General features: G+C 54.3%; 1 protein-coding gene across 1 annotated transcript; it reads left to right on the top strand.

Annotated features, from left to right (window-relative positions):
• Nucleotides 1-12,209: 12,209 nt before the first annotated feature.
• Nucleotides 12,210-49,525, top strand: DUSP22 (dual specificity phosphatase 22). The gene is made up of 8 exons (XM_068994214.1): nt 12,210-12,230; nt 13,760-13,793; nt 18,501-18,583; nt 35,578-35,627; nt 43,855-43,929; nt 46,056-46,227; nt 47,565-47,637; nt 49,479-49,525. Exons 1-8 carry the CDS (start codon nt 12,210-12,212, stop codon nt 49,523-49,525), a joined length of 555 nt encoding a protein of 184 aa, XP_068850315.1.
• The last annotated feature ends 20,819 nt before the right edge of the window (nt 49,526-70,344 follow it).

The following is a 70,344-nucleotide window of genomic DNA, read 5'->3' as shown; positions in this document are numbered from 1 at the left end:
TTCTGGTTGGCCCACATGACTAGTAACCGTTCCACATTACGCACACATGAAACCTTTGTTGGGGAGTTGCTGCCAAAATCTGTGATGCTGGCTGTGCTGAGAGACACGGAAATAGCAGGAAGATAAGTAAAAGCAAAAATCTTGTGTGGCATGAAATTCCACTAGGCTTATCAATTTATTAGAGAACACAAAGGAACAAATTCTACCTTAAATGTGACAAAAGTCAGCTTCTTCTAGGCGTCTTTGTCTCTCCCTTCCTTCCATTATCAGGGGCTCTAAGGAATGAGGAGGAACCAGGAAGGAGCCTGGAAATTGCCTGACACCAGCGCAGCATGAGAGCTGAACCTGAAAATCTCTGGTCTACGAAAACGAAAAGAGAGAACCAGGACCTGTCAGAACGGGCCAGACTTTCTCTTTCCCTTTTCTTTAACTTGAACTGCAAAACAATGGCGATTACTAGGTGGGGTCAGGTTCAAGGAGAAGGTGGATGCAGTACGGGAAGACTCTTATGGAAAACCTTCCCCAACACACACACACTCACACACACACTCATGCACTCTCACTCACATACTCATACACACACACTAACACACACACACATACACACACATACACACACATACACACACACACACTCATACACTCACACTCACACACATACACACACACTCACACACACATACACTCACACACACACTCATGCACTCTCACTCACATACACTCATACACACACATACACACTCACATTCACACACACACACACTCATACACTCACACTCACACACTCACACACACTCATACACACACACTCACACACATACACACACACTCACACACATACACACACATACACACACATTCACACACACATACACACTCACACACTCATACACACACATACACTCACACACACTCATACACACACATTCACACACACTGACACACACACTCATATACACACACTAACACACACACATTCATACACACGCACTCACACACACATACACACACTCATACACACACTAATACACACACACACGCTCAAACACACACACACTCATACACTCACACACATACACTCATACACACACTCACACACACATTCACACACACACACATTCACTCATACATACACACACACATACACACACATACACACACACACTCGCACTCTCACATACACTCACACACACACTAACACACACATACATTCACTCACACACATACACACACTCACACACAAACACACACACACACATACACTCACACACTCACATACTCATACACACACACACACGCACACACACACATACATTCATACACACACACATACACACACACTCATACACACACACTAACACACACACACATACACACATTCACACACACTCACACACGCACTCACACACATACTCACACATACACACACTCATACACACACACACGCTCACACACACACACTCCTGCACTCACACACTCATACACACACTAACACACTCATACACTAACACACTCACACACACATTCACACACACACACACTCACATACACACACACATACACACACATACACACACTCATACACACTCACTCACACACACACATACACACACATACGTACACTCACACACATACACACATACACACTCACATTCACACACACACTCATACACTCACACACACATAACACGCACACTCACAAACACACTCACTCACATACACACACATACACACACTCACACACACTCACATACACACACACTCATACACACACACTCACACACATACACACACACACACATACACACACTCACACACACTGTCTGCCTCTTCTGACTTCTGATGCTAATGCTGTCACCTTTTCTTACTTAACCAAAAGTCAGAATCTGAAATGCGCTCTGGGCTTATGAGTCCTGTAGGCAATACTGAATGTAGGCCAGAGTGCCACTTCTGACGGTTAGGAGGCAGCCAGAGCTGGTTCTGAGCTTAAGAGAGATTGTTAAGCAGCTGATCTGAGCTAGAAAAATAAATTTGTGAGAAATAAGAGAAAGAAACTGTTCCAAGTGAGCGGCAGAAAAACAGCGGGTGCGGACCTGTCACTTATGGGCAAAGCACCGACATGGATTGTGATTTCACAAGCTCACCTGACTACTCGAAGCAACAACAGCACAGCAGAGAAGGGAAATAAACGTCACTCGTTGATTTCGGGGTAGGATCTTTGTAAATTTTCAGGAGGGGAAAAAAAAAATAACAGTTCAGAAAAGTTGATCATCTTGCCCAACAGCACTCTGAGATTTAGGATCAGAGGTTGGTCTTGGGATTCCCCAGGCAGTCCAGTAACCATGCTGTGCTGTCTACACAAGAACGGTGCAGAGTAGAGGAGGAGCTGCCCAGGTGATTGGGAGGTCAGAGGGAAAAGAGGGTGTCAAGGCAGGAGGGAAGGAGCACTCCAGAAGCAAAGGGCGGGGAGGGTGCTGTCTGGTCTGGATGCCATCCTGCCCACGGGGGCCATGGTCGCAGCACGCGGAGGGGGCGCTTCCTGCACACGGGGCTCTGGCGCCTGCTGTGGCCCAGGAGGCATCGACGAGGAGGGAGATGACTACGATGGGGTCTGCAGGCTCCTTTCAAAGTGTCAGCACGCCTCAGAGTGACACAACTGCCCTCTGGAACGTGTTACCTTATTCAGCAAGCAGTTACTGAGCACCTGTGTTGTGCCAGGCACTGTTCCTGGCCATATGAATAAAACAGACCCTTAAAAGACAGGCCCTTTTCCTCTGGAGGGTCTTCTAGTGAGATACAGGAAAATGAGCAAATAAATATGGGAATGTCTGATCATGCTAAGTGCTATGAAGAAAACTGCACAGGGTAATATGAGAGGGACTGGAGGGTCTCCTTTGGACTGGGTGGCTAGGAAAGCCTCTTTAAGGAGGCGGCATTTGAGCTGAGCCCTCGAAGACAAGAGCCAGTGACAGCTGAGACAGCTGGGTAGAGAGCGCAGCCCATGCGAAGGCTCAAGGACAAGGTCAAGTGACCATGAGACCAAGGGTGGCAGGTTCAAGGAAACACAGAGAGTCCTTGTGGCTGTGACTCTGGGAGGGAGGAGGAGCAGATGAAATGAGGTCATTGGGGTGAGCTCAGCCATACCAGAGGGATGCATCTGTCCATTTAACAATGATCAAGCATCCACTAGGTGCAGGGCATTGCTGAGGATATGAAAAGGAAAGATGAAACCCCTGGTTCGAGGGTTCTGTCTGCAGGGAAGAAGTCAGGAGTTTAGCAGGCGTGCAGAATACTTACACAGTTGTGTTAGAGAGTATTCCACTCCAGGCAGAAACACGATGTGGACATGACCGTGGTGCTTAGCAAGGGAAGGGGCTTTCCAGAAGCACTTGAATCAACACACCCATGCACCTACTCGAGCCAGTTTATAATCTGAAGAAGGGAACGCACTAGCCGTCCAAAGTCACGGTATGAGGTCTCAAATCCGGACATCTGCTCCGCTGGGGTCGGGAGGTGAGGTCATCCCAGAGATGAGTCACCGAGCCCACCTTTCGCCACCGGGTGAGCCTTCTCGGTCTTCGTGGGTGGGGCAGGGCCGTAGGAATCCCCCCACCCGGCCTAAATCGGGCGCACTCAGAAAACCCAGACAGGGGAGCTGCCAAGCCCAAGGCTCTGATTAGCACCTGATTCACCCAGGCAGTCAAGGCTGGGCGGCGACTGCTGGGAACAGGCCCCCAGTCTCCCCGGGGAAAGGCCTGCGGGAGTTTTGGTGACCGGGATCCCAGGGGAGCCTCCGTGACACTCCCCACCGGGTAGGGGCGCGCCTGCGTGACCACCGGCCCCGCCCAGACTCAGAACGCGCACGGCGGCGGCGGCGGCGGCGCGCGTGCGCCCTGGCCCGGGCCTCCGCGGAGCCCCGGTCCCCAGGCCCCAGGCCCGGCCGCCCAGGCGCCGTCCTTCCGGAGGGCTCCGACCCCAGGAGCCCTGTCCCCGTCCCCGCCCACCACCGTCCCCGGGAGACGACTCCCTGTGCCCTGGCCCAGCCTCCAAGGAGTCGTGCCCACAAGCCCGGGGGTCCGGCGCGACCGGCGCCCAGGTCACTGGGGGGCGGTGGGGGGACGTCGCGAGCCCCTTCCCCCAGGGGCGCTGGCGCCTCTGCCCGGCGGCCGGGGAGTCCAGGGGCGGAGGGCAGGCAGCCGCGGAGCGGTCGGCCCGGCCGGGCGGTCGCGAGCCCAGCCCGCGGTGCGCGGGAGCGCGCTCCTCCCCGCCCGCCGCTCGGGCCCTGACTGCGCCTGCCGCCGCGCGCCGGGCGCCAGACCGCGCGGCCGCCATGGGGAATGGGATGAACAAGGTAACGGGCCCCGCGCCTGCCGGGGCCCCCACCCCGGCCTGCCCGCGCGGGGCTTTCGCTGCGAGGGGCGCCCTGCGCGCCCGGGCCCAGAGGGCGGGGGCCGCGCTTCCGGGCGGGCGGCGCCCGACCTGCGCGCCGGGCCGAGCGGGGAGGGCTGCGGTTTCTGCCTGCTTCCCCCCACGCCCCTCTCGCGCCGCTTCCCCCCCAGCTCCGCGCCGCTGCTAGCCAGGGGAGATAAGGGTCTCCTCTTCGTAATGCCTTCTTCCCAGGCTGCTTACCGTGGGCGGATAACTTTCTTTACGGACAGAAAAGTTGACAGAGGCCTAAGTCCTGGGGTGCCTGTGGCTGCCCGGGTGTGGGGCACAGATTCGAAGCTGCCTCCGCGCGGTCGTGCGGCTGCTCCCCGCCTCTGCTCGGCCGGCCCTCCCTGCCCAGACCCCCACCCCGGCTGCGCCTCTCGTGCGGGGAGGGGGCCGGACTCCAGCGGCCTGGGGCAAACACGGCGACTGCCGGCTGAAAGAAGAGAACACAGAACTTTTTTAAAAAGCCCTCATCGAAAGCTGTCTGTTCTCGGGTGTTTGAAGCGGGCCTGGACCAAAGGGTGGACTCTGTCCTCTTCTCCTCCCCGCGGACCCCACTCACCCAGGGTCCTGCCGGGGGCGTCCACGGCCGACTCGTGGGCCCCGGGTTCCTTCGGTGTCCGCGGCCGAGGCAGGCAGGGAAGGTGCCGCAGGGAGTACCCTGTGTACCTGCCTAACTGCTTACCTGCCACGTTCACCGTGTCATTGAGACTCGGTTTACAAAAGGGCGAGTGTGCGGTTTAGGTCCGCATACCAGAGGATTTTGTTAACCAGGGTCATACCTTGCGAGGGCTTTTTGGGGGGAAGGCGGGTGACAGTCATCAAGTTTGGAAAGAGACTGTTTCTTTCTTGGATAAATACTTGCATTATGTCTCCATTAGCACTGGAAGCCATCGGCACCGTGAACTTTTTCTTTTTTTTTTTAGTGAAAGCAGAACCTTGAAGGGTCCTCTGCGAGGCTGTGGGGTCTGCTTGCCTTCCCGTTAGTTGTGATTATGCCTCAGGTCTATTTTGGTGTTTTTCCTAGTTTTCTCCACTTGAGGTGTTCACACCCCACCTTTTTCAGCATTTAATTTGTAGTATTTTTCTATTAAAACTGAAAAAACATACTTAGGGATACAGATCATTGCCTAAGTGTCCAAAATTATCTTCAGATTTTTAGCCAAAGCTGTCTTTTTCATACATGATTGTTACCTTTCAAAGAAAGCAGTATGTTTCTTATTAATGTTGTTAACATAATCATCTTGTATTGTAAGTAGAACCAGTATCTCCAAGGGAGAGAAGGGGAACCGTGGGTGAAGATTTAGAAGCACCTTTACGTCAGTGAGTTTTTATTGTGTGCTCACTGTTAGCCAGGTGCTAGTTGTGGGGGCCAAGGGAGGGTGCCGTGGTGAATGACACAGACAGGTCTTTCATGAAGCCTTCGGTCGAGACCAGCAGCTGCCCAACAGAAATATGATGTGAGCTATGTGTGTAATTGAGAATCTTCCAGTAGCTACATTAGAAAAGTAAAAACAGTTACATGATATATTTTCTTTAACTGAAATATTGTGAATATTGTCATTTCAACATTTAACTAATAGATAAAATCACTGTTTTGTATATATATATTTTGTACTAAGTCTTCAAGTCTGGTGTATATTTGATGCTTAAATGACATCTCATTTGGGATCAGCCACGTTCTAAGTGCTCAGAGTCACTGTGGGTAATGGCTGCTGTATTGCATGGCAGCGTGTGTGTGCATGTGCACGTGTGTGTGCATGTGCGCGTGTGTGCGATTTGAGAGAGAGAACAAACACACGGTCCGGAGGAGTGGAGGCCCCAGAGGATAGAGAGTCAGAAATAGATGTGATGAGCACAGCCTGGAAGCAGTGTTCAGTGCAGGCCAAGGATCATGTGGAATAAAGATGTTTAAGCTGAGATCTGAAGAACTGCTCAAAGTTGCAAGATTGTTCAGTGGCAAAGTAGGCTGCTGGAAGCCAGAAATTAAAAGCCTTAACTAGAACTTGTTCGTGTATTATTGTGTAACTTGGAACTAGGCTTCATTTCCTCTATAAGAAAAGGAGTGGTCTGCAAACCCAGTGGGAGTAGTGTAAGGTGCTGGCCGTAGAGATGCCTTTCTGAGAACATTCAGAGCCTGGAAACACAAGCCCTTGGAACTGAAAACTTGATTTGCAAAGTGTGTGGGTCCTGAGGTGCCTGGCACAAGATTTATTTCCCATTTCACAAAAATCGGTCATCCTTGGCAAGGAGAGCTTATGAGCCAAACAATGCAGATTCTGTTCTCACTGTTTTGAACACAGCAGGTTTTATTTCTGACCCATGTCCCTGTGGAGGGTCTTCTCATCGACGCGTGCCAGTCTGCTATGTGGCAGGACATTGTACCCATGCCAGCTAGGTGTACATAGCATTCTACGCAGCTCAAGAAGGGCAGGGGAAGAGGCGTTTGCATTCTGTGCAGTTAAAGATGATGAGGAGACAGAGAAAAGAGTGCAGCAGTTGTTGACTTTTTTTTGAGTCTCATATTATGTGCCTGCAGCCCTAGGATGTCAGTATGCCTTATCTGACTGTTTGTGCAGATTGGGAAATGGTCACTCAGATTAAGTGGTATGACTAAGGTCCTAAAGCTAGGAAGTGGCGGAACTGGTTTTGAACCCAGCTGCCACTGATTTTGATGATAGTAGAAGTCTTTACTTTAAACTAGAATGCCAGTTTAATCCAAGTGATTTCTAAAGACACTGGAAAATAACCTGAAAAGAGCTCCCCAGAGTCCCAAATTAGTTGTAAAATAGGAAAAAGCCATCTCCTGTCTTCCTTCATGTTTGATATGGATAAAGAGGAGATGGGAAGGTTAGGCAACCAAGACTGGCCAAGGTGTGTGCCAAGGCCTGTTTTGAACTTCATCACGTAGGGTAACTCATCGAACACCCAGACTGCCATTCCATCCCTAGGCATTTACAGGTACCCAGGCCAGAGTCACCCACTGGGTGAGTGGCAGAGCCTGGACTCAAGGCCCGGTGGCCTGGCTCTTTTCTTCATACCGACTGCCTAGCTGTGCTGCTAAAGGCCAGTCTGGCAAGTGCCTCAAGTAGGATCAGGTTAAACTCAACAGGTTGCTGCAAGCAAATGTGTTTCTGTGGAGTCTTTGAAAATTCCTAGTTGAGTCCAAGCTCTCTCTAGGGTCTGACCACAACATCTTTTGGGGAAGGACCTGTAAAGAAAAGTCCTCATTCTCATCTTATTAGTCTTAAGTACAATGATAACTGATTAAAAACAACAATCAGATCTCTCTGGGTAAGCATCATACTAGAGAAATGTGCTCGTTTTTATCTTGTCAGCCAGAACCAATGACCTAACAGTGGGCTGGAGCATTGCCCTCCTGGGGAAGCTTGTGAGCACCAGGTTTGGCTCAGTTCATCAGTCCTGTTCAGGGACCTCTTTCCTCACTGCCCTGTCTTCCCTGAAAGCAGCCTACCTGGTAGAAGTGATGCCACCCTAGCCTTTCATGGGAGACTTGCTCTTGGCAGTGGGAGGTCAACCCTTCCCTGAGTGCATTGCCTTGCTATGAGAAGTGCACTGTTGTGAAAGAAAGGGGCACAGCTGTCAGAAAGCCTGATGTGGGGTGTCCACCACCCTGCTGTTCCCTGGGTGTGTTCTTGAAGGAGTCACTCAGTGTTCCTAAGCAGCAGTTTCTTTATTGCCCTCGATTAGTAGGGATGGTGGTTTGCTTAGCTAGTCTCCTTATTTGTTTTAAAATGAGTACAATGTTGCCTCCCCCAATTACTACCCAGATTCTTGGAGAAACAGATGAGAATGTACAGGAAGACAGTTTCTGCAAACTGCAAAGTACAGATTACTGTTGTTGTTTAGTCGCTAAGTCATGTCCTGCTCTTTGTGACCCCAGGACTGTAGCCCACCAGGTTCCTCTGTCCATGGGATTTCCCAGGCAAGAATACTGGCATGGGTTGCCATTTCCTGGAGCAGTCATCTCAAATGAGATCTGAGTGACAAGCAGCCATCAGGTAGACGACGGGGCACCAACGCCCTCATCAGAGGGAAAGGACTTGCTCCCTTAGAGCCTAGGACATCCTCACATGGCACGCACAGACCGTCTTTGATCTGTCCTCACTTCTCGCCATGGGGTGATGACTTCACTTCCACTGTGTGCTCAATTCTGGCTTGAGTCCCAACTCGGTGATGTCACTGATCAGCCGCTTCGCCCTCCATGAGCCAGGAGGAGCCTGAGCCTGCTGGAACGTTGTTTCATTTCATTTTCTCTTTCTTTGTCCTTAGGGATTACCAGCAGCAATTATATTGGGGAGATCTACTGGTCAAATATTTAGAGTTTTAAGTTTGAGTTGAGGCTGACTGATGTAGACATTTAAAATTTATGGGCTTTTTATTCTCCTTGAAAACAAAAATGTAGCTTCTCTCCCTGTCAGTGCCCAGTTCGCCAGCTTTCCTGGGTCTTGTTTTGCAGCTCTATATGGAAGAAACTACAGAAGCTGGGATTGAGCAGTTGGCTCAGATGGTAAAGAATCTGCCTGCAATGCAGGAGACCTGGGTTTGATCCATGGGTTGGGAAGATCCCCTGGAGGAGGGCATGGCAACCGACTCCAATATTCTTGCCTGGAGAACCCCATGGACAGAGGAGCCCGGCAGGCTAAGTCCGTGGGGTCGCACGGAGCCAGACGCAACTGAGCAACTTAGCATGCAATTTGCTTTCTATTTCCAGCGCTTGAAATTGTAATTTACTCTCCCGGTCTGGAAAATGGAGTTGAAAGTTTACTCACTCAACTCTGTCCTCCCCTTACAATCAAAATATTTGAATGCATATAAATGAGCAGCTCGCGTGGTTTCAGGTGAGTTGCCTCCCTGATGTTGGTGAGGGCAGACCTCTATCCTTGCCGGCGCTCGGCCCTGGGCGCTGATCTCCTTCAACCGTCCCACGCCCCCAGCCGGCGCAGTTGGCACAGTGTTGTCGGCCTCGACCTTCCCAGAGCAGAGAGGGGCAAAGCGGGATCTCTCAGGCCTCACCCACAGTGGTTTTCTGTCTCTCTCTTCTTTGCCTGGCCCCTCCCACCTGGCTCATGCTGCTCATCCATTCACTGAAGAGACATTTCCCTAAGTAGAGATCGGCTGATCTTGAAGCAGCCGCTCAGGGTTAGAGAAAATGTATTAACAGACACGACGCAGACAGCATACAGGGTCATAGTCATTTACCCCAACATTTGAGGGTTTCAAAAATAAACAGTTGACAGTGTTTGAAGATGGAGATGTTTCCCGTGAGACCTAGATGCTGGAGCTGGGGAGCCTGACTTGTGTCTCCGCCTCATCACCTCGGGGTGTGGGGCGGAGGCTAAAGGCGTCGAAACCCCCATCCCTGAAGGACAGCCCTTGTTGAGGTATCTAATTTCCCAGAGCTGTTTGGAGCCCTGGGAAGTTTAATCTGGAGTCACACGGTCAACTTGGCACCTTGAAGGCAGGTTCAGGAACCCTCTGGGGGACAAAGCCAAAGGTGGGGGGTCTCTGAGAAGCTGTGTCAGTAGAACAGATGGGAGCCGGACAAAGGCCTGCACCACGGTTTCCAGAGGAGCAGACTGGTTGGGATTCCAGGGAGGTGCGGAAGCCGCCCCCAGAGCGGTGCCGGCGCGGCTGCTCTCCCAGGTGGGTGGGGCTTTGCTGCCCGGTGACTTGCTTGAAGATTTGTGCAGTTTATTTACATTTGTGCATTTTTCTGGGTTGAAAGGCCTACCAGATGCCTAGTTGTAGGCAACAGAATCCAAATGAGTCTGCTTGAGGTGAAACAGGGCAGAAGGCCGGGAGGGCTGGAGAACCAGATTCAGGCAACTCTGCCAGGAGCAGATCCTAGGACTGGTCTGGGGAGAGCATCTCTGCAGCTGCCCCAAGGTGCTGCCGCTGCTGCCACTACCAGTGGGCTCTGTGGGTTCTCCCAGCCCTGCGCCCCCGCTACCAGGCAGGGTGCTGGTGGGTGCTGCGCTGTCTCTGCTCCAGTCCGGAGCAGCCACAGAGGCCTGCTGCCGCTGAAGCAGAGAGCCAGTGGGCTGGAGGCTGGTGCTGCCTCCCAGGCTCCAAAGTGGGGTCTTCCAAGTCTCAGAAACCAGTACGCAGCTGTCAGTTGCAGGGTTTGTAACTCTCAAGCAGACCCATGGGATGAAGGGCCCCAAGCAGTGAGGGTCTCTGCCTTCTCTAGAGAGAATGCTGGGAGCAGAGCAGGCGACATTCCAGGGTGGAGCTGCTCGGGGAGCCTGGGCTGTCTGGCTTGGTGGGGACTGAAGAGAAGTGGGGTCCTTCAGGGGCAGGAGGCCACGGTGAAGGTTTCCGTTTGGCCTCCGTTTTCTTTGGAAAGGGTTTGCCATTGAACATTTTGATCTAGAAGAGGACCCAACGAGAATGTGGCTTTCAAAGGTTGATTTGATGAAATAGGTAAGCTCAGTGGCCACTTCTGCAGCCTATGAGGTTCCAGACTGGGGTCCTTGGCCGCATAGCCAAGGGCCAAGGGCTGTGATGGGGCTGAGGGTAGTGGCGTGCAGGGGGCTGAGCATTGAGAGGAGAGCTCCAAGGGGTTCGTTCAGCACCCATAGAGTCGTGGTTCAAGGGTAGCAGAGCCCAGAGGTGAGATGTTCACACGCCCGTTTCTTCTGTTTAAAGATGATATGAAACGTATTTGCTTTTGTTTACTAGATAAGATAGTAGAAGTACAAAGAAGAGAAGGAAAAATGGGTCAGAAAATCTTTTCCCCAATTAGGCCCCTTGAATTTCTGAAGAAACTGATTGGAGTAGTGTGTGTGCACTATATGGAAACGTGTCCTTCCTGACCTCCAGACCCCAGCACCCCATCAGGGTGAGCACCAAGGAAGGCATTCCTTCATACTCAATTTGATGTTTCTGAGATACAGTAAATACGAATACTTCCTTCTAACCGCCCCGCACACCCAGCATCTCGGTGGCATTTGACCTAGAGCCCTGGACACCTGCAGGGCTGCCCGTCTGTGCACCCTCCGTGTCACCTCCTCCACGCCCACTCCCAGGAGAGACCCACCTCTCGCAGGGCTGGCCATCTCCACCGTTCCGCTGCCCATCCTCCTCTCTCCCGGCCCACTCCTCTGGGACATCAGGGCCCCACAAAGGTCCTTGGGGACCCTAGAGGGGCCATGGTGCCCCCTCCTCCCTGGGCGAGGGGCTCAACAAGGAAAGTGGGACGTTGGAAGGCCGAGCCTGTCTTGGTCAGACTGCATCCCCAGTGCCCAGAGGGTGTCCATGTGTGGCTGGAGCTCAGTAAACCGTCCGTCCACTGGAGCCCATTCGGCCGCTCTGGGGAGGCAGGGCTGCTCTGTGACTGTGGTGTGGTCTGTTGTAACTGGCAGCTGTTCATGGTCAATGTTATGAAAGGAAAATAATTTCAGCACATTACAAATGACAATGAAGATTTTATTCAAGACATTACAAGTGAAAGGTGGGGTTCTGCCCCCAGTACAACAGGGGCAGGTGAGTGGATGGAAGATCACTGGCGGAACTTGGTTAGATGCCAAGGGTGTAGGAAGAGGAGCTTGGCTGATACTAAGAGCGGGTGGATGCTTGACAGCTGGCTTAGCAGGATTCTTTGCTAAGTATGGCCAAGGACCAGGCCTGCAGAGGAGACTCAGAGGAGCCTGAGCAACGCTTGGTCCGGGAGGCTGTCTTTGTCCCCATCAGTGAAAAGAACTGTGCTGGTTTTGCCCTCGAATGTCTCATAAAGACAGGACACGCACTGGGGGATGGGAGATGGTAACGACAAAGCCCCGCACGGGCAAGAGCTGCCAGGGAACGCAGTTTGAGCCGTCTCCTGGATGAGCGTGCACTGTTCTTCCATTTTAGAACAGGAATTGTGAACTGTCTGTTCCACCCTTGCTCCCAGGAGAATCCCGCAGACTGTTTCAGGAGAGACCTACTGAGCGCTTTATCTCCTTGGCAGTGGATGCCGGGGTTTCCTCTGAGACACGGCTCTGTATTTCCTGGTTCCAGGGAGAATCCTGCCTGCCTCAGTCTGTGACTTCAGGCGGCAGCAGACGCCCTCAGTCCCCTGGGGTGCTTTCCAAGCCAGTTTTGGCTCCCAGCGTGTTGAGTCAGCCAGACTGACCACAGGGCCCAGTGCCCACGTCCCTTCTGGGTCTTGCCTCTTGTCTGGAGTGATTATTAACAGAACCTCTTTTCACTCTCATGAGTGTCCCGTCTTGGCCAATTAGTCCCACAGTTCCCAGCACAGATGCTGAGCCTGTGTCCTAGTAGGTTCCCGCAGTCACTTTTTGGCAACAGCTGGATGTCAGGAAGGTACTCGAAAGAATCCACACAGCTGATGAACATTGCTGCCCCTGCTGTCAGCTTTCTTACCAGGAGTGGAGAGAAGAGGGAGTGTGAAGCCGATAGGAGTGTTTGGTGGTGGCTGATGGGGGTGTCGCCAGGGCACGGGGCTTGCGGTGAAGTGTCACCACGGCCAGTATGCTGTGTGCACTTGGAAATCACATCGGCGGTGTAGCTTCCCGGGAGGTGTCTGTATTTGAATTTCAGAGTTTCCATACAGAGTATTGCAGGGCAGAGTTGGCTTCGTATTCTGCAAAGTGGAGGGTCCCTGTGACCTGCAGTCACCCATTCTCACCTCAGATCTGCTGAATCTCTGTGTCGAGCCTAGGGCTTTCCAGAAATCTGGTTCTGGCTTGAGAACCTTAGAAGAAGTAGGCGTTCTGGAGTAAATGTGTGTTCTTCTTAACTTGCACGTTAAGACAGTTCACTCATTTAGCAACTCTCTACTGAATGGTCATCACGGGCTAAGCCCTGGGCTGGGCGCTGGGTCTGCAGCCCAGCAGAGGGGACTGCCCTCCACCTGGTGATGCCCACGACAGCATCCCGTGAAGGGAGCACAGAGGAAGGGGGCGCTGAGGCAGGAGCCCCCCAGACATGGGGGTGGGGCTCAAGTCAGGCCTCCGCAGGTTGTGAGTTGGAGCTGAGGCCCAAAGGATGGGGAGCAGGAGGGGAGGGACAGCAGGTGCGAGTCCTCAGACGGCGGCGGCCGGGTGCTGGAGCCGGAGCCGAGGGGCTGGGGAACAGGAGGCAGGACGGGAGGAGGGGCCGTGGAGATTCTGGTTTGGGGCTGGACTCAGAATGTGGTGAACACTGTGAGGCCTGGAGACGAGGAGACCTTTGGGTCTGTCTGAGAAGCTGCTGGGAGGTAGGTGTGGTGGGCACAGGCCTCGGGAGGGCCCAGCCTCTGTGTCGAATGCCATCAGCCTGAACCCTGTAACACTCCTGTCTGGTCTGTGTCTCCCCATAGATCCTGCCTGGCCTGTATATTGGCAACTTCAAAGGTGAGTTCTCTCTGCATTATTGTGGTAGAACATGCAAGAAACTATTAGATAAGCCGTTGTAACCTTTTTTAAGCGGCAGTTCAGCGGCAGTAAGTACATTCTCACTATTGTGCAGCCGTCACCCGTCCCCAGCCCGCTTTCGCTTCCAGCCGAGTCTCTGTCCTCACTAGACACTACTTCCTGTCCTGCACGCCAGCCCTTGGAAAGCACCCTCCCGCTGCTTGTCTCTGAGTCTGACTGCTCCGGGGCCTCGTGTGAGCCGGCTCGTGTGGTCCTCCTGTGACGGGCTCACTTCACGGAGCTTGACGTCGCTCTTCCGTTGCAGCAGCTTGCGTCATAATTTCCTTCCTTGTTAAGACTGAAAAGTCGTGTGCGGATGAGCCACGCTGTGTCTGTCCTTCACCTGTGGATAGACACGGGTGTCTTTTGCCAATGGTGAGCTTGCTGTTTTAAAGCTCAGCTTTATGCTCTCATGCGTGACGGAGTCGAGGTGTGGACTCAGTGTGTGCAGTCTGGTCTGGACAGGACCACCACCGGTAGCCTTATCCTTGTACCCCAACATCTCGGCCCATGGCTCAGAGAGTGGTGTAGAGAGCCCTGCAGGGTCCACCTTGACCTCTGACCTTCATTGAACTGTACAACATGTTGGAGTTTTATTATCAAAAGAGGATGGCTAAAAGGCACATTTAGCAGTATTATAACTTGTTCATCATCTTTATCACTTTTATTTTCTAGTTAGTAATACATTTTCAGAGACATATTTTTTTAGTCACCTGGGGAAAATAACTGGCAGTTTCATCTCTAGCCGATTATTCTTATCACACATTTCTCTGCAACTTCTTTGATATTTACTGATATGCTATTAGCTATCGACTTTTCATTTTTAGCTTATTTGCCTCAAAATGCTCTGTAGTTGCAAAGGTGAGTAGAAAGGCACAGAGCAAAGTGTGCGGGGAGGGGAGGGGGGAGGGGAGGGGGAGGGGCTGGCCCCACGCCTGTGAGTGGGGTGAGGGCGGGTGTGCTGTCATGGATGGGCCAGACACAGGCAGCAACAAGCCTGCCGTGCTGGTGGGGAGTCCCTCCTCACCACGTCTCCCTCTCTGGACACACGCACTGGAGCACACTCCTGTCTGTTTTCTGGTTGTGTAAATCTGCACACACGCACTGGAGCACACTCCTGGCTGTTTCCTGTAAATCTGCAAGTTCAGGTTCACACTGACTCTTAGAACAGTCTCTGACATCTCTGCCCTGATATTCACGTCCTCTTCCCCGAGCACACTGGACTGACAGCAGCTCATTGCTGCTAGAAGGTGTTAAAAATAGTCCTGGAGTTCCTAAATTAGTAAGCTCTTTTGTTCTGAGAAAGCAGCGAGTGCTTTCTGGCAGGTAGGCGGGTTGGGCTGGAATGCATGAACATCTTTATGGTTATTTAATGAGTTGTTATTAATGGTTTCGTGGGGAGAGGGGAATGTCTTTGAGTTTGGAAACAATATGGAATTTAGGATAAATTCTTGGATGTAGAATTGCTGGGTGAATATTTTTACCAATCAAAAACTGTTATTGCAGATTTATTAAACCCAGCCAAATTTAGGACTTCTGCCAGGTGTCCCAGCACACTTGCAGACGGCAGGCCTTGGTCTGAGCAGCAGAGGACTGAGCTCCCCTAAGACTCCCTGCTCACGGAGAGCTTGTGTGCGTGTGGTGGGCGGGCTGAAGCCCCCAAGGCCGGCCCAGCTGCACGTGTGCTCCTTACCGTAGTGCCTGTGGCTGTAGACAGCCGGGGGCATGCCGTCATCGACAGTGCATTTACACGTGTGGACTGACACGTGCTCTTGGGAAGAGCTGTCCCAAGGTGTGTGTGTGCAGATGGCGCCACCGCAGAACAGAAAGGCTGGGACTGGACCGGGAGTGCAGGCAGCAGCAGCGCCTCCGGGGCCACTTCTGTGCTTTCAGGGGCCCAGCAGGCAGGGTTCTGATCTGTGGCACCAAGCGTGGTTAGGTTCAAAGCAAAGTGATTTTGGCTTCAAACCACCTTTTTTGTTGTTGTTTACCTTAATCTGTGTTACAAGTGTATATTCATGGGGCGATGAAAATAGTCTAAGTTTAGGTTGTGGTGATAGTTAGATAATTCTGAATATACTGAAAACCATTGAATTGTACACTTTAAAAGGGTGAATTATCTCAGTAACACTTTTTTTTCCCACTTTCTTTTTTAAATTGAAGGATAATTGCTTTACAGAATTTTGTTGTTTTCGGCCATACATCGGCAAGGACCAGTCATCGGTGTCCCCTCCCTCCTGCACCTCCCTTCCATCCCCCTCTCCATCCCACCCCTCTAGACTGTCACAGAGCCCCTGTTCGGGTTTCCTGAGTCACACAGCAGATTCCCGTCGGCTATCTGTTTTGCATGAGGTGCAGTACGTTTCCACCTCACTCTCTCCGTACATCTCTCCTTCCCCGCCCCTCATGTCCTTGGGCATGTTCTCTATGTCTGTTTATCCACTGCTTTCTATCTCACTAACACTGTTTTTTAAAAAAAGGAAAAGAGAACATATATATAAACAATTACTATGGATATAAGTTTGAGCGAACTCAGGGAGATGGCGATGGACAGAGAAGCCTGGTGTGCTGTAGTTCATAGGGTCACAAAGAGTTGGACACGACTTAGCAACTGAACAATAACAAAACAATTATTGATTTTCCAACTTCGTTCCTGGGTGGAGTCAGAATCTGGAAGATCCTGGCCCACAGTGTCTCCTCCAAGTGTGCAGACCCTCCCCAAGACCCTGCCACCCCAGCAGCTCTGAGCCCTCTCCTGCTGGCTGCCTCGCCTTGTCTGGGAGCCTAATGCTCCAGCTTGACCGTCTCCCTACGCGTCCAGAATGCAGAGGCTGGTGGGGGTTGGAAAGTCACATTTGAGTTAGAATGTGGGGACGCCTGTCTCTGGACCCCAAATAAGTCCAGTTCCTGCCGAGTTCAAAGCTCGCCTAGATCACAGCTTGGTGTAGTTGGAGGCTGGGTGGCTGGATGAGTCCCCATGTAATGGATTGAGAGGCTGTTTGAGGTGGTTGGAGCAATTAAGAGAGTCAAAATAAAGCCAACATTTTTATATTACTTTTGAAGATTATTTTCCTGACTTTAGAAGTGGTATATGCTTATTGAAGAATATTTTAGAACGGTGCTTCTTCGTTTCTACTATTACTCACTAAGGCTTATTCGGAATGTGGCCCTGCTATAGACCTTGAACTAAGTTGGAGCCCAGGAATCTGCCTTTTTAAAAAAATCCAGGAGGTTCTTAGGCATGTTGAGCTTTTACCGCCATCTGTTTTGAACACACACACACGCAAACGATAAAGAAGAAGCAACATGCATCTCTGTCTCTTCGGATGGCCGCTGCCTCTTCCCTGCAGCAGCCGCCCCCGTGCTTGCTGTCTCTGCGTTCACAAGTCGAGTCCGTATTGGGCTTGTAGTTTGGCGCCTGCTCCCCCTCTCCCCTGTTTATGCTACATCCTGAGTGCTTTCTCACAGCGCTAACATTCTCCAGAAACAGAATGATCAGACATCCAGTCCTCAGTCATCTCACCCTGTGTCACTTTAGAAAACGTGTCCCGGGGCGTGGGCCTCCTTGTCTCCCGCGGCACCCTGCTCTGTAGATTAGCGGGAGTTCCAGCTTGAGGGGATTCCCGTGGCTTTCTTCTCTGGGTAGGTTCATAGGAAGGGAATATAATTTGGTATCTTCTTAGTTTCATATGCAGATAATTTAATAGCCAGATGACTTATGAATTACTTTGTTTGGACTTTCCAGAAAGTATCCATTTTTAGTTTAGCATAAGTGGATACAGTTGTTGTAAACCACGTCACGCCTGCATCTTGGCCCGTTCCCTGCTGCTGGACATTACAGTCGGTTAGTTTCTGGCAGGTTCCTGTATCTTAGACAGAAGATTGTTTTGTATTTAATTTTACCCTAGATTACTAATCATTAAGAGGTAATTAAAAATATTTGAAAAATCTTTCTTTCTCCATGTTTCGTGTGAATAGCTACCGTGAGGGTGTGCAACTTAATGAGCATCAGCTACAGCATGACTTAGTGGTTCATTTCCTTCAAACAGCAATAATCATCATTATAATATTTATCAGTCTACATACTTTTCAAGTTCTATATGACCACTTTGTATCAAGAGACTTGTCAGTCAGAAATAAACCGAGTTATCTTCAGAATACGTAAAAGCAGTAACTCTAGATTCCCTTTGTTGTTCAGTCCCTAAGTTGTATCCAACTTTTGCAACCCCATGGACTGCAGCACGCCAGGCTTCCCTGTCCTTCACTGTCTCCTGGAGTTTGCTCAAACTTATGTCCGTTGAGACAGTGACGCCATCCAGCCATCGCGGTGGTCCTCTCCCCGCTCCTGCCCTCAGTCCTTCCCAGCATCAGGGTCTTTTCCAGGGAGTCGGCTCTTCGTGCTAGGTGACCAAAGTATTGGAGCTTCAGCTTCAGCATCAGTCCTTCCAGTGAATATTCAGGGTTGATTTCCTTTAGGATTGATTGAGTTGATCTTCTTGCAGTCCAAGGGACTCTCAAGCACCTCAAGCACCACAATTCAATTACGAATTTTTAAGAAAGAAACATGCAAGTAATTTTGTGTTTTTTCCTTAAGGAGTAATTCACTTGCAGAAAATACTAAAATGTCCCCCCTTTCTTCTGTGGCAGATGCCAGAGATGCAGAGCAATTGAGCAAGAACAAGGTGACACACATCCTGTCTGTGCACGACAGCGCCAGGCCGATGCTGGAGGTGAGGGCGCAGGTCATGCACCTGTCCGTGCGGTGCCCCTGGGCGGGCGAGCTGGCCAGGCAGCGTGTGCTCGGCAGCGACAGCTCCGTGTCCTGGCTGTGCTGAGCCTTGCTTGGCCACGCCTGGGCCTGGGCCTTGGGCTGGGCTGGGCCGGCAGGGGGTGCTTCTTGTTCTCACCACCCTCCTGTTATGTCACTACCTTGACTTTCTCGGCTGAACACCGACGAACAGGCTGATGCAGTGTTTCCCTCTAGATTTTAAGGACATTTAAAACCTGTTTTCATTCCTTTCAAAATTACCTCCTGTTTTAGAATCCCAAAGATTTCGTGCTGCTCATTTCCTGCTTTCTTTTTCCATTTGCGCCTCGGAGGACAGATTGTCCCTAGAGATTTCCTAGTGCTTCTCTCTGCAGACAGTCAGTGAAGAAGCTGTTGTTGTGTTTCAGGTTTTAAAGTAAGTAGGATGTGTCTGCCTGTACACTGATTCCAAAAACATCTTCAATTTTACCCTAATGGATGGTTTGAGCTGTTGGCTGGGAGCACAGTCTCTCACTGTTTATTAGCCTTAACAAAGCCCAAGCTACCTCTTTTCAGAAAACAGTGTGAATATGGTTGTGCAATGTGTGTGTGTGTGTGTGTGTGTTTCTATTTCAGGGTGGGGTATTGGAAGGGAGGTGTGGCTCATTCTGGAAGAGCCACATTCGTGTGGCTCATCATTCAAGCAGGTTTCACTAAAATTCATATTATGCAAGAGTAGGTAATATATTCTTATTTCAAAGTTATCATTTTTACCTGCCATTAGAGCTGCCGGATTTCAGTCAGTGTCCAAAAAGATGAGAACTTGGAGTAATAAGCAGTTCAGCTGGCATCACCGTAAGAGGACCGCGGGAGCCGAACAGGCGCTTGCTCTGGATCCGAGCTCGCAGTTCCCGCTGCTGCTTTGACTCATGGTTTTGTTAAGGCGCTATAATTTGCGCTGCAGCATGGTTTTATTGGAAACCACAGCAACAAAGCATCATTGTTTCGGAGGCTGACATCTCCTTTGAAAATAGGTATCCGTTTTCCATGTATCAACAATAGTTTGTTAAACACACGGCCAAGTGATGGCCTCGGTGATAAGCTAAATGTAAGCTGGTCATGACTGACTTCCTCTTCAATCACAAGATGAGGCTTAGGTTTCCTTTATTTTAATAAACTGCATCAACGTCCTGCCTACCCTGACCCTCCAGGCTGCCTCGTGGCGCTGTGCCCCACTGCCCACAGCCGCCATCATGTGGGAAGCCAGCCAGGAGTCTGTGCCACCGCCACTTCTGCCCACAGAGCTGGCCTTCAAGCCTCGGAGGAAAGAGCCCCACCCTCGCTTGTCCCACCCCCCACTTTACACACAGGAGCAAGGGCTGGAGGGCTGGCGAGTGGAGCCCGTGCGATTGCACCCTGGTGCAAGCAGAACACTGCTGATGTAAGAGTGTCAGTGCCCTGGGCAGACTGTGTCCCTCACCAGCCGTGACTGCGTGTCCTCTTTACTCTCTGTGAGAAGCAAGGGGCGCGGTGCCTTTTCCCCATGAGACTGCCTTTTTCATCCGGAGATGTCCTGTTTCAGGCCTCGGGTGCTGTAATTATCTCACTCAGTAAGTACTTTCCTGTGATCTCATGTTTGCTTCAAGTTAGACCTGTTTTATAGCATAACATAGTTTATCACTGTCCTTCTTCTTTTATTCATTTTTAACTCCACGAGTGATTCATGAGTATGTTCTTATTTTGAACATTAAAGCAATAGATTCTCTGATTGCACAAGTGGGAAAAACAGGCATTAAAGTGATGTGAATGAGCCTGCTTGCCTTCAGGGAGTGGACAGAGGGAGTCTGCCAGGGTCCCGAGAGCTCTCGACCTTCCCTGAGCCCTTTACCTGATGCGCAAATGTAGTCGTCTCTCGAAATTCCAAACTCAGTTTCAGAAGCCCTAGTCTCTCTAGGCTGAGACGAGTCTAGGAAGCCGTCTCCACGTTGTGCTCTTCCTGACCCTTGGAGGAGAGCAGGACCGGGGTGGGGTCAAAGGGAAGAGCATGTGCCGTGCTGAGAGGCAGCCTGGCGAGGGCAGGCGGGACAGGGCACAGGAGACGGCAGGGCCGCTACCTCCTTCCCTGTCTGGGGTCTTCAAGGCCCAGAGTGTTTATGGGATGTACCCCAGCTTTCTCTGGGCAGACCCAGGCTGGGGCGGGCCAGACGTAGGGAGGCAGTTACTGTCTAAAACTGAGAGGTTTTGGTCCTGACACATCCTAGTGGAAGCTCTAGGCATCTGGAGACTCTGGCTGGGGGAGTGCCAAGTCATGCCTCCTGGCGGGGCCCTGCCTCCACGGGACCACCTGCTCATCACCAGGGCCCGGGAGCCCAGCCCGCACAATGGCAGCGTCCTGGCTGCTGTGGCGTAACCGGACCCGGGGCCTAGCACGTCACCTCTAGCAAGTGGCAGAGCTGGGGAGGGGCCATTGCCTTGTAGCTTAATTTCAAATAGGAATTAAGCCCAAACCGTAACTATAACGTTGAAGGAAGAACATCCCTTCCTCTGACTCCATGTTGAGGGCCGGGCAGGGGAGCTGCTTCTGCTGAAAACATTTCCCTTTTTTGTGAGATGTGTCTTCAGCGCCTACTGGGTGCTCCAGATTTGAGGGGGTGGTGAAAACTGCTGTCACAAAGACAGCGCTCTTTCAAATCAGAAACCCCATGTTGTTTGTAGGTGCTGAGGAAGTAATATTGAGCAATGAAAGGTTTCTCCCTTCCCCTGAGAAAAGAACCAGAGGCCTGTCTTTCTAATGTAAGAATTTCAGAGTTTGTTTCATTTTTCGTGTTGGTATTTAACCAGAGCACCTGCAGGAAGCAACTATTTTCCACTTTTAACAAAAATACTTTTAAAGTATTCTCATTCCTTCACTGGGCTAATGACACAAAGAATTCAATTTTAAAGTGATTTCTATTTTCAGATTAAATAGAAAAAAGTAGTTTGCATACGTATATTCACAAGAGGGCATGTGTGCGTGCCGGATAGGTATTTTGAGCTTGAGTTCAGCTTGGATATTCTTCCCATTTTGAGTTGTGACTTGTATTTTGAACCGTTTATGCATTTGTTTTTGTTTTCAAGATTAGGATGTTTTCATAGGCCAGCATTTATTCCTGGCGATTCCGTTTTATATCTTCTTTAACACAAAAACCAGTTTTTGAGGTGTCCGGGCTCCGAATCTAACAGTGTTGGCTCTGTTTGCAGCTGACCACTTCTGCTGGCTCTGATCCTTCCTGTGTCCGTGTGTCTATGCATGCAGGTGTGCGTCTCCCAGAGACGCTGGGTCTGTGTGGACGGTGGTCCTAAGTGCCTGAGGGGCTCCTGGAGGGGCTGGCCCGCTGCCACCTGTCTGTCTGGTGGCCGCCTCTGTTTCTCGCCCTCAGAGGCTTTGCTGCCTTCCCAGATGTATATAAGCCCATCCAAGGTGTGCAGGGGCACTTGAAGTTTAAGAAACTTGCTTCTGGGGCCACGTCTCTCTATCTCCCTCCTCTTGCCCCCGACCCTGACGAGTCCTCCCGTCCCGCAGAGCTGGGCCCAGCTCTCGGTCTGAGAAGGACACTCCAGGGCCCACCAGCCTCAGGCCTGCTGCCCTTTCCCTGTAGCGTCTGCAGTCGTCAAATGGCGGTCTGCCCCCTGTCCTCCTGTGCTGGTCCTAGGCCACTGCGGGCACTGGATTTCTCGGTCTCCCCAGCACTCAGCCCAGCTCTCGCTCTGAGAGTGCTTCTGACAGACTCTGTCCCGAGTGCTTTTCAGCTTCACCGCCAGGTGAGAAGCCATGTCTCTGGGGTTCTGTGACTAACTTCAGGGTATGGAAGAAGAGTGGAGTCTCACCACAGCGCTCTGTGAGGTCAGAGGTCGGGTAGCGCAGGGCTGCCTCCCCGGGCACCCCCACTGTCAGGAAGCCCGGCGTGCCGATGCTTGGCACGCGCAGTTGCTGTGGCCTGCAGTCCAGAAGAGCCTGTTGCGAAGCTCCCGCCACCAGCTGACACTCCTGTAACTCTGACGGGTCTGTCTCAGTGGTCTTCCGGCTGCCTTGGGTCTGCATCGGAAGCCTGGTCCTACAAGGACAGTGCCGTCCCGTATACGGACAGTGGGTGATTAATTAAAAGAAGACTTCCCACAGCAAGGCAGGTGAGGTGGGGGCAGAGTTCTCTGAGACCTCGTCTCAGGCCCCGGGGGCTTGGACGCAGACCGTGGGAAGCTGAGAGGACTCCCCGGGCTCCAGGCCTGCGTTCCGATTCACAGGGAGAACTGTGCCCCCTTGTCTTCCTCAGAGGCTTCCTAGGCAGAGCCAGCTCTGCCCTCCTTCCAACCTGGTGACCTTGCCAGCTTGGCTCTTAGGACCCCGAGCCCCTTCCTGTCCATGACCTTCACGTCACGGGAACTATTGCCACGAGCCAGAGCCTGTTGGACACCACACGCCTCGTCCCAGGCACACGGGTGCAGGCAGGAGGCTCCCTGCGGGTCTGCTTGTGAGCCTGTTGGATGCCACACGCCTCGTCCCGGGCACACGGGTGCGGGCAGGAGGCTCCCTGCGGGTCTGCTTGTGATCAGGAAGCTGGAGCTGGCCCTCACACCCAGCAGAAAGGCCCTGGCCAGTGGTGCTCTGTAGAAAAGAAATGCTCTGCAGCCATTCAAAAAGAAGAGGAGGGCTTATACGTATGCAGAGGAAACAGTTAACTGCTAAGCAAAAGAAGCAAGTTGTGGAATAATACCCACACTATGATCCCATTTATGTACATTACACATTAATAATGTACTGCTGTATGTACAAATATGGGGCTTCCCAGGCGGTGCTAGTGGCTAAGAACCCGCCTGCCAACGCAGGAGACTTGGGTTTGATCCCTGGGTCGGGAAGATCCCCTAGAGAACGGCATGGAAACCCTCTGCAGTATTCTTGCCTGGAGAATCCCATGGACAGAGGAACCTGGCGGGCTGCAGTCCTTAGGGTTGCAAAGGGTTGGACACAACTGAAGTGACCTAGCACGCATACACGTCCATATATGTGTGTAAAGGCACAGATAAGAGTTTGCAGGGACCATGTCATACTCCTAGGATTGACAAAGGGGAGTCAGTTAAGAGAAGAGGGTGGGAACACAGAGTGTCACTTTTTTCTTACTTATTTTCCTCAATGGGAGGGTCTTCATAGTATCTCTTTGGATGGAGGGATCATGAAAGGAAGATGAGCAGGTGGCCACCTCTCAGAGTCTGGGCCAGTGAGAGTCATGCTGCACCTGGATGTCTAGGCGTGGCTGGAACGGGCTCTGTGTTTGGCAGCAGTGTCCCCCATGGATTCACAGGCACATGTGTGACCTCAGACGTGCTGCGTGCTTGCCATCTGTGGCCAGTGCTCACAGAGCGCCTCTCTCAGGCGTCCCGATCTCCAGGGGGACAGCCCGTGGCAAACCTTCTGACTGCATCCATCTCACTTTCAGCGCCAGTTGTGTTTCCCTTCGACTGCTTCAGTTGAGTGAGCTGATGCCCTTTCGGAGCTCGCGGATCCCCTGGTGACGCAGGTTGGACCCTGGGCAGGAAGTCCTGTTCGGAGTGGCTGGCATGGATGAGTTCGGTCACTTACTGGCATTGCCACCCGCCACACTCTCGTCACTGCTGCTGAGGTTCAGGGCCTTGAAAGCTGCTCGCTGTCGGGCCTGGGGCAGCTCTCAGCTTGACAGCCATCGCCATCTCTCCACTGAGTCCTTGAGTGTTGGTGACACGACCTGCACCGAAGCCTTGCAGGTTTCATGTGTTGAGGTAAATTTGTTTGAAGCCAACCCCAGACTTAAATAGAAATGACTCAAATAGAAATGATTATGGTAGGTATCGAAAACTGTCTAGTAATCTCTCCTTCTTAAATCCAGCTGTGTCTGAGTTCCGTGTGTGGGGGCGGTCAAGTGCAAAGAAGCGCCCCCACCACGCCGGCCCCTGGCTGCTGGCCTCCTGAGTCAAGTGGAGGTCTAGAGCGGGAGCTCCAGCTTGGGTGGGCCAGAGGGGCAGAAGGCGCCAGGCTCTAGAGAGGCTCTAGAGAGGAGAGAGGCCTTCTCGTCTCTGAGTGAGCACGCTGTGCTAACTGCCTGGCCCCCTGCAGCCCCTGCCCTTCAGCTGTGGGTGGTCTCTTGACTTTGCACACTTACTAGTCAGCCTCTCCATGCAAGTGAAGACTCGCACAGCACTCTCCTTCCTAGACTTTCCTCTCAAGGCCCAGTTTTATGAGCGTCTCCTGTTGCGCCCCCTGCGCGCTCAGACCTGAGATCTGTGCCAAATCTCTGAGATTTGTGCCTCCTCGTGCGGGGGTGGGGGTGCGCCTGGGTCAGACCCCTCCCAGTCCTCTGGGGGGTATGACGGGTAGGATCTGCCGGGACTCGCACACCAAGGGCTCAGGAGAGGTGAGGACCGTGCCCTCTGCCTGCTGCTCCAGCGGGAACGGCAGCCTGGGTGCACTGCGACAGGGCGGCCTGCAAGAGCCGGAGCAGGTGGCCGGCGCGCCAGCTGGCCTGTTCGTGAAGAGCCTCGTTCCGTGGGCTGGAGGCTGGGAAGACTTTGTGAAGAGGAGTGATGAGGCAGCCTGGCAGGACTGGTATGTCCGGTTCAGGGGGAGGTGTGTCTCAAGTGGAACCAGCCCTTCCTGAATGGTCAGGAAGGGGGAAATGAGCCCTGGGGCCGTAGGACACGTGTGGATGGCGGCTGGGTACCGAGTGGCTAGGGTGGTCAGCACGGTGGGACTAGGGTGGTGCCATCTTCAGTTCTCTTTTTGGCTAAATTGGGCGTTATTCCTCGCATTGAGCAAATGCTGGTTAAGTGCATACCTCGCAGCAGGGATTGGATATAAAACACGGTGAGAAGTAAGGTGCGGCCCAGCACCAGGAGATGGGCTTGGAAACCCTAAAACCATGCAGACTCGTGCCTTCACTGCAGAGCTGAGGGGCTGGGGCCACCTCCCGACCGGGTCCTGCGGGCCTCACCACGGGGCCGGCACCATGGAGCGACCCTGGAGGATGAGGGGGCTAGCTGGGGAGGGGCAGGACCTGGGGTCCGGGCAGCACCTGCGGGGGGCCCAGGTGTGCAGGCATAGGCAGGCTCCAGGACGCCAGAGGGCTCAGCTGAGCAGGTCTGCAGGGAGCCAGGCTGGAGGGGGCACAGGGATGATCAGGGGAAGTTTCATTTGTCAAGCTGAGGAGTCTGAGCTTCATCTTGTGTGAAGCAGTCAGCAAAGGTTCACGAACAAAGTCAGGTGACACACTCAACGTTTCCTTCCCAGGAGGTGGGAGTCGGTGGAGCTGAAGGACTGTCGGCGATAAGACGGAGGGCACACTGCGCTCGTGCCTGAGGTTGATGGAGCACACGCTCTTGTCTTAGAAGGGCCACAGCCCGAGGGGACTCCCTTTTGTGGGGACTTACCTTCGTGGGGCCTCAGTCTCAGTGCAGCAGACCGGAGGGAGCCCGCGTGTTGTGGCGGCCGGTGGTGGGCCCATGGGCGTTGGGGGTGTCACAGGCTCCTTGGGAGAAGGGCCTTCAACTCTATAGTCAGAAGTGTGAATGAGCAGTTAAAGGTGGTTAGTGGGTTAAGACCCAAAGCAGAGGTAAACGGCTCTATGGGGGCTGTTGTTGTTTGTAGCCACAGGAAAAACACTGATTTAAACATAGCCTGGTTTACTGAAGACTGCAGGTGCTCCTCTAACTCATTCGTAGGTAGCTGCTGGCCCTGGGCCCTGCGCCTGCCAGGCCTGCAAGGGAAGCGGGCCCACCTGGCCCGAAGCTTGTGGGGAGCAGCGGCCCCAGACGGTAGGCTGGCCTCGCTGTGGCCGAGGTCCTGCCGTCCCCTCTCTCGCTCTGACTCCGGGGATGGCTCGGAGCCTGCTTGTGCCCTGAGGCAGAGGCTGGTGTCGGGCCCCAGCTCTGGATGGAGAGGCTGTTCCTCGCCTTTCAGTTGCCACCACAAGGAGCACAGATGTCGTTTCAACATTCGTAACTGGGCAGGGTGTCTCCACCAGCTCTGCCCTCTCGTCCGAGGGAAGGCCAGTGAGTGCGTGGTGAGGGGGCGGCAGCTGCTGCAGCCCTGGCTGCCAGAGTGGACGCTGTGCGTCTGGGCCTGAGTGGGAGCCTCCTCCTCTGGAGCGCCAGCTGTGGACCTTGTCCCAGCTACAGGAACCGCGGAGCCTGAGAAAGGAGAGGCCGTCCAGCGTTGCTCGCCTAGCTGGGAGGGATGCTCCCCGGACCCGTGTGGTCGCCTGGGATCGGGGCAGCAGAGTGGAGCCCGGACCTCAGCTTCGGCCTTCTGGTCTGGGGAATGGTCCTTAAGCCAAGACATTTAAAGGTCATTCCAGAATGTGCTGGCTCTCAGAGTAGTCGGGGCCTGGCGATGATGGGCCTGGTCCAGCCTGAATTTACCTGTTCAACCAGACCAGTCCCCCAGCCTCCAGGTGGAAGCCACACCCAGATCCACAGATGGACCCAAAGCGACTGAAGTCAGGCTGCGTCCATACAGACGCCCTGACTCGCGCTCCCAACTCGTGCGCCTGAGCTGACCCCTCCCCACGCTCCTCTGCAGCCCCTGCACTCGCTCGGGCTTCTTGACCAGTACTTTCCGCCAGGCATCTTTAGGTCCTGCCCACCCCAGGGACCGCTGGCCTCCCCACACTGTTCTCCCCCTGTGCCCACTGCGAGAGGATGCAGCTGTCAAAATAAAAATAGCCGTCAGATTGCTTTCAGTGGCAGCTGGTGGGGAGGGAGGGAGGGCTTGGTGAAGACTGCCCTTCAAGGAAGGCCTGGGACGCTGATCAGCCTTAGAGCCAAGTGAAGAAGCCCCCGGTCCTGTTGGGGGCTGGGCACCCACACTGCAGTGGGACCCATGTGCCAGGGAGCTCAGTGGCCTCTGACCCCCACACGTACCCCCCTCAGAGAGAGAGGACGCACTTCCTGATGCCCAGGGGAGGCGGGAGTCATGGGCTCAAGTACTGGCCGGCACCGCGTTTGTGTGGCCTGATCTGACCCTGCCCCCACAGGACTGGCCAGCTGCCAGGCTAGGGACAGCAGCCTGCTCTGGGTCTGTGTTTACTCACCCTTTTGGGGGTCTAATCCCACTTGGAGGATGCGACGTCATGCCCAAGGGACCTGGAATGCTGCTTAGGAAGAACTGCTCAAGTTCTGAGGCTCGGAAGTGTGCTGGAGGATGTGCGGCAGCCTGTAGGAAGGCCTCGTCCCATCGCGAGGGGTGGAGTCTGGACTCAGGTGCTCAGTTACCTGTGAAAGGGGCACAAACAACATCCCAAATGCTCTGCTCCTCCCCGAGGCAGGAGCCAGCGGCGTCCTTGCTGCAGAAGGTGAGAATGGTGGGCCTCGTGTAGCCCTGGCGGCTGGCACACGATCCTCCAGGCCCCGCTACCTCTCTGCAGCCTGATCTGTGCTGGCAACGACACATGCCTTGTTCCTTCACCAGCACTTCCGGCCACTCAGCGTGTCACACATTGAATCTTGTCTCCTTGTTTAAAAGAGTCCTGTGCTGGAAGGAAACCCCTCGGCCCCTCTTTCTAGGGAGCAAGGCACGGGGCTGAGCACGAGCGGTAGTTTGGAGTCGGGCGACCCCGCCGTGTCCCCACGCCTCCCGCATGAGAGACGAGCTCCCGGTTGTCACGGGACTATGGGAAGCGTCTCCATCTGAGCAGGGCTCGGCACACGTCCGTCAAGGGCCAGGTGGTGAGTGCATCAGGGTGCTCTCTGCCTTCCCTCTCACCCGTGTCGTGACAGGAGCCGCGGGCGGCACGCAGATGGCAGGCGAGGCTGTGTCCCGATGCACGTGGGCCTGTGTGTCAGCTCTGGTCCTCATGGCTGGGTGGCAGGGTTCACAGCAGGCACACCTCAGTGACAGAGCCTGCGTGTTCCTGGAGCCCACATCAGGCCTGAAGCTTGGGGCTGCTGCGTCCCCAGTGCAATGCACACCTGAAAAGTCCTGAGCACCCGGCCTGCCTCCACTGCAGGGACGTTTTTCCACGGTTAGTGGGTCCAGCCCATGCGTCCCGTGGAGCCATTCAGAGCACACAGGACACGCACACGGAGGCTGTCGGGCTGCCTGGCTGGGGCTGTGCATCCTGCCAGCCACAGGGATGCTGGCTCCCTGGACACAGGCTCTCAAGGCACGCAGGAGTTTAAGATCCAGAAATGGATCCCCTCCCTTCTTTCAGTGACCCATTATTGGTGATGGCTGGAGAGAGAGGAGCTAGGCTGCAGCAAGAACCGAGCAAGGACCCAGCTTGACGGGGACGGTCTGACGGGGAACCCGATCCTCCCACGCCAACACTGTCCTGTCCTGGCGGCAGTTAGGGCAGTCTCTAGAGTCCGCCTGGGGCAGAGAAGCAAGGCAGGGAGAGCTTCCTGAGGAAGCATCCCGCCCCCCAGACTCCTGAGGGAGAGAAGGACCCACAGGGCCTCGGGAGCACAGGACGCCTGAGACACGGGCAGCCAGGTGGTGGGCTAGGCGAGCTGTCGAGGGGAGGGGGATGGCGTTGTGATGGAAGGTGGGGCTTGGGAGGGTCTTCTTTGCTTTGCTGACGGGCTGTTTGACCAGCCAAGATGGACAGCTAGATGAAGCTCCGCCTTTGCGTCTTTTACAGCGGACTGTCCACTGATCACTCCCAGAGAGAGCTTCATCCACGGCCACTGTCAGCATGGCCATGTAGAGTCAGCACCTGTTAGGGGACCCTGTAGAACTGGTTTGGGGATATTTTGCCTAAACTGTTCCGTTTTCATGAGTCACGTCAGGCACACCCCCCAGCAGGAAGAACCCAGAAGAGGGTTGGGTGGTATGGCTGGCGTGGCCTCCCCATCGCCCACCCGTGAGGCCCAAGGAGCTCGGACACACCGACTGTGCCCACTTTAGCAAAAGGAGTTTGAGCAAAAATGAGCACTTGGCTTCTCCATCTGTGGACCTGGCCAGTCAAATGCATGTCATCTTTTGACTAACCTGAAAGAAGCCAACAGGTGCTGGAGGGCTCTCATTTGCATCTTCTCTCACAAAATCAAACTGAAGGCTAAATCTTGTCTCTCCACTCTGACCTTCCCACCCCTCCCCACCCACCGGGCACCACAGAGTTCTTGGAAGTTGTTATTTGTGGTAGAGTTTCCTAAATTTAGCCAGCGCAGAACAATCAGTGGCCAACGGGGACGTTAAGAAAATGCATCGTCAGTTTAGAGCTGGGACTTCAGACGTTTTATGTGCAGCTAAGGGAGGATTGCCTTCTGCGTGGCTTTCTACGGTAGTTTCTCTGAGACTTTTGCCGGGGTATCAGCAGCTAAACAGAGAGGTGGTGGGACCCCGCCCTCTAACCTTCCCTGCTCAGTGTTCTATGCTGACGCCCAGATGCAGTCTGTGTGCATGTAATTTGCACTGTTTCTCCTTGAAACGCTAGCTGGGGACAGTTCTTAAACTGAGGAGAAATACTAGTCAACGTGCCAGGACTTGGGTCTGGCTTCCACGTATATGAATGATCTGGGCATCCACGTGGGCTTTCTCCACAGTGAGACTCTGCCAGGGTGGGGGGCGGGTGAGCAGTAACAGACCGCGGGGCCGTCAAGCCTGGCCCGTCTGTCCGTAAGCAGTTTCAGGTCAGCAGTTGCCATCTTTTGGGCCTGTGACCTTTGAGAGTGTGCCCAGACTGATTTTTTCAGGGTTTACCTACCTTTAGGTTTATATAAAAGTTCAGAAGCTGTCAAATTCATAGGGAAAGTAGAAGGTTCTGAGGGGCTGAGGCAGGGTGGGAGTTAGGGTTTAGTGGGGAAAGTTTCTTTTCGGGAAGATGAAAATGCTCTAGAGACAGATGGTGGGAATGTGGATGGACACATGCAATGCCAGTGAGCTGTACGCGTAAAATGGTTGGTCCTGTGTTACGTATATTGTACCACACAACAAGTGGAGACCGTGTCTCAAGGAGACAGACTTTTTTTAAATTAGTGGGCTTGTTTCTGATCAGGTGTGAGACAGTTCAAGCTGGATTCTTTCTGGTTTTCTGCCTCTGCTCTGGACTCAGCGTTCTGGGTGAAACTAGCTCTCCTGGGGTCTCAGCGTGTTTTCTCAGACTCTGCAGTGCAGCCACCAAGCGAGCAGTCGAAGGAAACCTGGTCTTTTCAGGGGACCCCGTGCACACCCGTTCTGCTGCTGACACTGCCTGGGAGAAATGAGAAAGCGAGACTTCTGAGTATGTCGTTTTGCCTGTATTTCCCGATATCCATCCCATAGGAGTTCCTTCGCCTCCCACTGACGTTTCCTCGTAGGTTGTAGGTAGGCACAAAGGAGTTGTGTTCTCTAAGGGGTCTCCGTTAGCCTTCCTGGGAGAGAGAAGACAGCTCTGCAGGGCTTGACTTTCCTTTGAAAAGTAAAATGTCAGCAAGGTTCTTCAGAAGACTCTTACTTATGATGTTTCAGAAAGAAAAAGGCGGTGAGTTTTAGAAATTGTACTTGAAACAAGCGAGAGTTTGATCCCTTTGCTAGTCCTGAAATCAGACCCTTGGCCCTGCTTTTCAAGTACTTGCCTATGTATCATTTTAAGTATCATCTTTAGTTTCAGGCCCCAAGAAAGGCGAAAGCCCTACTCTTGGTGGTTACTATGCTTGTTGAAACAGAAAACTGAAAAGCATTAGAACTTTTGAGAATACAGTTAGAAAGCTCTAACCTTTTGTTCAAGACGAGCCTCTGGAGTGCTTTCTGAACTTCCTTCTCACTCAAGTGCTAAGTCCTGCTTCTTTTACAACCTAACACAAAAGCTTCATCCAAAATGCTGTCCTTGGCAACCCCGCCTCACTCTGCCTTCTCCCCTGTATTTCCCTACATTGTGCCACACCAACTGATGCCACTTGCATTGTGAACATTCAGCACATACGTTTTTTGCCTTTTCTTCCCTCTGGCTCCCATTTTGTCAGTATTGATGCCATTCTCAGGACATGTGAAGACATTCAAAGTGTCATGGAGCCCAGGGAAATCTGTCTTTGCACTTCAGGGCCGCTCTCTACACTGATGGTCTGTAACTTGACATTTATCAGCTCCAAAAAAGCTTAACGTTAATTGCCTTTCCACCAATCACTTTTTGGAAATACTGAACTTTTATTTATTTGGTAAGAATTTTATTTCAAAAAACATAATTGATTTTAGGGGTTTTAGAATAATAGGGGTAATATGAGGGAGGAAATGCCACCTAATGCATGCTATAATAATGGAAATATTGGTGCTATTTCTATTACGAATTTTTCAGATTGCTGTAGAATTTTGCCCTACAATAAAATATCCTTTCTCTTTTGCTAAACTTCCCATAGCTTAGCTAAACACACCATGACCCTTATTCCTGTCTCTGCGAACTCCAGCGCTACAGAGTGGGCCTTTGTTTAGGTCCAAGCAGATGAAGAATCTATTCCAAATCATCCTGAAACATTTGCAGAGCCCTGTCCTCTAATATTGGATAATCTCAAGTGTGTCCAGCTTTCTTGTGAGCGCTGAGGCCCTTCAGGCTGCCAGCACCCTGGCTGCTTTCTGAATTAGTAATTAACTGAACTGTACACGTGTGCAGGCATCACAAGCCTTCTTTCAGGCACCTCATGCTCTGCACTCTGGCCTCCAAGGAGATGCTTTGTGCTTTGTTAATGACTAAGCCAGGATAAGCAGACGTCCTCGGTGGTGCGCACTGGAGCCTTTTGGGCAGTTTTGGCCCCTTTCTTCGCTCCATTTGCATGCTTTGCTCCCTTCGTGCTGGAGGTCACGGTGAGCGGCTGGGGCGGGCGGGCTGGAGGGCTGGAGGTCACGGTGAGCAGCTGGGGCGGGCGGGCTGGAGGCTGACACCTGTGCCCCCTGCACGGTGTGGCTCTGGTTATCATGGCCACCAGAATAAGGCTTGCATTTCACAATAGCTTTCTTTCCTTCTACTATGCTTATAATAGGTCTTCACCATGTTCTCATCATTCACCAGACATTAGTAAGTACCTGCAGTGTGCCAGGCGTCGTTCCAGGGAAGGCTATTATTGTTGTCATTGTCTTTGAGAGAACAAGATCTTATCTTTCCTATTTTCTGTGACTTTCTTTGAAGCAGAGGGTCCCCAGATTTGTGGCCAGGGCTGCTTGTCCCTCCGCAGATGCGTCACAGACGGGATGCCGTAGCGGCCACACGCCCATCCCAGCTGGCCCGGCTGAGGGCCCCGCAGGGCCAGGAGCAGTCTCAGCCTCTGTGGGGCCAGAGGGGGCGCCCCGGGCCATGTTGCCTGGTTTTCTCCTGCTGTGTGGGGCCAGCCCCTTTCCCTTTGTGCCTCAGGTACCACCAAGGGGAAGGAGACCCCGTCAGGGAACCTCGAAGAAGCAGAGTGCGTCCGGCACACCACGCTGGCGTCGAGCGTGGGCCGAGAGCTGTTCAGCCGCCTCCTTCTCTTCCTCTGCTCCATTTCCTTCTCTCCTCCAGACGCATGAGCTGGGCTGGCCCTGGATTCTGCTGGAGTCGAGGGGCTGTTGGTTGGAACATGTAGCGGGAGCTGTCGCCTTGGTTACTAGGTACCAGGTACCAGGACCCTCTGCGTGTGGCTGGGTAGCTGGCCGCTCAGAGCAGCAGCGCCAGGAGCACGGCAAGTGGAGGCTCTGGAGGACCGGTCGGCAGGGAGCGGGGGACACGTGTGGGAGGGGGGCATCTCACAAGCTTCTGGGCCCGATCCACAGCCAACCCTCCCTCAGGAGCAAGAGGAAAAGAGTGAGCAAGTCATTTCAGTGGAGAATTACGAGCTGATCAGCGAGCGCATCTACACCACGGCTTGTGTGGCCTCGGTGAGGGAAGGCGTGAAATGACGCCTCCAGCAGTATCGTTTCCTTTTCGCTTCTCCTTCTCTTTAAATCGGGGCTCTCGACGTCTGTGGTCAGGAGGTGCGTTAGAACTTCAGGCAGTTGCCTCGCTTTTTCCAGCGGAACAGAGGAGCCCAGGGAGAGGGGACAGACAGAGGCAGGAGACAGCGGGCGCTGGGGGGAGGCGGGCAGCCTGTGGCTCACGTTCTTCCCTGTAGCTGACCTTGCATTTCCCCTTCGCCTGTGGGGCGTTTGGCCCCCTGTGATGTGCTGCTCTGTGGATGAGTAGCAATAAAACTCATCTTCTTTAAAACCTAGAAGGCCTTTGTTAGAAGGTGTAATGATTGACTCAAAATTTAAAATGTGTGTATGTGAGAGAGAGAGATAAGTAGGAAAAATGTTGTTTCTGGCCTCTCTAATGGTTGCAGACAGGCAGGGGAATTGTGTCCCCTAACCCTGGTGACTCATTTGAAAAGACCCTGATGCTGGGAAAGATTGAAGGTGGGAGGAGAAGGGGACGACAGAGATGGTAGAGTGGCATCACTGACTCAGTGGACATGAATTTGAGTAAATTCCGGGAGCTGGTGATGGACAGGGAGGCTGGCGTGCTGCAGTCCATGGGGTCGCAAAGAGTCGGACACAACTGAGCGACTGAACTGAACTGAACTGAACCCTGGTCTTAGTTGCAGACAACAGTTTCCACTCTGAGCCATGTCAGCAGAAAGGGGCCTTTTAAGAAAAAGTCCAGGCTTGTGGTCTCCTCAGAAGAGCTGGACAGACAGGCTGTCTTCTGAAGCTCCAGGGGCAACATGCAGGCCGCAGTGCACAACTGCCCGTGGTGACCTGCTGCCACGCCCACCCGGCACTTCCCACCCAGGGACTGACTCACAGCACGCCATCATGACAGGGCTTCCGTTCCTCCCTGCCCAGGCCGCCACCTGCACCTGCTGAACAGGTGCTCTTCACCTGTCTGACTCTTCCCGTGACCCGTGTCCAAATCTGCCTCAAGCAGGTGTGTCAGACAACGAAACCAGGTCCCAGGTCTGCACCCCAACAGCAGAGGTTGAGAGACAGTCCGTGTAGCTTCTGTGTTGGAGGGTGGGGTCTACAGCACCAAGGGCCACGTGCTCCTTACAAGGCAGCACTGGCAAGCGCAGCACGAAAGCCCCTGAGCGTGTGAGCCGACGCTGCAGTTTCAGTGCCAACTGCAAGAGTGCAGAGATCTTAGAAATGATAGTCTGGCTTAAATGCTGAGGGACTTGTGGTTGTTGGCACGACGACTCGACATATTTCTCCTTCATTTACTCTCAGGTTGGCTACTTTTCTAGTTTCTGGTGTGTCCCCCCCATTGATTTTTTATGACATGGTGGCTATATTCTGTTTGATTAGGCTATCATGAGAAAAAGGTTTAAAAGTGGTTTATTCATTAATAAGTCTTCATGGAGCCATATTGCTTTGAAAAGTTTGCTGAGATTTCTGAACTCTGTAATTTCACCCGACACTGTAGAGTTTTGGAACTGTACCTTAAGTCCCTTCAAAGAAGAGGTTTTATTAAAATTCGAGTTCAGCATGATTTTTATAGCACGAATTTGCATAAACATTTTTATAGATTTTTATAGTGAACAATATGAAGTTCATTTTTTTTCAAACTGAGTCATTCTTGTAAAGAAATTATTTGGGATATAAACTTTTACAAGCAAAACAAATCATTTCCAGAGTGTGAAGGTCCAAGCGCTTCTCCAGCGACTTACGCTCTCCCTGTCCTGGGACTGACGCACAGCGCGTCGTCATGACGAGGCTTCCGTCCTCAGTGCTTCCTTGCTGGCCATTCAGGGTCTCCAGTGAAGCAGATTTACAAATGGAGAATATGAACGTGCGTCGGAGGGGATAGTTTTGAAACTCAGCAAGTGGACATTTACTGAGAAGTGCTCGAATTATTTCGCTTTTCGTGTGCATATGGTCATGGAAAGTAACCAGGAACCTTAATTAAAGTTTCCCCCCAGTTCCTTGGCAACGAAGGATGAGTGAAAAACTTCTCCTTTTTATTTTTTATATTTTGACCCGAGTAAATAGTTCCTTTAAATATGTTTCTCCACTAAGTATCATCTTTTTATTTTATATATATTTTTGTCATTCCACAGGGGGTTAAATACCTGTGCATTCCAGCAGCGGATTCACCATCTCAAAACCTGTAAGTTGGTTTCTTTCTGTATTATTTGGACATGTTAAAGGAAAAGGATGTGCAGTCACAGAGCAGAGGAACCTTGGTGCCTGGCAGCTGCCCTGCTGCGAACAGGAGGCCCTCCAAGCCTGAGCTCCGGGTGGCTGGTCCTTCCACTGAGCAGCTCTGGCGGTGTGTGTGTAAGGGACTCATTTTGTAAAGGGTGTCTCAAACCATGCTTTAGCATGCTCACCTTTCCCTGTAAGCTGTTGCATTCTGTGCGATAGAAGCAGAACATGAGCCACAAATGCAAGCTACACATGTAATCTTAAATTTTCTAGGTACCACATTAAAAAGTAAGAAAGAGAGAGGTCACAACAATTTGAATAGTACGTTGTATTCAACTCAGTACACCCAAAAGCACAACCAGTGCAACGTGTGCTCAGCATTTTACGGATAAGATATTTTACATCATTTTATTCATACTAAGTCTTCAAAACCTGGGGTGCTGTTTACACTTACAGCACTTTCCATCTGGATCAGCTCTGTCTCAACTGTCCAGCAGCCCCACGTGGCCAGTGGCTACCCCAGGGGCCAGAGTACTTGGGAAGCTTGTCTGAGTTGAGAGACCAGGCTTTTCTGATTAGGAAGGTCCTGCCCTCTCCTTCCCACAGCTGAAAGCATCTCCATCCAAGGAGAGAGTCATAATCGCTCTCCTTTCCAGATCCCCGTGGTCATGTGAGGCCCTTGGGGCTGGGTTTGGGTGGATGCGGGACAGGGATCACAGACCCACGAGGTAACAGCTGGGACACCACCCTGCTCGGTGTCTGGAGATAATGTGGGCCAGTTGACTTTTTCCTGAGCCTGGATTTGAGCCAGACAGCTGAGAGGCTCAGGAGCTGAGGTCATGGCTGTCCCAAACGTCCATTGACCAACTCGTTTTTGCTGCCTGTTTTTAGTCAGACACAAGGACCCTTCCAGATGACACATAGCTGTGTTTCAGCAGGAAGAGCCTGTGTAGTTTGAGGATTTGGGAGTCCAAGAGCTTGTCAGCATCCAGCTTTCGTGGCTCTCAAGCTCTATTGCCTACCAGTCCTATATTACAGAAATGTAGACCATAATAAACGTACCCCCTGAAGGTTGTCCACTGCTGAACATCAGCCAGCCTTGGTTTTCCACTGCTGGAGAGCAGAGACATCTCAGGTTATGCCAGAATTTTGTGAGATCCTACCTGTTTGGAGAAGAGGGGAGCATCGTCAGATAGGCTGATGTGGGGAAGACCAGGGGTTGGGGCAGGGCGGGTGGTGCAGGTCAGACCAGGAAGGGGCAGGGGAGCCTGGGTGAGGGGCAGCAGTTCCCACCCAAGGTTGTGTTCCCACACTGACTCTCCATGTTTCACAGGAAAAGTCCATCTTTAAGATTGAGGATGACAGAGGAAAAACTTTACAGGGTCACTAGGAAAACAGTAGTAGCCTGGATATGGGAGGAGGAGAAGTATCAGAGAACTTCCTTGGTTACTAGTCGTGTCGAGAAACAGAAGTGGTTGGAGGGCATGGTGTGTACGGAAGGAAGTGAGCCACTGCCTTTCTCTCGAGACCACAGCAATCTTCTGCCCATGTTTTGGTGGCTATTTTTAGAATGGTTGCTCTGGTCTTATCTCAAACTGAGATTCTGACATGCTGTTGAACTTGTCACTACCTGACTGGCATTCTGACTGTTTGGAGGAGTGTGATTGCCGCACCCCTCGGCATTTGTATTCAGGGCAGATGGCCGCTGTGCTTGGACCACCCTGCCTGCCAGGACTCTCCAGCTTTGGTGCTTTGGAGGGGGCAGCACTGGGCTTGATGTCCAGGGGTGAGGACCCCGACCCTGCCCTGTGCAGACATTAGAAATCTCAGGTTCAAGGCCAGCTCCATCAGCCTTGGGCAGGTCGTTCTAAGGCCCCTGAGCCCCAGTTCTCTCATCTGCAAAGGCCTGCCTTAAGCATTTGTGGAGATGAGGCCATGTGTGGAAGTCTTCTCTGTGACCTCCAAGCTTTTTTGAAAACAAGAGTGTGTTTTTGTTCAGAGTGCATTGGTGTGGCCTGAGAGTCACAGGAAGGGCCATTCTGGTGCTCGGGAGGATGTGCCCCAGGAAGGCCAGGGACTGAGGCTGCCGTAGCCTGTCCCCTGACTTCTGGCATCTCCTGGGTCTGCTCAAATCTTCTGGCAAAACCAGCCCAGCGACAGTCAACCTGGGCCCAGAGGACTAGCTCGTAAGATTTGAACTAGTTCTCTCCTGTCCCAAACATGTACAGAGGTCTTGTAAGATGTGCGATTTGCCTTATTTTAACTCTGCTTGTATCTGGATGAGAGGGTGGTCGACAGGTGTGTGCTGCAGTTGGAAAACGGGGTCCAGACCATGATTCATCGGAGACGGCAGTATGCTCATAGGCTCGCAGGCATGTGGGTGAGTCTTTGGGGAAATGTTTATTTTTGATCCATATAATAGCAGAGCTTACACACAAGCAAGGCTTTGGGTGCATAAGTGTTCATGGCTCTGTAAATGCGTCTTGCTTTAGTGAAGTTCTGTGAAGATAGTGAAGGTAGGCTTGGAATTCGAGTGTAGTTCATATTTTAAGAGACAGCCTATGGAACACCTTGAGTTTCTCCTTGCCTGTTACAGGTGTTTCATTGGAAAGCACAGCCTGCACTTTACCGGTGAGCATGAGTTCGCGATACAGAAAGTCCGCTAACACTGCCAGGCAGAGCCCTTGACTGTGTGGCCTCCTCCCTGAGCTCGTTACTCACCAGATAGGGGAGCTTGTGAAGGCTGACCGTAAGCCTTCCGTTTCTGTATCCCTGGCCAGTGTAGACAGTCAGGACACAAAGCCTCCTCAGGCTCTGGGACCCGGCTAGAACCAGGGCCCTTCAGGTGAGCAGTTTCTTCTTGGTGCCTAAGAGTTCTTATATTTAGGGACAAAATACATTCTAGAAAGCTGTATTGCTTATTCAAACAGATTTTAAAAGTTGTTTCCAACTTAGGATAGGATTTAAGGTTAGTATCCTAAATCTTTCCCCGTACATCCCTGTAGGAATTCTTCTTGCTACTTACGTCAGTCAGAAGGCCATGACCTTTGGAGAATCACTGCTTTCAGTCACTGCAGAGGCTCCAGAAAGGTCAGTTTTCTGGCTTGGCCATCTCCTCACAAACTCCCCCTCTGATCTTCCAGGAACTTAAATTGCAGAAACCTGGTTTGAGATGACAGTTAACACACAGAATTTTAGCTCGGTTCCCCCAACCACCCTGCCTCGCAAAGTCAGGAAACATGAAAGTTCAAGGTCTCACAGTGGCGACAACCCCAACCCAGGCCAGTGTGTTCTGCTTGATTTGCAGAATCAGAGGCATCTGGGCTTTGTCTCAGACACACACACCTCCTGCCAGTGGCCGACATGCAGTGGTTGAGTGAACCGAGGCTTCTGGGAGTGTTTGCTTTTGCTTTCTCCGTGTGCTTCCTCGGGCGAGTCATTGTAACCTCATTCTCTCCTCTGTGAAATGTCTATCTCACACAATTTCTGTAGCTTTAGGTGAGGTGGTGAAAGTGTTTACAGACCCTAAGTGTCTCCAAAGAATTAGCTTCCGTTTCCCGCTTATTCAGGAAAGGAGTGTTCACGTGTCTGAGAGTGAGTGGTTGGAGGTATCGCTGCTTATTCATTCTTGTTTTAATATTTTTCCAATTGGTGCCTGTATTTAGACACCATAAGAGAAGGGTTATCATTTTGTCTTCTTTGAGGAGCTGGCAGGTTTGCATCTTCACAGCAGAGCCTTGATGACAACAGAGGCTTGAGAGTCAAGCAGGGTCTAAATTTCTTGGGGTTTTTGTGGGGAGAATAGGCGTCAGTGAAGCAGAGAGCTTGTAATAAACAGCAGTAGGCCCTCCTTGTCTGTCCCACCTCCTGTCTTTTTGTGTGTGTTTTCTTTAGTTTAGCTCACGTCTCTTGTACTTCCAGCTCTCTTTTTCTCTCATTTACATTTTTCTTTAATGTTAAAAAGCAGTTTTGCAAGATCAGAGGTAGGTGGGCCCTGGAGTACTGTCCTATTTCCAGACAGAAACGCACATACGTAACTCCTGAGGACTTTGTAGCAGAAAGGAGAAATGTGTAGAAACTATGTGTTGCTTTCTTTGTAAGATTTCACCTATTCAACTTAAAAACCTAGTTTTTAGTCTTAGACTGTCTCTTGCTTTTTGGGGGTGAAACTGTTCTTTGTGAAATGAAGAGATAGTAGGTGGTAGAGAGGGTTTTTTGTTTAATTCTTTCTAAAACGACCTTATCAGGCGCACTGACATGCATACCACGCGTGCTTCGCCTGACTTCGCTCAAGTGTCGGCGGTGCAGGAAACGTAGGACTCGGGGACTCCTCGACAGGAGCACGTTGAAGGCCGCGAGGTCTGCCGGGTGGGGAAGTGTCTCTGTCCTGCTCACCTCGGCTGCGGTGAGAGCTGCACGGTCAGTGCAGGGCTCCGGGGGTGGCGCCAGGGCTGGACGGCTCTACAGGAAGAAGAGCTCGCTGACCTGAGCCCACCCTCCAGAGCCGGCGCCCAGGAGAACACGCCACCCACGTGCTTTGTTTTCAGCATCGTTTCTGAGGAAAAACCCCTGAGGATGCTGGCCTTTCCTGGGCTTTTTCTCCTTTGCTTTTCTATATACATACTGCACACACTTGTATACACACTTGTACACACACACGCACACATGTACACATACTGTGCACACACACTTTTGGACTCTGACGAGGGTCAGGAGAAGCAGCCTGGTCTGTCTCTGCTGGCTTTGGGGTCGCCCAGCTGCCCACATGGTGCTGAGCCAGACCTCCCCCAAGCAGAGTCCTTCCCGCCACAGACCCCTCAGTGGGGGCCACAGCCCACAGGTCCTGCCATCTTGGAGTGAGAAGTGACTGTTCAGGTTCAGAGGATGCGCATGGCATGGCGTGGCACGGCTGTGCGGCCCCGTGACGGTCAGGAAGACCCTGCTGGCTCTGCTCTTGGCCTCTGGGTGGATGCCCTGGCCGTGAGGAGGGCCAGCACTGACCGCAGAGGAGCAGCCAGGGGTGCTGGCCGCTGCTGGGCTGTTCGCCAGCCGCACAGGTCTGCTGCGCTGATGGAGCTGCACACTCGCGTGGGCGTGTTTCCTGTGGGTGCACCCTGCCGGCTCTCCCCCGACCGAGCGCACCCCACATCCCTGCGCAGAAGTGAAGGGACAACGTGGAGACCAGGAATAGGGAACCTGCCGCCTGTGGGGGTGTGATTCCATCTGGGCTTCTGCTTTGATCTGGGGTTGAGCAACGCGAGGCCTGAGCCCTGGGGATTTCCCGCGATGGGGGAGGGGCTGCAGTGACCAGGCCTGGGCTCCCGTCATGAGCTTCCTCGGAAATGACCCACCCTGGGGGCCCCGAAAATGCCTGCCTCCTGGCTTTCCTTGGAAGAGGCACTTCTAGGAATGTCTTGTCTGGCGCGGCCTCATGCCCAGTCCTGTCCATGAGTCAGGTTTCACGGCGGGGCTCTGAGCAGGCCCTCCGTCGGCGTCCTGACTCTCCTGCCCTCGTTCCGACACGGTGGTGGGCAGGAGCCATATGTGGGCTTTTCCTGGACTTGACGCCTGATGCAGACAGAGGTGATGGAAGAAAGGCCAGTGGGACCCTCCTCTCACTTCCTCATCTGGGGCCCCTCACATGCTTGCTCTGGGCTCAGGTCAGTCTGCTGACCACACCCCCTCCCTAGGGGTTCAGGAAGGGGGCTCAGCTGTCATCTGTGCAAGATGTCAGTGACCTCACAGGGCCGACACGTCCACAGGAGAAGTCTCTGGCCTGGCGTGGCCTTCACGGTGTATTCTGAGGCCACCCATGTCCTTCACAAGCTCAGGCTACTGTGTCTCGTCTCCTGACTCCCTCTTCCGTTGCTGATAGGAGGCCCGTCCCGCCCACGGAGGATCACAGAGTGTGGGCTGCAGTGTGGCGAGTCCTCTCGGGAACCCTGGTGCTGCAGCGTGGCTGGCCTGAGAGACAGGCGCCTGCCCTCAGCCGCCAGCTATAGCAGGCATGGGCCTGGGGTCTGTGCACACGGCCCGGCTGTGGACCTAGAGTCAGAGCTGCCCGTCTGCTGGCCTATCTGCAGGGGAGGCCGTGGTCGGCGGAGCCACTCCTCGGCCACAGGAGAGGCTCAGTGTCCTTAAATTGTGCACTTGTTGATGTCAGGTAGATGGTGCTTGGCTGTACATAGCAGGATTGACAGTCTTTTAAGTTATAAAGACATTGATTTACTTCGCTCCCTGCCCAAGACGCACAGGGCAAGCGCTCCAGATCTGGGCAGTAGCTCCCAGAGCCCCCGTTGCACCCTGAGGCCTGTCGCCTGCAGTCACAGGGCAGCTGGCACAGCTTTGGGCACCAGCTGGCCACCCAGCACCCTGCAGGAAGCCTGAGGCAGAGACCCTCCTTTTGTCAGGAAGGGAGCCCTCCTGGAGCCCAGTCCCAGCCTCTCCTCTGCTTCTCTGTGGCTGGAACTGCTCGGAAGATGGGAGCTTCTGACAGCCTGGGAGGGTGCAGACGGATGAGCCTCCCCCCTTCCCCCCTCCGCCCCCAGCCTCAGCACTTGCCATCAGAAGAGCTCATGGCTCAAGGCGGGTTTTACCTGAGATACAGGATGGATGCACCCCACCCTGGACGCTGTGCTCAGCACTGGGCAGCCTGGTCCCTGGGGCCACCACACCCCTCCCTGCCCTCTGCCCGGCCCCTGCTCCAAGGTCTCTGCATGTCGGGGTCACCACAGTGTCTTCCCTTGCTTGTCTTACACCACATCGGTTTAGGGGTGGCGCTTTAGTGCCCAAGGTTGCCATGTGCACTCACCCTGCGAGTGTGTGTGCACAGGGAGGTCAGCAGAAACAGCCTTCACCTCACCCTGCCTTGTGGTCTAGTTGGGTCTCCACTCAGAGTCTGGAGTCTGTGGCTGAGACCCTGGCCCCTCCGCACATGGTAGCCTCAGGCCATGTGAGAGATGCCTGCACCGAAGTCCTCTGTGCCTGCTGCCCAGATCCAGGACACTCAGCTTGCTGAGTTTCTTCTGCAGTCCACACCTGGCTGTGTCTGTGTGCCCCGCCTGAATCCCGTTCCTCAGATTCATTCACCCGGTCAGCCTTCATGGAACCGCAGACCTGTGTGTGGCTGCGAACCACGTTCTATTCCTCTCTGAATCTCTCCAGGCTTAGCAGAGTCCCTGCTGCACACTCAGTGCTCAGTAGCCGGTGTGCTTTCAGTCCACAGGCAAAATCCACTTCAAGGCAGGAGACTTGGGAAAGCACAGGCTCTGTAGTTCCCCTCAGAGTTTTCCTCGACCCACCACACGGTCTGGATGACACTGCTGGGCGTGAACCGGGGCGGGAGAAGAGGGCTGCTGAAAAGTGAAAGTGGCTCAGCCATGTTCGACTCTTGCGACCCCATGGACTGTAGCCTACCAGGCTCCTCTGTCCACGGGATTCTCCAGGCAAGAACCCTGGAGTGGGTTGCCATTTCCTTCTCCAGGGGATCTTCCCAACCCAGGGATCGAACCTGGGTCTCCTGCACTGCAGGCGGACTCTTTACCGTCTGAGCCGCCGGGGAAGCCATAAAAGCTAAGGGTCCGGAGAAAAGATCGCAGGCTCACGGTCACGTGGGGCCTCAGAGTCTGCGAAGCCCCGTTGCTGTGTGTTTCTCTGTCCAGGCCTGTGAAGCCCAGTTCCCACTTCCCAGTAAAGCTAAGGGAAGGCAGGTGACGTTTCCACACCACTCGTTCAGTCAGACCCCTCAGGCTTGGGGGCTGCAGTTCTGCCCCAGCCTGGAGGATGGGCAGTCCAGACTTCCTCCCAGGTCAGACGTGAACTGGAGAGCCCACACTGGGTGGGTACCTCCCTCACCTGGTGGGTGGTGAGCAGGTCACTGTGGGCATCACCACCCTGCTGGGTGTTGAGGGGCCCAGACTGACCGTGGGGCTGGGCCGGACCTGCCCCCAACGTCCATGTGGCCCCTGCATGTTTCAGGGGTTCCTTGCAGAGAACTTCCAAAAATCCCAGTGGATGGGCCGTCCCCTCCCAGCCTCAGCACTGCGGGTCAGATTCAAAGCCCTGGACAGTGACTGGGAGCTGGACCTGTGGACTCAAGACCTTTTCAAGAACCCTCAGCGGGTTTTTCTTTTCCTCATCTGTTGAGTAAAGTAGAGAGATGTCACTTCTCTCTTTTTTCCTCCCCACAGGACGCGACATTTCAAAGAAAGTATTAAATTCATCCATGAGTGCCGCCTCCAGGGCGAGGGCTGCCTGGTTCACTGGTACGTGTGTCCCTGCCCGACAGCGAGGGCCTGCTCTGCCCTGCCCAGGGTCTCCCTGAATGTCCAGCACCCACCCACCTCACCCCGGCTGCGTGTCAGCCATGGTTGGCTTTTGTGCAAAGAGAGCCAAACAGTTGTTCCTTCCTTGTCACTTAGCATTTTCATTTTCTCAGTTAGGTTTTTGCAGGGACTGTCAAGGTTACTGGAAGAAAGGAGCCCCTTTGCCAGCCTCTCCCAACATCCTTTCAGAACTTGGCTCTGCTCAGTAGCCATTCAAAGCACTGTTTCTTGCTGGAGAGTTTTGGCTGCATATGTGGGTGTTTAGCATTGCGTTACTGTCACACCAGAACAACCATCTCTCCTCCATTTACAGATTGGGGCTTTTATGTGTTTGGAGCTTGTACTTGGCTTTAAGCAGAGCTGAACAGACTTTTAAAATTCAGCAGGTCTATGCAGCTGTTGCCTGCATTCACACACCGTGTGTGTGGTATAAACACATACACCTGTGTACACGTTCTGTGGTGAAGGCTGCTGCTGGGCGCAGACCCCAAGGACAGTGCCCCCTGCCTGGCACAGCCAAGCACTCAGAGGCCTGCGGGCCCTCATTGCATCACTGCCAGCGCTCCTGTCATTAAAGCACAGATCAAACAGGCCCCCTCTCTCCTGAGTGAGGTTCATTCTGGGTTCATGAGGGAATCTCAGTCATCTGAGTTCCCCCAAGGAAGCTGCTGTTGCAGGGAAGGCTCTGCAGAGTCGCACAGCCCACTGGGGGTGTTGCTGCCCCACGGAGGGCTGAGGGGCCCGCCGGTGGACCAGGGGAGCCTCATGGAACCCCCAGTCAGGCAGAGGGCACTGGGTAGGCTGCCTGTTTTAACAGTGTTGTTCTGCAGTCTTATGCACTTGAAACTGTGGATTTTCATTCTACTTTTAAGAAGAGCAGGGTGTGTAATAAACACAAAGGGCAGGTTTGTGAGGTTCCCTTGCACTTGCTCCCGCACTCTGCAGTGCAGCCAGAGCTGTTTTGGGGGGTGAACATCTCCCCAGCTGCACCCCAAGAGGATGTGAGTTTTTTAAAAGATTTATCAGTATTTCTGATATACAGCCCAAGGGAAGAACCACTACTTGAGAGTGGTTTTTATTGTTATTTATATTTGAATAAGTGCAGGGCTGATATTCTAGGAATTCGTGTTTCATTTGGTTGTGTCAATCTGAAGATAAGCTTTTCTAAAAATGAGAAATTTGCTGAACTTCCCCATCTTAAACCGTTGCTGAGCACTCCAAGTCTGACGTAGCACAACCTCTCTGTGACCGCCTTAATTTGCATGCACATTTAAAATTGGTCCCCTTATTCAGCCTGCTGGAGAAAACTGGCCATTATCACCTGCAGAGCGTCCCCACCCCCACCCCCCCAGAGCACGTGGAGTGTGCCACGCGGGTACTCTGCTTGGGTCTGTGGAGGAGATCAGAGAATGTTGGGTAAGGGCGTCTGTATTTAATGAGTTTTTTAAGTGATAACCATTATGTGCCTAAGAAAGTGTTAGTCACTCAGTCATGTCCGACTCTGCGATCTCATGAACTGTTGCCCAGAAGGCTCCTCTATCCATGGGATTTTCCAGGCAAGAATATTGGAGTGGGTTACCATTTCTTCCTCTAGGGGATCTTCCCAACCCAGGGATCAAACCCGGGTCTCTTCCACTGCAGACAGATTCTTTACTCTGAGCCACCAGGGAAGAGGTACCTAAGAAAATCAGACTTTAAAAGTGTGAAGCTGTCTGAATGGCTGCGGTTATAACTGACTTATTGCTGGGTTCCTGGACTCTTCAAGTTCCCAGATGTCCTCTCGCTACTTTTCTGTCCAGGGAACGGGGACTATCTGAAGGGGAGGTCAGGAGAAAGAGAATCCTAACACGAAGTGTCTGGAGCCAGTAGACAGCCGACCGAGACTGAGGCCACGTGGGGGAGGAGTGCCCGAGACCCTAGTGTGGTAAAGCAGAGAGAGCTGGTATGCTTCCGAGTGATTTCCGAGGACGCACTGGCTAGCTGCCCACTCATAACCGAGGACAGGCAGCTTCCCAGATGAGTCTGCTGACTGCCCCTTGCCATACTGTATGGCTCTCAACTTGCAGCCTGGCAGGCGTCTCCAGGAGCGTGACCCTGGTGGTCGCCTATATCATGACGGTCACCGACTTTGGCTGGGAGGACGCCCTGCACACCGTGCGCGCAGGCAGGTCATGTGCCAACCCCAACCTGGGCTTCCAGAAGCAGCTGCAGGAGTTTGAGGAGCTCCAGGTCCACCAGGTAACTGCACCCCACCTTCGCCCCCAGGCGGGATGGCTCACAGTCTCCCTCCAGCCTCTCGCGGCCGCCCCGCCTTCCACAGACCCCACGTTAGCTTCTGCTTCTCTGCCTGGGGGTCGAGTGCTGTCACCTTGACCAGGCTGGCTTTCACGTCCTCAGGCCAAAGCCTAGAAGTCATTCTGTCGCTTGGCGCCCACTGGACACCTCAGAGCTGACTGAGGCCACGTGCAGGCCCCGCACCGCTGAGTGAGGGCGCGGGGCAGGCCAGTGAGGGCGCGGGGCAGGCCGGTGAGGGCGCGGGGCAGGCCAGTGAGGGCGCGGGGCAGGCTGGTGAGGGCGCGGGGGTCCGGGCCTGTGAGGGCGCCGGGCGGCCTGTGAGGGCGCGGGGGTCCGGGCCGGTGAGGGCGCGGGGCAGGCTGGTGAGGGCGCGGGGGTCCGGGCCTGTGAGGGCGCCGGGCGGGCCGGTGAGGGCGCGGGGCGGGCCGGTGAGGGCGCGGGGGTCCGGGCCTGTGAGGGCGCGGGGCAGGCTGGTGAGGGCACGGGGTTCCGGGCCTGTGAGGGCGCGGGGCAGGCTGGTGAGGGCGCGGGGGTCCGGGCCGGTGAGGGCGCGGGGCAGGCTGGTGAGGGCGCGGGGGTCCGGGCCTGTGAGGGCACCGGGCAGGCCGGTGAGGGCGCGGGGCGGGCCGGTGAGGGCGCGGGGGTCCGGGCCTGTGAGGGCGCGGGGCAGGCTGGTGAGGGCGCGGGGTCCGGGCCGGTGAGGGCACCGGGCGGGCCGGTGAGGGCGCGGGGCGGGCCGGTGAGGGCGCGGGGCGGGCCGGTGAGGGCGCGGGGCAGGCTGGTGAGGGCGCGGGGGTCCGGGCCTGTGAGGGCGCCGGGCGGCCTGTGAGGGCGCGGGGGTCCGGGCCTGTGAGGGCGCGGGGCGGGCCGGTGAGGGCGCGGGGCAGGCTGGTGAGGGCGCGGGGGTCCGGGCCTGTGAGGGCGCCGGGCGGCCTGTGAGGGCGCGGGGGTCCGGGCCTGTGAGGGCGCGGGGCGGGCCGGTGAGGGCGCCGGGCGGCCTGTGAGGGCGCGGGGGTCCGGGCCTGTGAGGGCGCCGGGCGGCCTGTGAGGGCGCGGGGGTCCGGGCCGGTGAGGGCGCGGGGGTCCGGGCCTGTGAGGGCGCGGGGCAGGCTGGTGAGGGCGCGGGGGTCCGGGCCGGTGAGGGCACCGGGCGGGCCGGTGAGGGCGCGGGGCGGGCCGGTGAGGGCGCGGGGGTCCGGGCCGGTGAGGGCGCCGGGCGGGCCGGTGAGGGCGCGGGGGTCCGGGCCGCGCCGGGTGACGCCCCGCTGTCGCCTCCCCAGTTCCGCCAGTGGCTGAGGGAGGAGTACGGCGAGAGCCCGCTGCGGGACGCCGAGGAGGCCAGGCGCATTCTGGGTAAATACAAGGAGCAGGGGCGCGCGGAGCCCCCGGCGGGCGCGCGGCGCTGGCCCGGCCTGCTGGGCCCGCCCCCGCTGGCCTACGGCAGCTACGCCCCGGAGACTTAGCCCGCGCCGCTGACGCCTTCCGCCGGCCTCTCGTCGCTGCCTGGCCTGAGGACCGGACGCGGGTGTCCAGTGGATCCAGGCTCCTCTCGAGAGCCCCCAGCCGCCCCCCAGCTTCTGTGCTGCCAGACTCTGCTGACTGTCATGCCCACGGGCGAGCCGGGGTGTGTGTGACACGGGTGTGTGTGACACGGGTGTGTGTACACAAGTGTGCGGGGTGTGTAACACGGGTGTGATGTGTGTGCACAGGTGTGGGATATGTGTGCGAGACATGGGTGTGGTATGGGTGTGATAGCACATTTGCACACAGGTGTGGGTGTTGACATGGGGGTGTGTGTGACACGGGTGTGTGTGCACACGGGGGTGTAGACATGGATGGGGGTGTATACATGGATGTGTGTGACCCGGGGGTGTGCGTGTTGGGGTATCATCACGAAGGCCACACTCCCCAGACTGATCTTGTGGCCTTTCCTCGTCTGAGACCCACTGGGCGGCATTGGGAGGTGACTGTGGAGAAGCTCTTCTCCAGAGCATCCTGGGCCTGCGAGCAGACAGCGAGGAGACCCCTGCGGCCGTGGGGGCAGCCTCCTGAGGGTGGTCCTGGGGTGTGGAGGGGTGAGCAAGCCTCCCTCTTGCCAGCCCTGCTCAGCCCTGCCCTTCTCAGAGTCCCACTTGACTCTGTCCACCTGCACTGGTGTGGTGTGGGGAGCACCCCAGACGCCCGCCCTCAGCTCTCATCCAGCTCCTCCCTCCCGGCCTGCTGCCACCCTCTTCCTGGGCCTCTTCACAAGGCATGCATGCACCTTTGGGATTTGGGAAGAAAGAGTAGTTATCAGGCACGGTCACAGTTTGCATTTACGAATATGTTTAAATGCCTGTGAACTCATTAAGCACCTCTGTCTGCCGTGGATGTGAGATGATCTCAGCTACCTCATTAAATGGTCTCTGAAAAGCTGTTTCTCGTCTTTCCAGTTGTCTCTGCAGCCTTGTGCTAAAGTGTGTGGTCGCAGTTGCTTTGGAAGCCAGAGGGAGAGGAGTGCGTCTCTGGGCTGCTCGAAGCTTCCGACTCAGGCTTTGGGAGCGCCTGGTGGTGGGTGATTCTGACGCCGGGCTGTGCTGGGTGAGACCCACAGTGTGGCCTTGGGTGTGGCCCTTTGTGTCGACCCACGTGGTTTAAGCACTCAGAGCTATGCAAAAAAACATGCTCGGCCTCTCCCTATAAAGCTTTCTCTGAACCCCACCACAGAAGGAACCCTGAGTAAGAACAGCTTTCCCTGCCTTCAAAGGGTGGGCCCAGATGAACCCCTGGGCCCCACACGTGTGCAGAGGGCAGGCCCAGATGAAGCCCTGGGGCCCCACACGTGTGCAGAGGGCAGGCCCAGATGAAGCCCTGGGGGCCCACACGTGTGCAGAGGGCAGGCCCAGATGAACCCCTGGGCCCCTACATGTGTGCAGAGAATGGGCCCAGTGAGCCCTGGGGGCCCCACAAGTGTGCAAACCCCAGCTGGACAGCGGGGAAGGGAAGCCTGGCTGTGAGTTCCCCACCAATAGCCGAGACAGTTTGCTCTAAAGTAATTTTTTCCTTAAGCCAAAAAGGAATGTGAATATGTGAACAGGAGTGTTTAGGAATCAGCGTGAATGCTTCAGTGCCTGCTTAGTGTGAATGCCCGGATGCATTCTTGCCCCTGAAATGCTGTTTCAGTGCTTGTCACCTGTGGCGTTCTTTCTCCACAGCCACCCCAGGCATTCTGAAGTCCTGGCCCTTTCTCAGAAGACCATAGCGCACCTGAGACACTGCCAGAGCTTAGGTGCTGCCGGAAGAAGAGCAACCAGAGTCCAGCTTAGGTGTCCAGACGCCGTGTGCGAGCACGCACTTCGTTGCTCCACACTGGGAGCTACGCACCCTCTTCGGCAGGAGAACAATTTTGGCCTAATCCCTTGTTTGCTCGAAGCTGTGCTGCCCCCAGGCTGTCTCGGGGCCCTGCCGGGCGCACCCTGCTCCTCGGGACTGTCTCTCGGGCTGTGTGGCCCCAGGCACCTCCCCATCCTCAGCCCGGGTATGGAGCCCACGTGCTCCTGCCACAGGCACCACGAGGCAGGTTTGGGGGCTGCCCTGCTGTGTTTTAAGGCCACTGCCCTCCTCCAGAAGGGAGTGTACTGGTAACAGGAGACGAGAGCTCCCTTCCCTGAGCAGCGGGTGCCCTGTGAGCAGGGGGACATTAGAGAGGGGGTGCGCCGGGCTCCTCAGGGACTTCCCCTCATTCCAAGCTCGGCTTCAATCCAAGAATGTTAACTGGTGTGGACAGCAGTTTAAGACAGTTTCCCAGTGTTTTCTCATCTAACTAGCGGGGGGTGGGGGGCGCGGGGGTTGAGTGGAAGGAAATGTGATTTTTGCTTAAAGGAGAGGTTTGGCTAAATGGAGGCAATCAAGGGCTCGTTGGCTGAGGGAGGCTTGGCCCGTGCCCTGAGTGTCCAAGGCCGACGCGCTCCTGCCACGGGCTCAGAGAGCACCCTGTGCCGGAGCAGGCCTGATAGGTGTGGGATGATGGGTGTTAAAAATGCTAATTCTGACTCGGCAGGCCTGCCAGGGGGACGCACAGGTGGTCCCTGTGTAGCTGCTGGGCCTTGAGGCCTGAGGGTCCCCCGGGACCCGCCTGTGGGTGAGGGCAGGGCAGAGCCTCGGAAGACCCGGGCTGAGCACAGGGCGTGAGGAAACAGCGGCAGGATGGCTCCTGTTGGGACCCCGCTGCTCGTGGCGCCAACAACAGCCGCCTAGTGACTGGTGCTCTGCAGGTCACACACTGCCCCGTGAAGCTTGTAAACCACAGAGCAGATATTTCATTCACTCGAGGCTCAGAGAGGCCAAGGAACTCGCCGGAAACTGCAGATAGTGCGCTTTGCCTGAGCCTGGTCTTCTGGTCCTGAGTCAGTGTCAGGGTGAGCGGGGGGAGGGAGCAGTGCCCCAACCCTCAGGCTCAGGCGCTTGTGAGGCTGGCCCAGGGCCCAGGGGAGCTGGCAGCCCCGTGTGCACTCTGAGCACAGCTTCCGGCCTGCTCCCCCGGCCTCTCGGGGGTGGTTTGGGGCGTGGTGGGTGGTAGGCAATTCCTGTCCTCACCAAAAGCTCATAGACATTTCCACTGGGATGGTGTTGACCACACTTAAATGTTAGAGGTAGAGGCCCTTCTCCACTGAAACCCAGACAGGTATTTAGTTTACATGGAAGGGGAAGGTGACCCACCTGCCTCAAGGCGGAGCAGGCCGTGGCCCTGGCAGCTTCCTTAGGCTCTCTTTTCTGTGATCTCCTCCGAGCGCAGGTATGTCCAGCCTGGTCTCGGAACTGTGGCCGATGGCGGAGGAGGCCTGCGCTGCTTCTGTTTGTTCAGTCTCTTGCTGGTTCGCTTGAGAAATGCTTGTCCATCCCGGTAGGCGCTCTGGGACCCAGGCAGGACGCACAGACCCGCCCTGAGTCTCAGAAACAAAGGCTGGTGGTGCTGACAGTTGGGAAGCCGGCCATGAGCACTAGTGTAGGTGCTCCTGGCGCTCCGTTTGGGAGGAAACAGGCCATCCCGGCGCGGGGTGAGGGTCGTGTCCTGGGAAGGCGTCCCAGAGACAGAGGCTGGAGCCCAGGTGCGGGAGTGGCTGCACGGGGGAGGGGAGTCTGGCGGGGCCAGCACATAAGCAGGAGAGAAGGCTCGGCCACTGTGTGACCGGGCGAGTGTGGCATGCGCGGCGGTGACGGGGCAGACGCAGGCCCAGGCTCTCCATCTGCGTGGTGCTGCCATATAGCGACTGGTTGGCTCAATGAGCCCTGGAGCTGCAGGGCTGGTCCCAACATGGAGCCTTGCGAGCGTGTGGACGCCGTCCTGTGGACGGTGTGGGGGGCTTGCCAGGCGTTCTGGGTGAGCAGGCACTGTGATGGGTGTGGGGGAGGGTGGACAGGCCACGGTGGGGACTGCTCAGGGGGCCGCTATCACGGCTGTCCAGGTGATCATCACAGCCCGGGGCGGGGCTGTGGGTGGAGATGAACAGGCCCAAGGGAGCGAGGGGGCTTAGGGAGGCTGAGGGTGGGCAGCTGCTCCGGGGCTGGGCCTCTGGGTCAGCCCTCTGGGTCGGCCTCTTCCACAGTGGGCTCTACCGCGTTGAGGGCAGACTGAACGAGGCTGCCAGCCTGCGGGGTCGGCGGGGCTGCCCCCGCTGGGACCCAGCTTTGCAGACGAGGTGCTCAAGTCTGTCCATGAACCCGGAACTGACTCCCAGGAGCTAGACTTGTGATGATTAACATCCAATTTAGATATCCAATCTATTAATTTATTGTGAAAGAGAAAATACTGGGTTAATAAAGACTAATTTTACCCCCTAACTAGGTTCTTTCATTACCGGATTTTTGGGAGCCAGTGTGCTCTACACCTTAACAGACACGATGCTCTAAGTTAAATATATCTCAATAAAGCTGAGAAAAAGAGTAAAGCATCTTATGAACTGGTCCTGAGACATCACCCTGCCCTCCTGATGTGGTCCTGACAGATGCTGTTGCCGTAGCGCCCGGGAGCACCTGTGCAGCCTCCAGCCGCAGAGGTCTCTGTCTGGCCCCCGGCAGCCGCCCCGGTGCGTGCTCCTCTGCCCACACTGGCTCTCTCAGGGTGCCTCTCTAACCTTTGTTAAGCAAGCTTCTCCCTGGCAACGGTCCCCGCAGGGCTTTATTATTTATGGCGTGCTGGCTCCCCAGGTCTGTCCCAGCAGGGACCCCCACTTCCAACTTGTGGGGCTGCTCCTGTTGCTGCTGCTTAGAGACAGCCTGTGAACCCCTGTGTGTGTGCACTGCTGTGTCTTAGAGGACTCCTCAGCCTTCAGGGGCGTCACGTGTGCAAAGCCAAGGGGCGTGTCAAGCCCAGGTGGCTTGGGCAGCAAGGGGAGATCAGAGCTGTTCATGACCTGCCGCCCTGCACACCAGCATCTAGTCTTGGAAACAGGGAAACACTCAGACACAAAATCCTGTGATCCCATGTTAGGCGACCCCTCCCTGCCGACACTGAGTTATTAATAATTTTATCAAGAATGTGCTTTCAACATGCCTGTATTTATAGATGTGCTTAACAAGAAATCACCGAGACCTCGGAGGGAAGTTCCTCTTCCCTTTCCTTTTCATTGCCCAGAGGAAGGGAGAAAAAAAACAGCAGTCTCTGACTTGTCCCTGAGGCTTGAGGACGTTCACTGTCCCTTCTGAGGATGCACTGGGGTCTCCTTGGGCTGTCAGGGGCTTGAATTCAGGGGTGTGGCTGCATTTCAGGGGCACGTTTGCCCTCTCATTTCCCCCCAGCTGCAGTGACGAGCTGTGACATTTCGGCCAGGAGCGGGGTTAGCATTCTCTCCCACCCCCGCCGAGGCCCCCACCTCGACAAGGGCTGCAGGGCTGGGCTGGGCTCGCCATCCACGGCTGAACACCTGCAGGTCTGGGGTATTTTGGCTCCAGGTGAGGTCGATTACGAGGAGATAAGCCTTCTGCGGTTCCCTTTCCTAAAGCCTATGGTTCAGTTTGAGAGGATGTGAGGGGCAGCGTCGACCAGCGAGGGAGCCAGGCCGCCCGTGCGTGGACAGCCTTACGGCCTCCTTCGTACCAGGCCTGTTTAGGAGACCCGGGCACAGCGGGGGGCTGAATCTGGGGAGCAGCCCCTCTCGGGGTGGCAGGATGGTTTCTGGAGACAGTGCGGGTCACGCCAGGTGTAGTTGGTGAGCTGGATCCAGGCAGGCGCCCAGCTCAGGCGCTCTGTGCACACAGCTGTGCGCTTCCCTCAGAGTCCACTCGCCCCCGGACGCGGCACGACCAGCACAAAGAGGAACCACGCTCCCTGGCGAGCGGGCCTGCTCCATCCTCTGCCAGTCACTCTGGGTTTCCCCGGGGCACTGATGGCAGCCTGTTTAGAACAGAAGAATCAAGAGGCCTCCACGTGTGCCCCAGAGAAATGCCACCTTCTGCTTTGCAAAGGGTGCGCCCTTCACGGCAAGAGGCCGCAGGCACCCAGCTTCCTCAGAAGGGCGTCCAGAGAGGCCCCCCCTGCGGAATGTTCTGTTCCCCCGGTGTGTGTGCAGCGCGCAGCGGCCGTGGCAGGGCGGGAGGCAGGAAGGCGTGAGGCCAACTCCGTCTTGGGGGCGCAGGGGGCGTCTGGCTTCCCACGGCACAGCGTCCCCTCCTGCCTCGTCCACCGCCGGGAGCTCGGAGCTGCGGGTCCTGATGTGCAGTTGGGGTGGCGGTGGTGCGGGGCAGGGAGAGTGCGGCATGGGCTGGAAACCAAGCGGCCGGCGGGGTCCTGGAGTCTCTGGAACACCTGGGGAAGCCCCGAGGAGGCAGCTCCCTCCCGTGGAGAGCCTCTCCATGGGGAGACTGGCGTGAAGGAAGCCCCCGGGAGAGCTGGGGTGGGGCTGGCCGGCGCCCTGCTGCCCTAGGGACCCCCTTGTGCACCCCGCCTCCCATCTGGAGGCCAGCGTGGCCAGCCTCTGGAGGGCCGGCGGCCACTGACCACCTTGTGTGTGGTGCTTCCCTGAAGTCACCCCTCTCAGCAGTCTTGTCACAGGGACTTTACTGTTATCCCCAGGTTTTGGAGGAAGAGGCCAGATTCTAGAGAACTTGAGTGTTGCCCAGTCTCAGGTCAGAAAGTGGCCGTGTGAGCCTGGAGCCCTGGAGCCTGACCAGCCGCCCCAAGGTCGTCTCCCTTCGGAACACCAGCGTCCCTGGAGGCGCGGGCATCCCTGCTGGCGCGCTCTTAGGAGGCCATGTGGGGGGCGGCCAGCACCTGGTGAGACCTGTGGTGTCAGGAAGTACGGAGGGCTGCATCCCGCCCTGACTCCCAAACCCGAAGCGCAGCCGCCCAGCGGGCGTCCTGCTCGCTGTGGGCCAGACTCCGTCCCCCTGGCCAGGCCCTCCACAGGGGAGGGCCGGCGACCCCGTGACAGGACGGAGGACGCGCCCCCGGCTTCTAAGAAGTGTAAGTGTGGGCAGCTGGTGCTGAAAGTGGGTTCCAGAGAGAGGAGCCCGGTCGCCTGCACGCTCTGCCCCAGCAGCGTGGTGTCGGGAACCGGCCTGTGACTCACCGCCCTCATCTTTAGAAACTGTCCCTGAAGCGTCCATGCCTCCCGGTGGGGCCCCGACCTGTACTTTCCCGCGGCTCACCTGGACAAATGGCCCCCTCCAAGGGAAGGCCAGCAGGGTCAGGAGTCATCTGATGTCTGCTGGGAACCGTGCCCTGCCCCCTGAAGGTGGGGCAGGACCTCGGTCAGGCCTCGGTCAGCCCCGGTGCTCACCTGCGCAGGTGCCCGCGACCGCCTGGGGGAGGGGAGGAGCGCAGCTTGGCAGCCCTGCTTTCAGAGGCTTTTCGGTTGATCTGGAGACAGGAGGCAGTCACTCCAGAATGTTCTGTGAACAAACACGCTTAGAAGCACAAGTGCAGGCCAAGAGGGTCCCCGGTGCAGGGTATGCTGGCTGCGGATGGAAGCCGGGGGAGGGGCAGTGACGAGCATGCGGGCTGGGGGTGGGGGGACAGGGGCTCGGGCATGGCTGGGCCACCTGGAGGCGGACGTGTGGAGGCTGTGACTCACGGGCAGGGTGGGCTGGAGGCAGGGACTAGAGCTGTTGTGGGGGTGGATGTCCCATGGGATGCCCACAGGCCCTTCCCAAAAACCAACCCACCAGGCAAGGTGGTGGGCGCAGGTCAGTCCCCGGCACCTCGGCGTGGCGGCAGGCAGTGCCGGTTTGGCTTCCCCAGAGCAGAAAGCGTCAGGCGCCAGCAGTGACTGGCGGGGCAGCCCCTGCGGACAGAGGGCTGTTGGGCCGCAGAGGTTCAGGTGGGAGAGCCCAGGAGAGAGCATGGGCACCCTGGGGCACCTGGCGCCGAGGTGTGACCCTCAGAGGAACTTCTGCACGGAGTCCCCGTCGGGGGCTGCCGGGACTCCTCACCCGAACTCTAGGCTCCAGTCCTGGCGCTTCCAGGCTGCGTGGTCACCGGATGCCCCTGGCGACCTGAGTGCCCGCCCTGCCCCCAGCACCGGGACTCGGGAGCTGGGGTCCTTGCGCCCCGGCCGCAACCCCGCCACTCCTGCTGGAGGGGGAGACACACCGGCTACAGAGCACTGATGACGCGTGCCTCGTAGTAATGAACAGCCACGGTTCATCTGTCTCCCGTTACCACCGAGAGCCAGCAATCCTGAGCCATACAAGTGCTAAGAGACTCCTCCTCCCAAATTTCTGTGGGTGATCTAAGTCTCAGTAACCACTGTGTGTGTGCCGTAGTTTTAATAATATAATGGCAACCTCAGACATGGTCGTTTTAAATACATATCCTTTAATTAACAGTGTCTTCTACATGGACGTGAACATGGAGAACTTCCGACTAACAGACAGCACCGGCAGAGAGAGAATAAGCTAGTCTTAGTTTTGTCCTTTTCTTTCTCAGTAACTTCAGAAAATGGCTTTCCTGGTGGCTCAGACACTAAAGAATCTGCCTGCAATATGGGAGACCTGCGTTCGATTCCTGGGTGGGGAAGATCCCCTGGAGGAAGGCATGGCAGCCCACTCCAGTGTTCTTGCCTGCAGAGTCCCATGGACAGAGGAGCCTGGTGGGCTGCAGTCCACGGGGTCGCAGAGAGTCGGACAGGACGGAGCCATTAACACTTCACATTCAGAAAGACTTGGGATCTGAGCCCCGTGGGGGGAATTTGGCCCCTAACATGCAGAGTAGGTTTGAAATAATCAAGGGCAGCCCCTCTGTACAGTTACCTGCCTAAACGACATTGGGACCAGGAGGCATTTGAAAGCCACCAGAATTGGTCCCAAAGAAGCACAGTAGCTGCTGCGTTCAGTAGTGTCCGACTCTTTGTGACCTTTTGGACAGTAGCCCACCAGGCTCCGCTGGCCATAGGATTCTCCAGGCAAGAATACTAGAGTGGGTTGCCATATCTTCCTCCAGAGGATCTTCCCGATCCAGGAATTGAACCCAGGTCTCCCACATTGCAGGTGGATTCTTTACTGTCTGAGCCTCCAGGAGAGAACTATGGACTTGCTGTTAATGGAATTTGACATCAAATGGGATTTCTATGAATCTCTCCCAATCTTATCCTTTTAACACTTTTCCTATTTGTTACTTAACATGAAAGAAAAATTTCAAAATTAAAGCACAAGTGGTCTGTGATCAACGATGAGTAAAGATAGGCTGAAAATCTGACATGAAGAGAAATTTAGCTTTGACACAATCATCTACAAATTTGCAAAAGTTAAAGCTTTAAAACAGATTGTAATTACTCATTAATGTGAAGGACCAACACAGAGATATATATGCATTTTCCCATTTTTCAAAATATATTTTTATTGCAATTGAAAGTCCATGACTTTTTCTATCCTTTTTACTGTGACGTTTATTTTAATTTTGTTCCCGTTTACTTGTTGGCATGATGATAAATGTAAAATTCAATAAGAAGTTTTTTACAGCACGTTTCTCTTCTGTCCCGTATTCTTTTTTGTTTCATTTCGTGACCGTTCCTGGCTGTCACATGGAGACTCCTGGTCGTCTGTGCTGTGTTAGGGATCCGAGGCCCTGAGACTGTCAGTGTTACTTCGGCCTGTGTCGGGGGGGCCAGTCCCATTCTGATCTGTATTTTTCATATTTCCTAATAACTGGGGCATGGCCAACATGCTTCCACTTCACTCTCTGTAGAGGCTCCAGTGAAAAAACTGAACAGTCTCTGACTTCTCCCATGTCCATTTTTTCTGGCCCTTTCTTCAAAGACAGTTGCAGTGCACTGCTGCTCTCTGAGGGCCCTGGAGAGAAAGCTCTCTGCTTCCTGCACGGCGTTCTCCTCGGTTGTCCCTTCCACTCAGAGACTCAGCTACAAACACGTGCATTTCGAAAGAGACTCAGGTACAAAAACGTGCATTTCACAAGAGGCTCAAGTACAAAAACGGATATTTCACAAGAGGCTCGGGTACAAACACGCACGTTTCACAAGAGGCTTGGGTACAAACACGCTCATTTCACAAGAGGCTCGGGTACAAACACGTACGTTTCACAAGAGGCTCGGGTACAAACACGTACATTTCACAAGAGACTCGTGTACAAAAACGTGCGTTTCACAAGAGACTCGGGTACAAACACGTACATTTCACAAGAGGCTCGGGTACAAACACGTACGTTTCAGAAGAGGCTCGGGTACAAAAACGTGCATTTCGCAAGAGACTCAGGTACAAAAACGGACTTTTCACAAGAGTCTCGTTTCACAAGAGACTCAGGTACAAAAACGTGCATTTCACAAGAGGCTCAAGTACAAAAACGGACTTTTCACAAGAGACTCGGGTACAAACACGTACATTTCACAAGAGGCTCGGGTACAAACACGTACATTTCACGAGAGGCTCGGGTACAAACACGTATGTTTCACGAGAGGCTCGGGTACAAACACGTGCGTTTCACAAGAGGCTCGGGTACAAACACGCACGTTTCACAAGAGGCTCGGGTACAAACGTACATTTCACAAGAGGCTCAAGTACAAAAACGGACGTTTCACAAGAGGCTCGGGTACAAGAACGCTCATTTCATAAGAGACTCAGGTACAAACATGTACATTTCAGAAGAGGCTCAAGTACAAAAACGGACATTTCACAAGAGGCTCGGGTTCAAACACGTACATTTCACAAGAGACTCGTTTCACAAGAGACGGGTACAAAAACGCTCATTTCACAAGAGACTCAGGTACAAACACGTACATTTCACGAGAGACGGGTACAAACACGTACGTTTCACAAGAGGCTCGGGTACAAACACGCACGTTTCACAAGAGGCTCGGGTACAAACGCACATTTCACAAGAGGCTCGGGTACAAACACGCACGTTTCACAAGAGACTCAGGTACAAACACGTACATTTCACAAGAGTCTCGTTTCACAAGAGACTCAGGTACAAAAATGTGCATTTCACAAGAGGCTCAAGTACAGAAACGGACGTTTCACAAGAGACTCGGGTACAAACACGTACATTTCACGAGAGGCTCAGGTACAAACACACACGTTTCACGAGAGGCTCGGGTACAAACACGCACGTTTCACGAGAGGCTCGGGTACAAACGCACGTTTCACGAGAGGCTCAGGTACAAACACGCACGTTTCACGAGAGGCTCGGGTACAAACACGTACATTTCACAAGAGGCTCAAGTACAAAAACAGACATTTCACAAGAGACTCGGGTACAAACACGTACATTTCACAAGAGACTCAGGTACAAAAACGTGCATTTCGCAAGAGACTCAGGTACAAACACGTACATTTCACAAGAGTCTCGTTTCACAAGAGACTCAGGTACAAAAATGTGCATTTCACAAGAGGCTCAAGTACAAAAACGGACGTTTCACAAGAGACTCGGGTACAAACACGTACATTTCACAAGAGGCTCAAGTACAAAAACAGACATTTCACAAGAGACTCGGGTACAAACACGTACATTTCACAGGAGGCTCAGGTACAAACACGTACATTTCACAAGAGACTCAGGTACAAACACGTACATTTCACAAGAGACTCGGGTACAAAAGCGTTCGTTTCACAAGAGGCTCAGGTACCAAAACGTTTCACAAGAGGGGACCAGAGTCTGAAGGACCCCCTCTCTCCTATCATTGCATCTTCAGATTGCTGCCTGTCCGAGTGCATTCCAGAGACTCGGGTATACAGTCATTCTACATACATACAACTTCCTGTCTCCTCTACTGCAAAAATCACAAAGCCCCTCTGTTTGCTGTTGGAACCTAATTTAAGTGTTTATGAGGCTTTGATGAATACCAGCCATAACGCATGCCTTTCCTGGGACTTCCCTGGTGATCCAGAAATAAATGTCTTTTAAAAAATTTGTAAAGCATGCCTCTCTTCTTTGTCAGAAATTACCAAGTGCATTTCTTCTTTTTTTAATTGAACTTTCGTCGATTTTCAGCATTGTGTTGGTTTCAAGTGTACAGCAGAGTGACTCAGTTTTATATATGATGCTTTAAGAAATTTATTCTCCATTCTAGGTTATTACAAGATGCTGAGTAGAGATCCCCATGCTGTTTGGTAAATCATTGTCCCTTGCATTTCTAAGGTAGGGGTACAGCCTAGGCCAGAGGACCCTCAGCTCCTTGGGGGCGGGGCCTGGCCCATAGCAGGAGCTTGAGTCCACCCCCTCCCCACCCCGAAACCCTCTTTGGGTGCTCCTCGGGCCAGCAAGCCCTCAGGCCCCAGCTCCTGCCCCCTTTGTGCCCAAACCCCAGGGCACAATCTGTGCTTCATCCTGCTCCTGGAGTGTGGGCTGAGCCATCGTCGGAGGACAGGACCCCCTGCTCCTGCTGGCCCGCCCATGCCGAGGACTGTGCTCAGGGCCTGGTCTGCATGCGGTTAGCACGGTGGGAACTGCGGGAGTCAAGCCTGCCACGTGCCCACACCGTTCGTTTCCGAGCCCTTTCTTTAAGAAATAAATGCATAACAGTCAAATGTTTTGAGAATGGAATTTCAGCCTCTTTCTTTTTATCAAGGCCTCACAAAAAGGCAATGGCACCCCACTCCAGTACTCTTGCCTGGAGAATCCTAGGGACAGAGGAGCCTGGTGGGCTGCCGTCTCTGGGGTCGCTAAGAGTCGGCACGACTGAGCAACTTCACTTTCACTTTTCACTTTCATGTATTGGAGAAGGAAATGGCACCCCACTCCAGTACTCTTGCCTGGAGAATCCCAGGGACAGAGGAGCCTGGTGGGCTGCTGTCTATGGGGTCGCACAGAGTTGGACACGACTGAAGCGACTTAGCAGCAGCAGCAGCAGCACTAGCACCTGAATCTTGTTTTATTTTGCTTCTCAAGCTAAAAATATAATTCTGCTGACATGTTTACATCTTCTCTGTACGTAAGTTAATCAGTCAAAACCACTAGTGGCCCCACTGCACCCACAGCCCTGGGCCAGGCCCCGCCCAGCCAAGCCCACGGGTCTGCGAGGGCCCAGGCTGCTCTGTGCACAGAAAGGCCTGTTCCAGGGTCTCCTCCGGGATCCCGTCTGCAGCCGGAGCCCAGCCCCGCTTCTCTGACTGCAGATGCATTCTTGTGGCTGGGACTTTCAAACACAGCTCCGTATTATTTCTCACAGTGTCACTCCGTCTTGTCACCTTTCACTCGGATCCATGCACTTGCTATCTGATAGCCCTGTTCTGTTTCCTGGATTTCTTCAGTCACTGCCTTTCTCACAATTTATATTCATTTCTCAGAAGAGGGTGATGCTGATTGTTTGCTGTGAAACTAGCTCTGGACAAAGTTCACGGAACCAGTTGAAACGGTTGCTTAAAGCCATGTTTCTTCTCTCCAGAGAACCACGGCTGGTCCTGGCACCGCACACCTCTCTGGAAAACACGCGGACAACGTCGGCGGGCACGCTGAGTGTGCCCAGGCTCGGCGCGAGGCGCTCTGCTGCGACACCGCGTGCAGACGTGCCTGCTTTGTGGCGGCGCCCTTTCTGGCGGCACCAGGTTTCTCGGGGAAAAGTCTACACTCTAGGTCGTCTCTCCAACAGGTTCTTCCCGAGATTATGAAAATGTATCCACCCCCGCCCCCTCCCCCATGAAAGGCATCTACAACAGCATTCAGAAGATGCCTTTGGCTCGGGCAATTCTGTAACGCTTCACAGAGTGCTCCCATGCAGAGAGCGCCTCCAGGCACATACAGTCACTCTCCCAGCAGAGCCGCGTAGTGGCCGGCACCCGTGTCCAGCTGACCTGGACTCGGGCCTGACTGCTAGCCCAGTGCTCTTTGCTCTGCATCACGTCAGAACCAATGGGCTCTCTGTGTGAGCCAAACAGAGATGGCCGCCAAAACAACTGGGCACAAGGTTGAGGCAGGGCTGCCATATGACCCAGCCCAGTCCCGGCGGATTGACTTATGATCTAATAAAGCAGAAATGAATCGCAGGGTCGCAGGCCACAGTTACCTGGTCTCCACATGATCCACTCACACAGGAAAGTGTCATTCTTCGAGGAATGTGGCTCTGAAACTGTCTTGAGGCTTGTAGACGAGCTGGTTGTGTCAAAGACCCACTGGCGAGGCCCAGAGAAGCCACTGGGCAGAAGGGCAGCAGGTAGAGAGGGCACCTGCTGGGAGAAGCAAGGCAGAGGTGCAGACAGTGAGCTAGAGGGGAGCGGCAGCGCGCGGGCGGCCCGGGAGCCGGGCAGACAGGCAGGGGGCGTTGGTCTAGGGGAGGGACGGACCAGGAGGGGGCCGCGGCCCTGGGCACTGCCCAGGAGGAGTGCAGTGCGCTGCTGTCGTGCTGGACGGGCCAGCGTGAGCCACGCGTTCTGCAGCGCAACTCTGGACCAGTGGCAGCTCCAGTCTATACCGAGGCATCAGACATACCTCAACATGCCTTTAAGACCAGAGACTCGGTCTCCTCTCGTCCAAAATTCTTTCACCGTAAAACTTAAAAAAAAAAAAAAATAGATCTCAGGTCCATGGAAAAGAATTGACTTTTTCAAGAGAAAAATTGGATAGGAAAACAAACCACGGGCAGCTGAAAAGTAGTTATAACAACCAACCTGAAGAGGCAATGGCAACTATTCTCATGGACGATGGTTAAGTTCGGTGGTGACTACGTCTCTGACTCTCTTAGCTAGAATAAGCCTAGCTGAGTTGTTGAACCAGTAACCTTGCCTCCCACTTTGGTTTCTGTAAGTTTGAAACTTGAAGCGTAGAAAGCGAGCCACCAGTGTGCTCGTGACCTAGCTCGCATCACTTGGGCAGTGAGGGCCATGCGGCTCACTCCGGCCACGGCACTCAGCAACTGCCAATATTTGGAAAGAGAACTTTCAGAATTACTCCTGAAGCTCATCTTTATGTATCTGTCAAAAAGAGGTAGGCAAGACAGCCCTGACTTTCTGCTCTAGCAACGTCGCCTTCTCCCCCACCGTGTTAGCACATGCTTGTTTTTAACATGTGTTTGTTGCCCAGACCCTGCTCAGCAAAACACTGCTGTAAAGTGGTGCATATTTCACAGAATATGTGTGAGTCTTTCGGTCTTTTCCTGCCCATTCTTCTGGCTGATCAGCAAGTCAAAGAGAGCACTCTACACGACACTTTCTAGGAAGCCAGTGGGACTTAGTCGGTAGGTCAGCATCCTTCCTGCCCCAACCTTCGGAGGTTGGGCCTAATCAGAATTATTGATCATTCAGTTGCTTTTCCTGAGACGTTGGCAGGCGTTGTGGGGTGAACCTCCTACTAGCGCCTTCCATCGGGGCTGGTGTGCGTTCCCATGTCCTCAGTTTGCTGGCCTTCAAGCAGGGACAGGACTTCTCAGAATTTCACTGTCTTGTAACATATCAGATGTAGAATCATTAAAACAGAAAGTTATCTTTTTGCGTGAGAGGCCTTGGGGGAAATTTAAATTGTTAAATTTAAATTGAAAATGAAATCATCTCTTCTCTTCCACAAAGTCCCCACAGCTTCCAGCGAAAGCGAGTGGGGGATGAATTCACTATCAACACCTTTATCCAAAACTTGGCCACAGTCAAGTCTTGGGATAATTTACCCAGCAGCCTCCATTTCTAACCCACTGTTCATGCTTCACAGGTCCATTAGAGCTGAAGATTCTAGAAATGTCAAGTGCTGCCTCACAGAGGGTTGAATATGTATTGGGCATTTATAGTAGGCAATTATAACTTCACCAGGAAGGCTCCAAACCCCTGGGAATAACCAGGATCTCAGGTAAGGGAGAGCATTTCTGTTCCCCAGGAAGAGGCCCCAGAATTGTTTGAATAGCAACAGTAGCTGTTGTTTAACACATAGCAAAGGAGACAGGCTTTTGTTTTCTTTCTTTTACTGTGGCAGAGGTTTGAGTCTGCCATGGGGGATTCTGGGGGGTTTCAAGCCTTTTTCCCCTTTGCATCTCATGTCACAGTGGGCATGCTCCATCATGAATGCCCCCGCCCCCCCCCCACAAAGAATGCGCAAGGTCCTACGGGCAGACCCCACGGGCCACCTGTCTTCTTCCTGGCCAGGTTGGACATGGGTGACCAAGCGTACACACTGTTTTCCATAGAAAGACACACACAAGCACTGACTACACAGCCCGTTGAGCTGCATCAGGTGCTAACAGACGGTGCAGCTGTTTGACCGGCAAAAACACCTTGCTCGCTCTAACGGTCACTGTGGTCAGCAGCACGCTGGGGTCTGGCCTCGGTTTGGGGAGGCCACGGCCCAGAGTCCAGGGAGGCCCCCAGGATCAGGCTGCCCGTCCTTCTGCAGTGCGTTTACCTTCCTATTGTTTTGTGTTTTTGTCCATTTTTTAAAAACAGCTTCATTGAGGTCAGATTTACATACTAAAAACGTCACTTGTCTGAGCATTCATCTCAGTGACGCTGAGAACCCCAGCCTGGCTGTGCGGCCATCACTGTAAGCCAGACGCGCCGTCTCCACCAGCCCGCAGCCCCCTGCCCACGCCGACACCCACCCAGGCACGGGCGTCCCCTGTGAACTGCCTTGCAGAAGTGCCGTCAGAACAGGCCCACGCAGTGTGTGGCCTCTGGGCCCGGCGCCCTTCGTGGCATAAAGGTTGGAGGGTCATACATGGTGCAGGATGTGCCGCTGTTCCTCCCCTTTCTATTGAACAGCCGCTGGTTTAGTTTAGTTTTGCTTTGCTTTTTGCCAGAGTTAAGGGTTCACTGATGATTCTCCACTGGGATGTCTGGGGGCACCGTGTTGCCATGTGTGGAGGCAGGCTGCTCCCAGCATCTGGTGGAGAGGCTGGCGATGCTGATAGACAAGCCCAACAGCAAACGTGACCTGTGCCAACACAGCAGCGGTGGTGAAGCTGAGACTTCCTGGGTTGAGCCTCAGGAAACATCCTCCGACCCTCGAGGCACATGTTCAAAGCCAAGCGTGGCCTGAGGGGCTCTCCCTCTGCATGCACCGCACATCATTGACATTCTGTTTGCCTAATTTATATGTATATTTAAAATATAAACTCATTTGTAAAACTGATACTATTTTTTACCATTTGGGAAAATTTTGCAATCTCCAAAAATATTATTCGACAGGTTGCATTGTCCACCAGAGAGAAAGAGGAGGAAGAGGGGTACACAGTTCTCGTTTCCTGGTTGAGGTCTCAGTAGAACTTGGTTCTGAAAATTTATTGACAGAAAAGGGGCAAATGGTGTGGCTTGTATAGCTTAAATTCTAGGAGCTGCAAGAATCGTTGGGGGCTTATAATAAAGGAATTTAATAAAGGACATTAAGTTTACTTAGGAAAACTTTGCACCATAATTTTTGTGGCATAACAGTGTTATCTACTCTGGTTATACTTTTCCATTTCATCTCCAGACCTTTGAATCTCAATGTTATTCTTAACGTTAATGAATAAAGTTTACAAGGGGCAGGAGTTAAAAGAAACAGATCCAAAAAGCAAAACTGAAGATGTTCTTATCACCCAGCCTAACACCTCTCTTGAGAAAAAGAAATCAACCAGAATTGAAATACTTTGTTTTATCTGAGACTAGGGTCCTTGCTGGAGAAGGCAATGGCACCCGCTCCAGTGTTCTTGCCTGGAGAATCCCAGGGACGGGGGAGCCTGGTGGACTGCCGTCTATGGGATGGCACAGAGTAGGACACGACTGAAGCGACTTAGCAGCAGCAGCAGCAGGGGCCCTGCTTGACTTTCCCTCTCAAGTGGTTGAGGTGCCGAGAGGTGGAATTGTCTCCTGGTTGCTTTGAGCTTTGTGTGGTGAGGAGTAAGAAACAAAGCTCTCTGGAGCTTAAAAATGCAAGAGGGGACTGAAGTGCTGTGAGTGGAAAAGCCGCCCCAGCAGGGGCACCTCTGGGTATCTGGCAAATAAACAGTGTGTTCCCGCCGCCCTGGGTTGCTTCCCGCTCAGACCTCAGACCACTCCTGTGTCCCCGCGGGCGAGGCAGGGCGTGGGGCAGGCTGGGTGGGGTCTCCTGGAAGCTCGCCTGCTTTCTGACCTCCCGTATTGCCCCTGGGTCTCATCAGCTCCTCCTGCCTTCACGTCAGAACTACGTGGTGGAGGTAAACTGAGGACAAATGCAACATACATGTGCAGCTGTGCACACACGTATGCACACGGGCGCCTGCATGTACAGCCACATGGCACACACGTGCGCATACACATGGTACACGTGGGCACGGCACAGGTGCACGCTTGTATGCACACACGTATGCACACGGGCGCCTGCATGTACAGCCACATGACACATGGCACACACGTGCGCACGCATACGGTACACGTGGGCACGGCACAGGTGCACACACACACATTCCTCAGAGTGACCATAAGCACTGTGAAGACACATGCATCACCCCAGGTGGTTATTCTGTGTCTGTGTTACAGCTGAGGACACAGGCTCAGAGAGGTCGAGTGATTCTAACAGGGCCACACAGCTGGTAAGTAGTGGAGATTAGGATGGAGTTTTCTCTAAATACAAACTCCAAAAAGAGAAGTACTACTAAAGAAGATCTGGCCTTTAAAATCTGTACCCAACATAAACAGACCAAGTGATGACAAGCATTTATATCTCCTGGTTCTGGAGGCAGAAGTCCAGGGTCAAGGTGTCAGCAGATGGGGCATCTGGGGAGGTCCCTTCCCCGTTCACAGATCTCTGTCCTTGCTTGTGTCTTCTTGCGGCAGAAAGGCCGAGGCAGCTGTCTGGGTCACCTCTGTGGGGACGCTAATCCCATTCCCAAGGCTCCCTCCTCAGGACTGATCACTCCCACCCCCAAGGCCCACCCTCCTAACACCTTGGGGGCCAGGGCTGCAGACGCGAATGCATATGGCACCAATGCTTCAGACAGCCGTCCTGGGGAGCTCACCCGTGGGCACCGACCCTTCAGACAGCCGTCCTGGGGAGCTCACCCGTGGGCACCGACCCTTCAGACAGCCGTCCTGGGGAGCTCACCCGTGGGCACCGACCCTTCAGACAGCCGTCCTGGGGAGCTCACCCGTGGGTACCGACTTCCTGTCAGGTTAGCGCTGCTCGATCCTCACCTGGAAAGGCGGCGGACGAAAGGCTTGTGTTCGGAGTGAGGAGGCTCTGCCATTTCTATCTGCTTGCTCTTCATTCCTGCCGCCTTCAGTCACGGTTTCTTGCTAACAGCTCTCTGGGGGGCTGCCTGCTCAAATCCACGTACAGGGCCCATGCTGGTCACCTCCAAGAGGGGCCATTATCGCTCCCTAGGCTAAGCGAGGGGTCGGCTCATTTGTTTAAAGTGAAGTCGCTCAGTCGTGTCTGACTCTTTGCGACCGCATGGACTGTAGCCCACCAGGCTCCACCATCCATGGAATTTTCCAGGTCAGAGCACTGGAGTGGGCTGCCATTTCCTTCTCCAGGGGATCTTCCCGACCCAGGGATTGAACCCGGGTCTCCCGCATTGCAGGCAAACACTTTACCCTCTGAGCCACCAGGGAAGCCTTTGTTTAAACTTTGCGTTAGAACAAACAGAAGTTCTGGCATACCCCTTTGGAGATCTGCTAAGAGCACAGAGGGCCCTGCGGCGCCCCGGCCCCTAGAAGGGAGCTGTGCAGGGGCGGTGCTGACACAGGCCCACTGGGCGAGAGAAGGAATTCGGACAGAAGTCACCTTCCTGTCAAAGACTGGCAGGGCCAGGTGATAAACCTTCGGGTGGGGCTGAGCCTCCGAGCTCCCCCTAATCTGGGGGGCGGGGTGCTCAGGCAGCTTTCCAGACTCCCACATGCGCCCCACAGAGTTTGAACCATGAGGTGGTGCCCCCGGATGGGCAGGGAGTAACAGGGGCCCAGGGGGAGACTCGGGGTGCAAGCTCTGCTTTCTGTGCTCTCACCTCGTGAAGCGAGTCGGGGGGCAGGCTGACACAGACAGCGCGTGTGCCTGTGAGCTTGCCTCCCACCACTGGCACCAGGGACCCAGGAGTCCGCCAGGAGCCCTGGGTGCTCCCCTCAAACAGAGGCGGGGTTCACTCAGGCCTTGCTTAGAGTAGTCCGGTATCAGAGTGTCTCACATAATAGAGATACAAGTAAAAACCCTTCATTGTAGGCGAATTCAACAGTCACACTCACTCCTGGGGCTGCCCGCCCCCAGCTTTGGATGCCCCCAGCTCTGCCCGCCCCCAGCTCTGGATGCCCCCAGCTCTGCCCGCCCCCAGCTCTGGATGCCCCCAGCTCTGGATGCCTCCAGGCTCTGGACCCTCCAACTCTGGAAGCCCCCAGTTCTGGACGCCTCCAGGCTCTGGACGCCCCCGAGCTCTGGACAACCCCAGGCTCTGGACACCCCCAGCTCTGGACCCTCCAGCTCTAGATGCCTCCAGCTCTAGATGCCCCCAGGCTCTGGACACCCCCAGGTTCTGGACAGCCCCCAGCTCTGGATGCCCCCCTGCTCTGGATGCCCCCCGGCTCTGAACGCCCCCAGCTCTGGACCCTTCAGCTCGGGATGCCCCAGTTCTGGATGCCCCCAGCTCTGGATGCCCCCAGCTCTGCCCACCCCCAGCTCTAGACCCTCCAGCTCTGCCCGCCCTCAGCTCTGCCCGCCCCCAGCTCTGGATGCCTCCAGGCTCTGGACCCTCCAACTCTGGAAGCCCCCAGTTCTGGACGCCTCCAGGCTCTGGACGCCCCCGAGCTCTGGATGCCCCCAGCTCTGGATGCCCCCAAGCTCTGGATGCCCCCAGGCTCTGAAGGCCTCCAAGCTCTCAACACCGCAGCTGTCGATGCCCTCAGCTCTGGAAGCCCACCACCACCACCCCCGCCTCCGCCGCAGGCTTGTGTGTCCCCCATGAGCATGCAGAGGAGCCCTGCCAACCCGTGGCCTGTGTGCCCTTTCCGCTGATGCCCTGAGACACACCTGTCCTGAGTCCTGGCTGCTCTGACAGTGCCCAGTTCTGCAGCGTGACTTACCCTCTCCTGGATTCTGTTTCCTCACCAGCTAGTTTCAGAAAGATGAGACTCTTGATTCCTAGTTTCCGGCTCCCCAGGCTGGCAGAAGCTGGAACTGCCTAAAAGCCTAATTCCTTCTGTGGCTCACATGCGGGCAGTGGTTCCAGAGCAATTTGCGGGCAGGGGTGGGGGGAGGGGGATGGGCGAGGGTGGGGGTGAGGGGTGGATAAGGGTCGGGGTGGGGGCTAAGGGGCACCTCTGCCAGGGACGGACGCAGAGGCCTCGCTCCAGGAGGTGTGGATTGGGCACAACTGTGGTTGTGAAACGAGACTCAGAACAGTCAAGTTCAAGCCCCACCGCCCTGAAGGCTATTTCCAGCAATATGACCTGCTGTGGGGGAAGTGGGGCAAACGACCCAGGAACCCGAGATGCGTGGGGCCAGAAGCCTGGCCGGCTGGAGGAAGAGAGGGAGGAGCTGCGGGCACAGTGGCAGGACAGGCGCCCCAACCCCTCCCACCTCCAGGCAAACACACCTAGTGGGATCGGCCAGCACAGAGGAGCTTCCAAACCATGGATTCCAACTGTCGGGTCCTAATCTATGGAACAAAGTAAGCGTCCATGAGTCCACAGTGATGGATATAAACACATAAATAGATAAACAGAGGACAGAGCCAGGCAGCTCCTCCTTACAGAAGAATTCAAGCCAACAAACGTGGAAGAAAGGAGGAAAGGGCCGAATCACCGACAGGCAAACTTCACAGCAAGAGGCGAGACAGGAGAGACCTGCTTGTGGACGCAAGTCGCTGGACTTTGAGAGGAAAACAGGGTGTTTTCGTAGTCTCTTATGAAAGATACCTCATGTGACAAGACAGGCAACTTATCCCTCCCCAGAGACTGGTCAGTTTAAAAGAAAGAAAAGGACCACACAGTCTGTATCGTGTCGAGCACCTGCAGCCGTGGTAACCGGTGAGGAGGGCCCATCTCCAGGAAGAAGAAGCCCCCGGAGGTGATGCTCACAGAGGACCACGCACATCTCTAGGGGATTCCTGCTGAAACGCATCACCTCAACCAGTCTGCACTGAGGAAACACCAGACAAGTCCTCGCGCTGACACTTGCCACAAGATCATGAGCCCAAGGGCGTGAAAGGCGAGAAAACATTGAGAAACCGTAGAAAGTTCTAATGATCTGCTCTCCTAAAACCAGATGATGAGGGCTGAGATGCAGAGAAGCTCGTGAGCCTGGCCTGCGCTTGGCATCACTGGGACGCCTTGCCAATCCAGCACAGCGTGGCCCCAAAGTCTGTCAGGATGAAATGGGGCGTGAGAGAAAAGCGCCCGAGTGTGGCAGGTGGAGACGGACAGTTAAGAGAGTACAAACTCAGATGTCTTTTTTTTTTTTTAATTTTAGTCTCATTTGAAAAACTGTCTGAACGCTTGTTGCCTGCCTGAAAACGTGCTTCATGTAGAGCACTATTGTAAGTCCTTGGAGAAAGAAAAGAACTAGAAAACATGATCCTTGCTTCCCCTTAGAACCTCGGGGGAAATGAGGCATTGCAAGACAAAGACATAAATCAAAGATTAGAATATGCCCATAGTCGTCAGCCACGCACTCCCCGCAACTGCAGCACTTGCTAACTCTAGTCATTGGCCTCCACCTTGCGAGTGGACGGGGGTTAAGTCACTGTCTGCGTGTCTTTGGCAGCTCTCGCCTTT

The sequence above is a fragment of the Capricornis sumatraensis genome, chromosome 22, assembly GCF_032405125.1.
Source record: "Capricornis sumatraensis isolate serow.1 chromosome 22, serow.2, whole genome shotgun sequence".
In the NCBI taxonomy this organism is placed as follows: Eukaryota; Metazoa; Chordata; class Mammalia; order Artiodactyla; family Bovidae; genus Capricornis; species Capricornis sumatraensis.
This window is presented reverse-complemented; position numbering and strand designations above follow the sequence as displayed.

Coding starts and splice junctions, on each gene's coding strand:
- DUSP22 (XM_068994214.1), top strand. CDS start 12,210: ATGGGAGATGGTAACGACAAA. Junction 18,584..35,577: donor GCGCCAGGCCGATGCTGGAG/GTGAGGGCGCAG, acceptor GTCATTCCACAG/GGGGTTAAATACCTGTGCAT. Junction 35,628..43,854: donor GATTCACCATCTCAAAACCT/GTAAGTTGGTTT, acceptor TCCTCCCCACAG/GACGCGACATTTCAAAGAAA.